The following is a 72,089-nucleotide window of genomic DNA, read 5'->3' as shown; positions in this document are numbered from 1 at the left end:
TCTATATATATTCACTAGCACCTTGCAAAGATACTAATTATGCAACTAAGGTGCCGGGCTAGCTAGAGCTCTCCTAAACAATTCTAGGAGCAAGGTTACATAAACCTATGCCACTAGTACTTTAAGCAACAAGGGAGCTCCTACACATGCTAGTAAGCAAAAGCACAAAGCTAACTAAGCTCACTAGCAATACTCAATAACAAGGCAACCAATGCCTAATTAGAGAGCGCAAATACTTAGCTACACAAACTAAGCAATGTGACTAACAAGGTTACTAAAACCAAATTAGCCACGCAAGGGAGCTACTTCTATGCTACACAAGCAAGAAGGTAAGCAAGCTACACAAGCTATCTAATTACAAGAGCAACTACACAAGCTTAATATGTATAAAAGTAATTGCAAGCTTGTGTAATGGGATGCAAACCAACAGGAAGAACAAGGTTGACACGATGATTTTTCTCCCGAGGTTCACGTGTTTGCCAACACGCTAGTCCCCATTGTGTTGACTGCTCACTTGGTGGTTTGGCGGCTAATTAGCATCACCCGCTAAGCCCGCACGTCGGGCGCCGCAAGAACCTACCCCTTGAGTGAGGGTAGCTCAATGACACGCTTTACTAGAGTTGCTCTTCGTGGCTCCCGCGGGGTGAGCACAATGCCCCTCACAAGCACTTCTCCGGAGCGCCGCACAAGCTTCTTGCGGGCTTCGACGGAGACCACCACCAAGCCATCTAGGAGGTGGCAACATCCAAGAGTAACAAGCACCACCGGCTTGCAACTCGATCACCTAGTGCCACTCGATGCAACCTCACGATGCACTCGCACTAGAATCGCTCACTCACACAATCAAATGATCACTATTAAGCATATGTGTGATGGAGGGCTCCCAAGCACTCACAAGCATGGACACTAAGTCCCCTTAGGTGCTCAGCACTAGCCATTGCCGAAGGCCACTTCTATTTATAGCCCCAAGGGCTAAACTAGCCATTACCCCTTCACTGGGCAACTGTCGGGTCGACCGGATGCTCCAGTCGTGTTGACCGGATGCTGGACCTTAGTGTCCGGTCGCCCGATGACAACCACGTATCACCTACGTTCAACGGCATTCTTCCGATCTCAACGGTCATCTTCTGACCGGACGCAGCAGCTTCAACTGACCGGACGCTAGACCCCCAACGTCCGGTCGTTTATAGTAAGGTACCGACCTTGACCGGACGTGTCCGGTCGCACATGATCGGACGCAGCCCAGCGTCCGATCACACTCCAGCTCCTATGTCACCATGCGTTAGCTTGACCAAATGTGTCCTGGCAGCGTCCGAACACTTCTAGTGCCAACGTCCGGTGCACCCAGTGAGACACTGTCTTTTCTGTGTAGGGCACCGGTGGAGTTTCTTCACCAAGTTGATCCACACCAACTCCAACCCCATCTCCTTTGTAAATGTGCCAACACCATCAAGTGTACACCACCATGTGTATGTGTGTTAGCTTTTCACAATCATTTCCCAAAGGATGTTAGCCACTCAACTTGCCACGCCACTCGATCCTAGCGACGATGCAAAGTTAGATCACTCGAGTGGCACTAGATGACCGATATACAAACAAGTTTGCTCCTCTTGATAGTACAGCCATCTATCCTAAATCCGGTCATAAACTTCTCTACACACCTATGACCGGTGAAATGAAATGCCCTAGGTTATACCTTTGCCTTGCGCATTCCATTCCATCTCCTCCAATGTCGATGCAACACATGCACCAACACGATCAACAATGATATGATCCACTTCATATCATCACATGATCATATTGGTTCATCGATCTTGACTTCACTTGCTCTTTACCGTTGCCATCGTCTATCGGCGCCAAGTCTTGCTCAAGCTTCATCGCCACGCGGTCCGTCACTCCAAAGCATTTGACTTGCCCTTCACGCTTGTAACCGGTCCATCAAGCCAAGTCTTGTCTTGATCTTCTCCACCTTGATCACATGACTCAATGTCATGTCTCATGTGCATTTAAGCTCCTTCATCATCACATGTGTGAGCTTTGCAATATCTCCAAGCTATTTTCACCTTCATGACATATGTTGCTCACACACATATACCTATGGACTAATCACCTATGTATCTCACATAAACACAATTAGTCCACCTAGGTTGTCACTCAATTACCAAAACCAAACAAGGACCTTTCAACCATCCTGAGTATGAGGGCCATGAGTACGAAAAGCATGGCATTGAGCGGTGTGAAGTTACTGTCTACATTGGGAAGAGTGAGGAGTTCCCCGGCATCACTAAAGCCTAGAATGTGACCACAACCGGGTTTCGCTTCGTCAACACCTACCAGGTTGTGGCTTGCAAAGCCTTATGATACCTTTGCCAGATCTATGAAGAGCCCATTGCTCATACCCCCATGAGGTTCTTTCCACCTTTGGAAAAGAATAGATGGGCATGGAGGGCCTACATGGAGGCTTTACAAGGGCGGGATGCGCAAGAAGATAGTCCAACCATAGTGCACTTGACCACGTGCCTACTTGCTTTGGATGAGTAGTATGACCGGCAAGCATCGGAGCTGAGGAAGTGCCTCCGACGAGCCGAGATCTTCTCTAGGATGCTCTAGGTGCAACTTGCTGAAGCGCATGCCAGTGCGGCAGCCGCAAAAAGTTAGGAGATTGCCATGTTAGAAGCCCTAAAGGAGGCTGAAGATCGGCATGCCCATCAGTTGGGAGAGGCCTACCTTGTCACCAGGGCCAAGTGAAGGACGCTGGCTGCTGAAAGGCAGGATTCCTCGATCTTGGAGGGAATCCCTATCCACCCATCGAAAAGAAGGAGAACTAGTGTTGCAGTACCACCAGCACCTCCACCCTCGAAAGTGTCAGAAGCAGAACCCTTGCTTCCCCTCACTCAGCCACTACTAATAGAGGAGGCAGATCCATAGTCAGGGTGGTAGGAGAATCTGCCGAGCCCAGGAATGGAGATGTATGGTCTGATAAAGTAGATTAGTTGTCTTGGGATGATGTACTCGTAGTTAGTAGTGTCTTTTGCCGCTGTCCTCTAGTATTGTAATCTTTCTGTTGTATTTCTCCGTAGTTGTTGAGGTCGTTCAATCGTAGGGAAGGTGAACGATGTGTCAAGAATGGAAGAGTGAGTGCCTATATGTTGTACTAGCATAAGGACGTTCGGAATGTGCATTTTATTTAATTCGCTGTGTTCATTGCATCCATCGACCCTTAAGTTTCGTTAGACGTGCTTATGGTTTTCAAAGATGATGTTAAGTGGGTTACAAGAGAAGTTACCATTTAGATGCTAGCAGACCAGTTGTGATTGGATAACATAGGACAATGTATCGACTAATTATGGATGTCCCAGCAGAACATTGAAATCTTTTTAAATCAAATCTGTTGTTGGATTTGAATTCCCTATCCCTTGTTGCGAAAGGAACCCTTGTTGCCTGAATCTTCCCTTGCAATACTCTTGTCGATAGAATATCGTTGGCAGTCCTCCGAGGGGTATCCCATGAAGGTAGATTGATCGGCAGAGATGCGTGTAATCGAGAACAAGAAGGCAATAGAGACACATGAGTTAGACAGGTTCAGGTCATCAGTATGACGTAATACCCTACTCTTGTGGTCTGTTGGATTGTATTGGCTATCATATGATATTGCCTGAGTTTGGAGGGGTCCCTGCTCGCCTTATATAGTCTAGGGGGCTGGGTTACAAGTCGGTTAGATCTAGGAGATAACCGGAAAGTAATAGTAGATTACAGGAATCATGGGATCATACGTATCCTAACAGATCTCGTAGTATCTTCAGGATATCTTCCCGGTGTTTTGCAGGAGGCGCCGAGTAGCGTCGTGCCCCACAAGGCTTCATCTTGTGGGCTAGGCCACCCCTAGGGGCGTAGCCCATGTGGTCTACCATGGGTATCCAAGGTTGTACCCCCCCATAGCTAGTCCCCGAGTGCCTTGCATCCGTTGTGCAACGCTGTCTTGAGCTTGTCCGAGCAAGTGCGAACAAAGACAAGTGGTCAAACTCATGGTTCGAGCACCATGATGAGTTGCCGAGCAATTGTGAGCCATCGCCGAGCAGCGTGAACCATCGCCGAGCAGTGTGAACCATCGCCGAGTAGCGTGAGCCATCGTCGAGCAGCGTGAACCATCGTCGAGCAGTGTGAACCATTGCCGAGCAGCGTGAACCATCGCTGAGCAGTGTTACCCATGTACGGCTTGCCATAAGGGTGTAAGAAGCTCAAGTTCAAAATCAAAAATTTCCTCGCAGCGGACCAAGTGTGCCCACTTAGAGTCCGACCAGAAGAAAGGGAGATAGTCGTCTTCAACTTCAGGAGGAGCGGAGTCTTCCTAATTAAAGTAAACACACTCACCGCAAGGTGAAGTGTGCCCACTTAGTCCTCGAGCCTGATAGTAGGTGACGTGGTCACGTGGTGCCAGGGTCCAAAGTAGAAGAAAAGAATAAGACCAGCCGAGCAGGCAGCTAGTCCCAGGGCATAACCTCAAGATGAGAAAAGCACATTCACCGCAAGGGGAAGTGTGCCCACTTAGTCCCCGAGCCTGACAGTAGGTGACGTGGTCACATGGTACCAGGGTTAGAAACAATAGTTAATAGAAGAAAGTCCCTAGTGCGGTGAGGAACCAAGTCGTATTGCTGACGCAGTCCCCCAGCCACAAGAGGAAATCTTGGAGAAAACAAATCCTAGAGAAAAAACTGGGGTAATGGTTGTACAGTAGTAATTATTGAGCCGTAACAGATGGCGGAGAAGTCAGCGAATATTCTATGAGCAGCAACAAATTATGGCAATAAATGGGCGATACAGGTTGCAGTTACATGAAAGCCCAAATAGCGACCCACCACGCTGTTGCGTAGAATTCGGAGGGGCACAAATCATGGGAGCGGTTTCCCAAAAGCCCTCGAATGTGAAGGGGGGGAGTGCTTTATAACTACGCCACCGCACCCCGCACTCCCACCTTTGCCATTTTGCCATTTCATCTTCCTCCTTAGCCCTCGCACTTCTAGATTCACATGCGCTCCTGCCACCAATCCTAAAATAGATCTGAGAGATGGCACCGAAGAAGAGAGCTAGAAACCCAAAGAAGGCAGACGTCGGAGCCAGCCGTGACAAGGGGTGGGTGTCATCGGTCATGGGGATGCAGAGATCAATAGGATGGTGGAAGTGGGTGTACTCCTAGACTGTCTCACCGCCGAATGGTGGTCAGCCAGTGGTGAGCCCTTTACAATGCCCCCATACCGATGAAGCCATAGTTTTTGAGGATTATTTCTGGCGCGAGTTAGGTTTTCCTGTTCATCCTTTCTTGAGGGATCTTCTAGAGTTCTAGGTCATTAGTTTGTGCAACCTCCACCCAAACACCATCTTACACATCTCCATCTTCATCCATTTCTATGAGGCATATCTCGGAGTTCTTCCTCACTTCAACCTCTTCCGTCATCTATTCTGGCTGAAGAAGAAGGGTGGCGGCGGTTCAAAGGTGGTCGGCGACGTGTATCTTCAACTCTATGATGGGATGGCAAGCGAGTACATCACTATACCACTAAACACCTCGCTGAACGGGTGGAACGCCAGGTGGTTCTACATGAAGCAGAGCCATCCCGCCATCCGCTGCAATGTCAACCATGTTTCGAAGAACCAGAGGAGCTGGTCGGAGAATCCGAGCAGTGCCGACATGGAGTAGGTGAGGGAGCTCCTTGACCTGATAAAGGGCATGAAAATTAATGGCGGACCGGTAGCGGTGAGCTTCATAGTGCGCCGCGTCTAGCCCTATAAGGAGAGGGCCCATGTGGGCTTTGACTACAAGGGGGACAATGACGGCACCCGGGAGAGCATAGGGAGGCTGATGAAGGATGAAGTGCTAGAGCGGGCCGCCGAGCTATTCACCCCAAATTCCTCGTTTAGCGTGTCAAAGTGGACGAGGGCCTACAACTATACGAATTCGCCTCCTCAGGTAAACATCCCAATTGTTTTGTTCCTGATGCTTTTTATCCTTTACAGTTGCCGAGCAGTGAACTGATGCACTTATGGAAAGATCCATTCATAGGAATGAGTGGTGTACTTCTCGGGCATGCCGAGGGGCGATTGGCCGTAGGCGATAGACACCTAGCCACCAGCTCAGCCTAAGGAGGGTGCTGTCAGCGCATCATTGGAATCTAGAGGCACCAATGCTGGTCGGACAGAGAGTACCCCCCAGTATCAGAGAAAGTCCAGGGGAAGAGGGCAGTGGCAGATGAGCCAGCCAAGAAGGAGAGGAAGATGGCGGGTGCCATTCCCCACAAGCTAGGTGGCATCTTGCTTGGCGGTGACTAGACCACTCAGACGTGAAGTGCGGTGATGTTTGAGTGATCGGATGATGACAAGGCTTCAGTAGCTCCTCCTTCGAGCACTGAAGCGCCTCCACACAACACACGCATGGAGGAGCGATCGAAGGGAGGGGAGGGAGTCCTTGAGTAGCCAGCGAAGGGAGTCCTCGAGCAGTAGGCGAAGAGAGTCCCTGAGCAGCAGGCAAGGGGAGTCCTAGAGCAGTAGGCGGAGGAGAGGCCAACGGTGGAGATCATGAGACCTCCATCCCAGGGCGTGGGAGTCAACCCCAAGGCCATGCCTAGGGGCTTGGGTAGGCAGCGCTGGTTAAGAAAAGTCTACCGGCAAGCTAACACATAAGTATCCTTATCTTGGAAGTAACTTGTTGTCAGATCCTTATTGAGGTAGCGATTGATGAGCCAAACTGATGCAGAGCGAGGTGCACAGAGGGGTTGAACCCGTCCATCTAGACTAGCGAGCAGCCAGGGGTTGGTCCCGGCATGGAGGCGACACCAGCAGATCCCATCCTAGAGTCCCCGGGTGCTCAGAAGCGTGCGGAGGAGTCAAGCGCCCCTACTGGTGGACTTGGGGACAATGAATGGTTGGTGCCGATGGCGGACTGGTCGGTGGGGATTCCTGGGACAACAGCGGTAGCCACCGAGTCTTAGGAGGCGGCAGCTAGAGTTGCCGACGTCACGCCGGAGTCTGCGGCGGATAAGCCGGTGGCACCTGAGGAATAAATGGCGCTCCCTGAGGCGTCAGAGGGCATGGTCGAACACGCTGTCCGGCCACCGAGCCTCCTAGTGGTGCCTCTAGCTATGGAGGAGGAGGACAAGGTGGAAGAGATCGAGCGTGAGGAATCACGACCCCAAGCCATCCGAATCCTTCGCAAGCAGGGCAACAAAGTGGTTGTCATTGAGGAAGAGGACACCACCAGGGAGCTCAGGAGACTGGAGTCCGCTCTTTCCACAGTGATGAAGCAGATCAAGGTTAGCGTTGCATCTTCAATGTTCATCTTCGACGTTGGAGATTGGAGTTCTTTATAGTCTTGGCACTTTTGCAGGGGATAGCTCAGACTTCCAAACAATGGCGACAACTAATTAAGAGGATGGAGCCCCTCGCTAAGGAGAACAAAAAACTAAAGGAGGTGGTGAAGCTCATGGAAAAACATCCAGAGGGCTTGACGCGAGCGGGATCTTGCCAAATCCAATGCATGGGATCTTGGAATACCAGAAGGGCATCCTATCCAAGCAGCTAGTGACCGTGTCTGACCAGCTGTGGGGCAAGTCTGAGCAGCTAGAACGTAGCTCCGAGCAAGTGATGAGTCTTTTCATGCAGCTAGAGCGCAAGTCCAAGCAGCTTAGAAACGTCTCTGAGCAGAAAAAGGTATGGCGTATCGGTGATTGTGCTTTGCATTGTTGAACAATCATATTGTTGCTGACCACTATTATGCTTGTAGAGCAAGATGCGGAGCTTGGCCAGCTACACCAATCCGTCGAGCAGCTCTAGGAGGAGGAGAAGAAGACGGCTAGGCAGGTGGAGAAGCTGGCTGAGGAGCAGAAAGGTGAGTACTTTGTGGCTGGAGTTACTGCTGGAGTAATTTCTTGGCTTGATAGACCCTTGTAATGCTTGCAGACTATTGTCGTAGGGTTAAGGCATAGTTTGATTTGCTAGAGCAGGAGGCTAGAACCCAGTGGAGCAAACTCGACGTCATAGTTTCCAGAGTAAAGCCGATGCTCGACTACATCGACCTGGAGGTGGATCCTGAGCTCGATGGCAGACCGCCACATCTAGACACCATCATTGATAGGTGCAAGGTGGCATGAGAAAACTTCAAAAGCTTCAACCACGACGTCATCATCACCGCTATTACACATGCCCTAGCGGTGGTCCGGTCCCATTACTCTACCATTTACCTTCAAGTGATAGGGGCTGAATTCACCAGAGGGACGGGCATGACGGAACATCAGCAGCTAGAAGATGAGGTGTAAGACGTGGCGAAGAAGCTGGCCAGCGATGTCGACCTGTTCGGCGAGATGGACAGCGATGGCGAAGCTCGATGAACTGCTCGGAGAAAATTCTATAACAACTAGAGAGGGTAATTAAAATAAGCAAGGGCGCAGAGAAGCATTCATGTATATGTATAAATGTTATAAAGTGACATGTACATGTTTATGCAATTTGCCAGTATTTCGGTGAAAAAATCGTTGTAGTGTTAACCCTAACGCAATTATACATAGTATAAGTAGTGTCTGAGCAGTTAGTTCATTACTGAACTCTTTGGCCTTGGCTAGCCCATAATCCATAATGTCAAGCGCGGAGCCCATGCACGTGTAGGAGGAACAGACGTGACCAAGGAACCACAACCAACCACCCATAACGCAGAGCACGGAGCCTATAGCATGTGTATGGAGGGATCAGAGACTGGGTCTTCTCCATAGAGAATAGAGCGGAACATGTGCTACTCAGTGGTTGGCGAAATAACTTGGAGATATACATAGTATTAGTAGCATCCAAGCAGTTAGTTCTTTACTGGGCTCTTGGCCTTGGCTAGCCCATAGTCCATAACGTCGAGCGCGGAGCCCATGCACATGTAGGAGGAACAGGCGTAACCAAGTAACCACAACCAACCACCCATAACACAGAGCATAGAGCCCGTAGCACGTGTAGGGAGAGATCAGAGACTGGGTCTTCTCCATAGAGCACAGAACAAAATGTGTGCTACTCGGCGATTGGCAAAACATTTCGGAGATATGGAGAAACGTGGTGGAGCGTTTATGGCGATCACATATTGGAGATATGGAGAAACATGGCAGAGCATTTATGGTGATCACATATTGGAGTTCGTTAAGGAGTAGCTTAGAGCTGGCGATTGCAAGTGGAGATTAAAATAATGGAGTAATAATGGAGACAAATTATGACGACCAAAACTTTATTTATCGTGGAGTGGAGAATACATATCTGGAGCGTTTCAAGGATAGAAACATATAAGGTGCTTGATGTGCCATGAACTAGGGATATCGATTCCGTCCAAGTCACATAGCCAATAAGACCCTAGTCAGGTAACCGCTTTAACCACATAAGGTCCTTCCTAGGGGGAGGAGAGCTTGTGCATCCCTTCGGTTTTATACTTTCTACGGAGAACGAGGTCATTGACAGCAAATCAACGACCTTTGATATTGCGGTTGTAGTACCTTCACAAGCCTTCTAAGTATTTGGCTATGCAGATACAAGTGATCAGGCATTCTTCCTCGGCCCTATCAACATCCTCTGTCCAAATAGCTGTGGCTTGCTCTTCATCATAATGTTCCACCCTAGGTGCTCGAAAGGCAATATCCGCTGGAAGTATGGCTTCTGAGCCGTAGACCAAGAAATATGGAGACATGCTGGTGCTGTGACTAGCCTAAGTACATAGTCCCTAGACCACATATGGGAGCTCTATGAGCCATCTGCCCGGATGCTTTTCCTCTTTCTGATATAGCCTCTTTTTGAAGGCATCAAGGATCATGCCGTTCGCCCGTTCGACCTGGCCGTTGGCTCTAGGATGGGCAATGGAGACATAATTGACGGAGATGCATCGGTCTTCGTAGAAGTCCCAAAAATGATGACCAGTGAATGTGGTTCCGAGGTCAGTGATAATGCTGTTCGGGAGACCGAATCTGTGGATGATATCTTCGACGAGCTTGACTACTTTCTTTGCAGTGGCCGAATTAAGCGGTTTGTATTTGATCCACTTGGAGAACATGTCAATGGCAACGTACACGTACCAAAAACCACCTGGTGCTGGCTTGAAGGGCCCAATCATATCTAGTCCCCAGCATGCAAAAGGCCATGAAGCTAGGATGGTCTATAGCTCTTGTGCCGACACGTGTATTTGCTTGGTGAAAAATTGGCATCCTTCACAACGTCGGACAAGGTCTTCTGCATCGGAGATGGCCATGGGCTAGTAAAAACCAGCTCAGAAAGCTTTGCCGACTAGGTTTCTTGAGGCCGTGTGGTTGCCGCAGGAACTAGAGTGAATTTCGAGAAGTGGCTTCACTCCCTCTTCTTGGGTGATGCATTTCTGCAGTATCCCTTCCTTGGCACTTTTCCTCATCAAGTTCTCGTCCACTAGCACATAATGCTTGCTTTGATGGATTAGGCATTCGGTTTCAGTCTTGTCGGTGGGTACGTTGGCGCTGGTGAGGTACTTGATGAACTGCTCCCTCCAATCGGCGACCGGCGAGGGTACTGTAAGTACCAACTACTCAGCAGGGGGGATTTCTTGAACTTCCTTCTCTTCCTTGATGGACGGTGTAAACAGGTCTTGAACAAAGACCCCAGGCGAAATCATAGTGCGAGAAGAGCCTATCTTGGATAGGTGGTTGGTGAGCTAATTTTGATCTTGTACCATGTGGTGGTACTCGATACTATAGAACTTCCCTTCAAGCTTCCTGATTTTGGCGCAGTATGCGTCCATCTTCTCACTAGAATAGGACTAGTCTTTGTTGAGCTGGTTGATGACCAGTGCAGAATCTCCATATATCATGAGGCATTTGACGCCGAGCTCGATGGCTATACGGAGTCCATGAAGACATGCTTCATATTCGGCGGCATTATTGGAGGCTGGAAAATAAATTCAGAGAACGTATCGAAGCTTGTCCTTGGTCAGACTAATGAATAAGATGCTAGCACCGGCACCGTTGATGTTGAGGGCGCTATTGAAGTACATCACCTAGTGCTCGAGGCAAGTAGCAGGGATGGGCTCTTGGATCTTGGTCCACTCAGCGATGAAGTCAGCGAGCGCCTATGACTTGATGGTAGGCCTGCTTCTGAATTCAATGAAGTGCCGAGCTTGATAGCCCACTTGATGATATGGCCGTTGGCCTCTTTGTTGCGAAGGATGTCCCCCAGAGGGAACTTGGTGACCACGATGATCTTGTAGTACTCGAAGTAATGGCGGAGCTTGCGTGACGTGATCAGAATGACATATAGCAGCTTTTGGACCTAAGGATAACGAGTTTTGGGCTCATTAAGGACTTCACTCATGAAGTAGACCAAACATTGCACCTTATAGGCATGCCCGGCCTCCTAGCGTTCGATGACGACAGCTGTGCTAATGACGTGCGAAGTGGCGATGATGTAGATTAGTAGAGTTTCATCTGACCGAGGCGCCGTCATGATCGGAGGCTTTGTTAGAAACAACTTGAGCTGCTCAAAAGCTGTGTCTACCTCATTTGACCAATGCTCGGAGGCCTTGAGGAGTTTGAAGAATGGTAGTCCCTTTTCGCTGAGGCGCAATATGAAGCAACTGAGAGCAGCCATGTAGCCTGTAAGCTTTTGTATATCCTTGACGCATGTTGGCCATTTCATATTGGTGATGGTGGAGACCTTGTCGGGGTTGGGTTCAATGCCGCGGGCGCTAACAATGTAGCCTAGGAGTATGCTGGATGGAACTCTAAAGATGCACTTTGAAGGGTTCAACTTCCATCTGTACCTTTTCAGGTTGGTGAACATTTCTTTGAGGTCGGCGATAAGATTGTCAGCGGTCTTAGACTTGATGACCACATCATTGATGTAAGCTTCGACATTGCGGCCTATCTGTTGATCGAGGCACATCTGGATGGCCCTTTGGTAGGTGGCCCTAGCGTTCTTGAGTTCGAAGGACATGGTGGTATAGCAGTATGCACCTAAAGGAGTGATGAATGATGTCTTGATTTGGTCATCTTCCTTGAGGGAAATGTAGTGATAACCGGAGTAACAATCGAGGAAGGAGAGCAGTTCACAGCCGGCGGTGGAGTCTACAACTTCGTCTATCCAAGGTAGACCGAAGGGGTCTTTAGGGCAGTGTTTGTTAAGATCAGTGTAATCAACGCACATTCTCCATTCTTTATTCTTTTTTTGAACAAGAACAGGGTTCGCTAACCACTCAGGATGATACACTTCTTTTATAAATCCGGCAGCTAGGAGCTATTTTATTTCTACCCTAATAGCCTCCTTCTTGTCTAGCGTGAATCATCGGAGTTTCTACTTGGTCGGTTTGGCGGTCGGCGAGACATTCAAGGAGTGCTCGATCTTCTCCTGTGGTACCCTTGGCATGTCTGTAGGTTTCCAAGCAAACACATCGATGTTGGCACATAGGAAGGAGACGAGCGCATTTTCCTATTTGGGGTCAAGGTGAGCCCCAATCTTCATGGTCTTGGATGGGTCATCGAGGCCAAGGTCGACCTCCTTGGTTTCCTTGGACTTGGCGGAGGCGTGAGGAGGCTCCAGCGATGGGATCTCTAGGTCATCGGCGAGCACCGTCTTGGCATCGGTGACCACGCTAGCCATCTGGATGGAGAGGTTGGTGGCTTCGGTGAGGGTGAGACTTGGCCCGTAGGGCCAGGACTCCTATAGGTGAAGGCATCTTCAGCACCAGATAGACATAGTGCGGTATGGCCATGAACTTGGCTAGGGCTGGCCGACCAAGTTTGGCATGGTAGGCGGTGTTAAAGTCGGCGATGTAGAAGTTGATGTGCTCAATGTGGTAGTTGCTGGCCGTGTCGAACTATACTAGGAGGGTGACCTCTCCAAGCGGTTTGGATGCCCTGCTAGGTACCATGCCCTAGAAGGAGGAGTCAGAAGGTCTGAGCTCTTTTAGGGCTCCAGCAAAAAGGAGGTTCAGAGCGCTCCTACCATCGACGAGCACTTTTATGAAAAGCACTTTCTAGACGATTGCATCAAGGACGAGGGGGAAATGCCCTATGTAAGGGATATTTGCCCACTGATCAACCCTACTAAAGGTGATGGGGACCTCGAACCCGGGGTGATAGCTAGGGTTGGCGGCGGCGTCTTCTACATTGATGGCGAGCACCCGTCGGGCGGTGAGCTTCCATTCTCTTCTACTCTCGGTGGTGGCGAGGTCCCCAAAGATGGTGGCAACCACCTTGTCGTGATCCTAGAAGGCATTATTATTGCCCCCAGGTGGTCGATGGCCCCTGGCGCCATCGTTGTTGTCATTGTCTGACTTTTTAGCCTGGAATTCCTTAGCCAAGCCGAGGCCGTCCTTCATCTTATGCTTGGCATTTTTGTGGAGGGGGCATGTGCCCTTGAGGATCTTCTTGTACTGCTTGTCATAGTTGTGCTTGGCTCGAGGTTCTTTGATGGTAGTGATGACATGGTCTGGTCAGCGGTGGCGATATTGACTAGACTTGGATCCTTCTAGCCTATCACAGCCACTATCTCGATGGTGACTGTGGTTATCGTAGTGGCGGTTGCTGTGGCACCGGTCATCAAGGCGATCATCGCTACTGCGAGTTGGGCGATGAGTGCCCGCATCCTCGTTGAATCGCACTTCAACTTCTTTGGCGTTGGTGTACTGGTTGGTAGTCATAATCATCTCACCAATCCCCATTGGCGGCTTGCGATTGAACTTAGAGCGGAGGTCATGTTGATGGAGTCCTCGGATGAAGGTGGTGATGACCTCCGCTTCCGTGATGTTAGGAATAGAGTTCCTCATCTCGAAAAGTGTCTGATCTAGCTATGGAGGAGCTTGGATGGCTTTTGGTAGATGCAGTCAGATCATGCTTGGTGCACGGCCGAGTACACCTAGCCATGTAGTTGTCAGTGAAAACATTCTTTAGCTCTTTCTAGGATTCGATGGAGTCCAAAGCGAGCCTTGTGAACTAGTTCATCGCAGTTGGCGTAAGCATGATGGGAAGATAGTTTGCCATGACACTGGTATCTCCCCTAGTGGCACACACAGCAGTAGCGTACGCTTGTAGCCATTATGTGGGGTTCATCCTTCCCTCATAGGGCTCGACCCCAGTGATTTTGAAACCATGGGGCCACTAGAGTGTTCGGAGTGCCCTCGTGAATATTAGGGGCCCTTTAGGGTTGTCGGCGCCATGGTCTGCAGCGTTGCCGGTGTTGAGTGACACAAGAGCTAAGTCCAGGTTACCGAACTCTTGCTCATACTCTTGACGATGGCGTACTTCTTTGTGATGACCAAAACAACACTCGTCGATACGTCGTCGCATGTCTTGGAGATTGTTGAGGTGCGCTCGGACATCCTGGTTGACCTCCTAGTTGTGTTGGCGAGGGTGTTCGATGTGGTTGCCCCTAGCTCCCCCCTAGAGGGGTTGTCTATTGTCGTGGTGCTGGTCGATGAAATGACTTGGGCGGCAATCAGATCTTGGCACGGCTGATCGATGTATTGAGCTTGTGGAGTATGAAGGCCTCTGATCTTGGCGGATCTCGTTGACCTAGCAGTGCGTCGCTTTAAGCATGGCAGCAACCTTTGCGACCTTCGATGTCTGTAGGAGCCTAGCGAGCTCATTGGTGGCCACGGCCAAGTTGGGGCTTGGGGTCTTGTAGACGTCGTGGCCATCAACAAGGATAAATTCGTCATCGAGGTTGCGGTGGAGTTGGCGTGGCCTTCCTTATGAGTCAAACTGAGCCTCGGCCATCGCAAGGACAACCTCATTTGCTTGGTGCTACGCATGGTTGACGTTCCTATTGAAACGGGCGGTGCGGTCCTCCTTGGTTTCCCCTTCCCATGGGGGGCTGTTGACGCTGACGTTGAAGATTGTGCCTCCACGGAAGGGAGGAAAAGGAGGTTGTTTGGCGGAGGTTTTGGTGATAGTCTCCGTAGAGCCTCGAGACTCAGAGTCTGGATGCTCCTCTAGGATGGTTTGGAGGGATGCTCTAGGGTGTCGGCTGATGTGTAGCATGTTGATAGCCAGCGGAGGCTGGTCGGTGATCTGGTTGGCGAGAGGTTGGACATCTCCAACCTGGTCAGTGAACTTGCCCCTTAGGGCATCTTGGTAGGTGGCGGCAACATTGGTGAGCCCAAAGGGTAGGGCCATATGCCCTGGAGTTTCCCGAGTAGCCTTCGATAGATCTAGATAGGAGGGTGGTTAGTGCGGAACAAGAGTGGTCAGAGCTGATTCTACAATGGAGAGGCAATCAGCGAGCTTCTAGCCAACCTAATCGATGGATGCGATTAGATCGTCGTTGTTGATTCACCTCCTCTGGTAGCAGGGGAGCGGGTGACAAATTGTCAGCGAAAGCGACCTCAGAGGTGGTTTTGAGATCGGATCTACAGTCACAGGTGTTGGGGTGATCGGCGTAGTATTGATCTGCACTGGATCGATGAGCTCTTCGACTCCATCAGCATTGATGATCCACAAGATCGATCTAGCCATGAAGATCTAGCCAGGCTATGGGAGGGATGAAGAGCCTGCAAAACATACCATCTTGTTCGATATAGAAACAACATGCACACCCCTACCTAGCGCACCAACTGTCAATAGAATATCATCGGTAGTCCTTCGAGGGGTATCCCATGAAGGTCGATTGATCGACAGAGATGCATGTAATCGAGAACAAGAAGGCAACAGAGACACATGAGTTAGATAGGTTCAGGCCATCAGTATGACGTAATACCCTACTCCTGTGGTCTGTTGGATTGTATTAGCTATCGTATGATATTGCGTGAGTTTGGAGGGGGTCCCTACCTGCCTTATATAGTTCAGGGGGGGGCAGGGTTATATGTTGGTTAGATCTAGGAGATAACCAGAAAGTAATAATAGATTACAGAAATCATGGGATCATATGTATCCTAACAGATCTCGTAGTATCTTTAGGATATCATCCCGGTGTCTTGCAGGAGGCGCCGAGCAGCGTCGTGCCCCACAAGGCTTCATCTTATGGGCTGGGCCACCCCTAGGGGTATAGCCCATGTGGTCTGCCATGGGTATCTGGGGTTCTACTCCCTAGAACACCTCTTATTCTGTGGTCTATGACCCCACTATTTTCACTACATGTAAGTTGGTAAAGTGGCCTGGTTAATAGCTTATGGTGCCGCGACAAAATCGGGGCCCCCTGTGGAATAGCTGCCATAGGGTGACGCTGCTTGGCATGTTCTGGTATCGAGGTTGTTGACTAGTACCTTTGCTAGGTTACACCACTATACCACTCTTGCTATAGATTATTCTCCTTGGAAAATATTCGGGTGTTTGAACGGGAAATCCACAACGGGTTGATGAAATAGTGTCTCCTTAGAAAATAAGAGAATGTGGTTTTGGAGGAAGCATGTATGTTGCAATCTCAGTCCAAACAAATGGTTGGCGCATATTGTGGACAAGGGAGGGAAGAAAAAGAAGAGCAGCATGGAAAGTTAGCCTCGGGTAGTAGGAAGTGCTTGGATAAGCCTGATTGGATGTCAAATCCCAAGCTCTATGTCTAGATAGACCTCGCTACACACACTGGGTCACTATCACCGCGTGCCCTGTGGATGTTGTCTGTGTCAAGCCCCTTTAGCACCCGGTTCTTGTGTGGCCGCGACATCGTGCCGCACTCGCCGCCCTCACGTACTGTTCGTTTCTCCTCCTGTTGGCTCTCGATCCAACGCCCTCATCCCCATACCGGACCCCCTCTCCCTCCTTTTTCTTCTTTTGGGACATGGTCGCCCACACGCTTTCCCCACCGAGCAAATCCCCTCCCCTCTCCCTTATCCTCCCTCCGCTCGCTCGCGTAGGGAGCGCACCATGGCCGACTTTATTCCCACAGCATGAACCGTATCTGTGTATTCCATCCACGCCGTCTTCACTTCCGGTGTGCTACGCTCCACCTCCGTTCACCACTATAAGATGCCATTGGTCCTTGCTCTCCTTCTTCATCCCCATTCCCCCTCACATCCGAAGCAGAGCTACGAGATCTAGTCGTCATCCGAAGAACTAGGTCATCAGTCAGAGGTGATGGCATAATCCGGGAAGAAGAAGGGATTTGGATTTTTGGCAAGGAAGTTCAAGTCCCCTTTTTGAGTAGTTTGGTCTCATGGTTCACGATGTTGGACTTCTCAGTCTCCTGTTTCTAGATCTGTTGGACATACGCCATGTTTTGGATAATCATTTTCTTATTGTTTATCCATTGTCCTCGTCTATCTCGACTTATGGATTAAGCCTTGGTTGTACTAGGTTGCTCTTAACCATGTAGCCCTAAATCCCTGTGAGGTTTAGTATTCAAAGTCACGTAATCTTCGTGTAATTTCAGATCTACGAAGTGTAATCGGGTTGCTCCCTTTTTGGTTCTTGCTCTGAATCTCGAGACGAGATTTTTTTAGGGGGGGTTGGTTGTAACACCTCTAGTGTTATGAGCTCGCTAAGCACTAAGATTATGGCCTGAGAGGTAGATCTATTGATATAGTGAGTTAGTTTACTTAAATGCACTAATGAAAATCCTAACAACAAAATAGGAAAAGTAATTTTAATTGTTTGGCATGAAAAGCAATTTCTATAAACAAGAATAAAACATAACTTGTATTTAGCACTTAAATAAAAATTGAAGTACAAGTTTAGTAGATGGAAATGCAACATTAATTTTTGGAAAATAAATGTTGTTAACTAGTGTTTTGGGAGCTCTAAAATCTAACTTGATGTTAAGATAAGCTCTTTTCGTTAAGTCAGCAAACACTTGAATTTATGTTTAAAGTACTATTTTGGTGAATTATATTGAGCAAAAATAGTTAAATAGTGCTTAAATACCTTGCTCCTACCGGTTAGTATGAAGTATGGACTAGGTCATGGTGCAATTGTTAGTTGAATCCGGCAAGGTTTAGACCCTTTAAAAATTACGGCAAAAGCACTAAAGGTTGTTTAGTTCAAGCGGGATTCTCGTCATTTCTAAGTTTGTAACGATAATCGACAATGCCATTTCGACATTAAATTCCAACAAAAATGATTAAGCAATTTTTATATGTTGGAGCACTATTGGGTCCCCAAGGTGAGCACTAGAGAATGGTGTAGGTTATAGTTGTGTCGAGTGTCACGTGGATCTCAGAAAAATTTGCCTAAGTTCATTAGAACGCGCTGCGAGCTCTGTGTCAATGCTCTGTCGTGGACCAGAACTTCGAGGATGAACTCATCTTGGCACACATGTATCTTCCTATCGGGTGGCCCTTTTGTTGTGCGGATTGTTCCGTTAGATAGCTGATAAGATCAACTTTAGAGTCATGGAATTAGTTGAACCTCAATCGTGATCGTTAGCAATTTTTGCATCGCTTTAAAACTCATGCAGGACATCGGTAGCAGTTGCTCGGCCCAGGCTCATGGTCACCGCATGCGGGGCGCTGCTGGCGCTGGGCTCAGGCCGTGGTTAGGCCACTGCCGTTGCTCAGCTCACGCACATGGTTGAGGTCATGCATCGTCTGTGATTGGGCTCGCTGCTGCGCGCACATCGTGCTTAGGCGACTGGCCACGGTGCCGCGCGCAAAGCATACCATGACCATGGTAGGTTGGACTCAGTGGATGTGGCACCCGCCTCACCTTTCAATCCACCTACCGCATCGAGCACTCGAGCCGTCCTACGTCGTCGCGTCTCGGTCATTGGCTTCGGCTCTAGTGGCGATGTGAGCTTGTGTGCGCCTTGTCGCTTGTGTGCATGAGCTTGCTGCCACCACCGACCGGAGCCATGTTTTAACTTGACCTACCGCTTGAGCTCATCCTCATGCTTTTCCCTTGACATGACCATGGCCAGGGCACCGCACTCCCAGCCTTCCTAATTCACCTTGCCCGAGGCTTCGTAGTTTGATTCCTCACGCTAGCAAGACACCTAGGAGGTTATCTAGTAGCCTGACCCTCACCAAGGCATAGACGAGCATTGTGGTCGGCCAATTTGGCGATTGGCTCGTCGCCGGTCAAATATCGCTGCCGTGCTCGGGAAACTACGGGTAACGCCTGTAGGGCTGTTAACATTTCGATTGATCATAGCTTTGAACTCGGTTTGATTCCCCCTATTCAGTGCTCGTGTTGTTTTGGCCAGAGCGTTCGTCGATGGCAGGATGACACACTGGTGCCACGCTCGTAGCGCCGCCGCATGGTGCGGGCGCACATGGCCAGCCTGCCCTAGCGTTTCCCTTCTTCAACCATCTTTGGGGCATGCACATAGGTGAGCTACTGATGCCTCTCCACCACCTCTACTCCCTTGTGAGTGTGTAGGCTCATAGGATCGGACGTGCCACCATGGCTAGCCACTCATCGCTGTCGCTCCTAGCAGTACATCGCTGAGTTTTCAACCACCATCCATGCTTGTGGGTTTAGCCGTAGATGGTGGTCGGCCCTTTATTCCTATCGCAACGGGTCCAGCTCATCTGGCGTAACCGTCGTTGCCACCGGTGTGCCGCTCCACCGTGCGCGGGTACGCCGAGGACCGCCCTGTTGTGAAGGCAACAGGTTCCAAGGTCCATAATGTAAAATACGTCTCTCGTGCAATAGTGAGCAGAGGTGCCGCGTAATAACCGATTCATCCGAGGGTTCTTTTGCAAAACACGAGCATGCGCGCGGGCCTTCTAGTCTTGGGCCACGCGGGCCATCGTGATTAGGTCGCCACTGGCCTTTTTCGTTTTCTAAGCCTTTTCCAATTTAGTCTCTAGAGTAAATTTGTAAATTCAATATAAATTTGTGTAGAGATCAAAAAATTGTGAAACCAATTTTATTAGGTTCCTAAAATCATGATCTATCTGCTAGTATATTTTGTCCACATAGTTTTATAATATTCATATGAGCTATATAATTAATTTGAGGTACTTAATATTGTCAAAACATGAACTTGTAGGAATTATTATGATGAATTGGTAGTAGTACTGGCCCTAAATTTTTTATAGTAGATGCCTAACATTATTAGGTGCTCACTGTAATTTTTGTAACTCCATAGGAATTAGTTTGCTAAGATAGCTAAATGAGCCCTAGTTCATAAATATACGTTAAAATCAATAAAATGTCGAAACATCTAGGGATTTTATAACTAAAACATTGTGGGAAATTAGCGTCTAGTTTGACAACATGGATACGTGGCCCATTACGTTAGTCACTATAATTAGCTTGTTAGCGTGAGAGGCGTAAACGCAGTTTAAGAGTTGCAATTGCATTTGATTAATTACGGCTCTGCGTTGCATCCACGTATGTCACAATAGGAACAACGATGGATTGTGAAGTCAACCGGAGTAGCAGAAAGGATGGTGCCTTGGTGATCGTGCCGCCGCAGTGGAATGCTAACTTTTGGTTATATCTCACCCAGGCAAGCCCCGATGCATAACCCCTATTATTCTGCACTTTATTTTATGCTTGTGCATTAAGTTTAAGTAATCGAATGAAACCCATTTGCATATATATCCTTATCCTATGAGTCATACTAGTAGGACAGGATCGTGTAGTTTGCTATGCTACAGGACTCCGGTAGAAGTCGAGTGATTACCTGTCACTCGCGAGAGATAGGAAAGATATTATTGTGGTTATATATTACTATCACATGGAATATATATGAATGATAATTGGAGATCGGACGGAATGGTACATTGAATCTGGACTTGGTTTGGCATTCGGGCGTGGCTCGGATCGCACTTGTTCCACCTGTGTCGGTTAAGGACCGGCCGTTGCATTGGATTAGTCAGGTCACAGACTTATTATCCTGAGCACATACTTGTTTATGGGAGCAGGAAGGCTCGTTGCTCTCTTATTATGGATTCCGGCTCTTTCCGGACCAATTGATTGGAGGCGGGGATGGTGGAGGTCTAAGCACCGCACTGAGTCCATGACTCATGTGTGGGGGCTTAGAGTCTAAATTTGGATGGGGACCTAGACCCCTTGATAGGAGAGTGGTGGGTTGGTCCTGTTTGTGCCTAGGGTACAAGCGGGATGTGTGTTTCGGGGTACCCAGCTGGGCATATTGGTTCGCGAATCGCCGGGTAATCCGGTACGACTTGTCTACAATCTGGCACCATAGTAAGAACTGGAAGATGAAAGATGTTAAAATGGTCCTGATTGCTTACCACCTGCTTGAAAGTAGCACATATGCTTACATAGAATGGTTAGTTAATAAACTAATGATGACTGCTAATAAAACTGAATAAAAGGACGTACGTTTAGTAATGCTTCCTGTAGATTCAAAAACCCACGAGCCAGATAGGGTTGCATATCCTTGGAGTCTTTTTTCCTCCTGACGGGTAAGCCTTGCAGAGTACAATTGAGTACCAAGGGTTTGTTCTACCCTGTTGCAGGTGACAGGAACATGTGGAGCTGACACTTGTGTGTGGAAACCTTCTGGTGGGCTCGACGAGGATTTCCTTAATGTTGCAGACATAGAGTTTATTCGAAACTTTCACCCAAAATATTTTACAATGGAAAAACTTATAACCTGCTATAACGTATATAACAGATCATCATGGTAAAGATTAACTTGTCATTAAATGATTTTATCTCCACTGAGACTCTGATAACATGATTATATTCCATTGTTATATACAGTAAGTATTATACTATGATGTTGCATGAAAAGTGATGTAAGAAATGTCTAAAAAGTTGTAAGCTTTATTCTCTCATTTGTGATCCTGATGGAAAAGTGTGGATTTTCGAGTTCTCCCATGGGGTGTGCTCAACGGAACTGTTCGATATAGCTCCCTTTCAAGGTGCTTAGCGTCTAGTGGAAGACGAGTGCCCCTGAAAATGGGTTATTTCGGGCGGTTCTACCATAATTTTTAACCCTCCCACCAGAGAGTTCTAAGCCACACCGAATTTGTTTGGTGCCTGGCACCGGAAAAGAAACGGAGAAATGCACGATCTAACGACTAGGCAACTGGTGTACCAGAACGAGGGATCTTGAGTTTTAGGGTTTCCCGTACCACACACCAGGGTCTTGGGTCCCTTAATATTGCCGTATATCCGCCAAAATTTGCCAGCAGCCGTGATCGCAGTGGTCTCTAGAGCCTGCCCTGTCCACGACTCATGACCCAACATTGGAAAGTTCCTGCACCATAATCGCCTAGGAGAGGCGACCCCCACACTGATCAACACCCCGCTGCTCGCAAACTCTCCCCCATGGTCTAGTGGTCACTGGTAGAGAACCGAGCTTTACTCCCGGTGGGGAACCCCCTCTAGTCCCGGTTCCCCACCCGGGAGCAAGCATCCGGGACTAAAGGGGGGGTCCTTTAGTCCCGGGTCAGGAACCGGGACTAAAGGAGGACCTTTAGTCCCGGTGGGTAACACCAACCGGGACTAAAGGTGCCTCCTGACATGCCACGATGGCCGGCACCTTTAGTCCCGGTTGGTAATACGAACCGGGACTAAAGGATTTTTTTCTTTTTTCTATTCTTTTCATTTTTTTGTTTTCTTTTCAAAATAGGTTTTCGAAGTCGTATTGTACGATGCTAATTATACATTTATACGCGCATATAGTATGTTTCGGTTCAAGCACAATGAACATATTAAATCACACAATTCAAGCATAGAAATATATTTATATATATATATATATATGCATGCATGCATCATATATATATTTACATGCATGCATGCATATGTGTATTTTACATTATAATATTTCATGTGAATATAATACAAAAGATTGCATTATAGTTGTTGTGACAAAACAAGTTTCCTCTCATCCTCTAGCTTGGCTTCAATGGCAGTGTTGGGTCGAAGTAGAACTCGCCCTTGGAATCGATGACCTGCTCATTAAAAAATCCGGCTATAGACTCTTGAATTGCTTTGATTTGGTCTTGCCGTATGACCTTTTCCTCCAACCATCGAGTCTACAGGTTTGAATTAAAGGAAAATAAATTAATATATGTACATATATATATATATATAAAGACATAGTAACACAATCAATAATAATAATTAAATGAATATATAGTGTATTTTTAACGTACTTTGAGTCTCTCTGTAGGAGTTCTTTGGGAGAGCACCTTGATAAACTTGCAAACATAGTAACCACAGTAGTTGTTCCCCTGTTCCTGCCTTAGACACCACTTTACGAGAAAAAGATTTGTCATCCAATCTGGTGATCCGGTGAAAGCTATATGTTTAATTAATAAAGATGATGCGATTCAGGGGACTTACTTTCAAAGGGATTACATTCAGTGGCGCTTTGCATTTTTCCATGTGTTGCTTCTCAATAAAGGTTTTCCAAACACTGCCCAATAAAAAATTTGCCACGTCATCAGATATAGTTAATCATCATGTTTGTGTGTATATATAGTTGCTAGAGATCCCGAAATTACCTCTGGATAATATCTATCATATCTTGGTAGTCTTGTTGTGGTTTTCTCATCGAGTCATAGATTATCAAGTGACTTTTCACCAGATCGATGTTCATCAATATCCAGTGATTGCTGCATGTGTTTATAGGATATAACGCATAACACTCATTAATTAACTACATTCAACATATGAACCATTAAGGCTATGATTGACATGATTAACACTCACTTGAAGTTATAGGGAAAGAGTATATCCTTCTTGTGGCGTTGGTTCACTAAGAAGTTCATGATGTTACTCTCTGACTCAGACTTCCAATTAGTCATTGGAGTAATTGGGTCTTTGAATACTATATGGGGATCAACAAAACCAATTTCATTGCAGCCTTCCTTTCTGAGCTCTGTCATTGTAAATCTGCATATATATAGTACTTGTCAGGATAATTTATATGCATATACACACATATGATGAGTTTAATAATAGATCGAAAGAATTATTACTTACAGGCAATAGCAGCTAATGATAACTTTGTCCAGAGAGGTCAGGTGGCATAGTTGATGAAATTCTACAAAGTCAACATACATAACATCATCGCCACGGAACCAATGTTTGTCTCTAATTCTGACACCAACGTAGAAGTCTCCACTGGTAGACGCCTGCATGTACCACTTGTTTAGTAGGTACATTTGCGTCCCCAGATCAGATAAGGCTTGAGGGTTGTATAGACTCTGGCCTAGTACAAATTTTTTCTTCCAAATATCAACCTCCGCCGCACTCTCAATGTTTCCATCACCAAACATCTGGTAAAGGTCGAGACCAGTCTCATCAAGAAATTCACCAAGGTGATCCAAATCGACATCCGGAGGTATGTTTGCCTGATGCATTAATCCTAAATTCGAACCATATTCATTACCAACAACTAGCGGGGGGATTGATTGGTGCGCTTGTTGTCCGAGTTGGGCAACTCCTTTCCCTGCCCACTTCTTTTTCTGTGCCGCCTCAATTGACTTGGTGAGAGTGCGGTCATAGTCTGATAACGTTGATTTGGACGGCTTACGAGATTCCCGCTGTTGTTGCTGGTAAGAAGTCACCTTTTTTCTTAAAATATCCGGAGCTACGAAGAAGTACAGTTTCTCTAGGTTTCTCCTTGCTTCTTGATTCATTTTAAGTTTGTCATAGAATCTAGACATGTCTTTTTTATATGCATCAGTTCCTTCTTCCTTCTCTTCAGATATTATTTTGGGAATAGCCCTTGGTTTCATGGTGGCTTTCTTTGCAGGCGGGGACTGGTTCTTCGTTTGAGGGGCTGGCCTCTTGCTAGGCTTCTTGGTAGGCGGGGGCAGGGGAGGCGTTGGAGACCTCCTTGGAGGTGTTGGCAGTGGCGTTGGAGACCTCCTTGGAGGTGGCGGCTGCAGCGTTGGAGACCTCCTTGGAGAGGGTGTGGATGCAGCCTCGTCTTCCAACACAATGTCATCGTACAGAGCACTATGATGATCTGGCGATTGAACAATTGGATTTAGGTTGGGGGAGGATCTGCTACAAAAAAAGGAATGACATATTATTATGAGCAGATTGTTAATTATTTAAGCCAATACAAATTAATGATGTAGTGTTTTCATCCGCACGTACCTATGGTGAGGTAGTTCAGGAGGAGGTGGAGCCGACATCCCTGGAATGATGATGTAGCGCTTGCGCCATAGAATGAATGTCTTCTCCGCTTCTCCTAGAGTCTTCTCGCCATCACCTCCAGGAATGTCAAGAGGCAAATCACTAAAACCTTTTTCAGCTTTATCTACCGAGATGGTAGCATATCCTTCTTGGATTATATTCCCATGAATCCTTGGTGTCTTGGTTCGGTCGATAGGATTAACAAGACCGATAGCCACCTTGATTGTGGAATTCTCCTTCGGAATGTGTAGCTCACACGTTGTACAAGGTTCAGTGACGTCATCCACAGGGAAGCGCAGTCCTGTGTCCCCTTGATTTGGTATCTCCGTGGAAGCGCAGCTGCTTTTCAACTGAACAGATTGGCTAATGTTGATTCCTGGCTCTGATGCCTGCTTGCTTGCACTCACTGCTATTTGCACTTGCCTTTTGATTTCCTCCTGCATTCTCGCTTCAAGGTTTTTTTCCCGCTCCTGTGCTTCACGCACCGCTTCCTCCAACCTCTGGAGCCGGTGTGCCTCTTCTTCCTTCTTTCTCTGGCGACTTCTATAGGAAGGTCTGTCCTGAGGGAATCCATGCTCCCACGAGACACTTCCTTTGCCTCTAGTTCGGCCACCATGTTCAATAGTCCCGATGGCGTATGTCAGCTCATCCTTCTCTCTGTTGGGCCTGAACGCACCACTAGCAGTAGCTCTCTAAGCATAAAACAATCTTTCTGCTGCTTCTTGCAGTCTTGCGCCATAAATGCACTTCCCTGTCTCCTGGTCTAGTGTTCCCCCATGAGCGAAAAACCAATTCTTTGCACGTTCTCCCCACTCGAGTGATTCTGGTCTGATACCCTTGGCAAGAAGGTCTGCTTCCATTTTGTTCCACTTCTTAATGGCAGTCGGGTAGCCACCTGATCCCAAGGTATGGTGGTATGTCTTCTGTTGGGCATTACGTTGGTTCTTTATCACCCGACTCACACCCTCTTCCGAAGTCTTGTACTGTACAAACTCATCCCAATAGGGCCTCTGCTTTGAGATCGGGCCTGGGACAGTAAAATCTGGTGCTATGTTCTTCTTGACATACGTCGTGTATAGGTGTTTCTTCCAAGTCTGAAACTGGGTGGCCATCTTCTTCATTGCCCAATCCCTAACTCGCTCCTTCAATTCATCACCATCTATTATATCATTATAATCATCTGTTTGGAGCGTGAAATGTACCAAGACATCATTCCAAATTAACGCCTTGTCATGATCGGAGATAAAACTGAAATGAGGAGCATTGGTCTTCTTCTTCCATTCACGGGTACTAATCGGGAGCCGGTCCCGTACAAGGTAACCACAGTGGTGCACAAATTTCATTTTATTCGGCCCCCCGGTTCTCCTATATCCACATTGAACTCCGAGATGATGAAGCGACCCTCCAATGGCTTTTCGGGACCTCGAACATTTTTACTCTTCGTTGTAGTTGTTGATGTCGATCCAGAGGGCTACAAAACATAAACATTATTTTTAATGTCATGAGCACACATAAGACATATGATAATATATATATATAGCTAATAATAAAAAATATATACTTGGCCAATATGTTGTTGCTCATTTTGTTCAAGAGCTAAGTACTGACTCCCGTCATCTACATCCTCTTGCACGTTATTTTTAGCACCATCATCGCCGGCAACTTGAGTGCCAGTGTTGATCAAATTCATCATCAACTCCTCCTCATCCATATTTCTCGGGTCGGCCATCTAGCTTCAAAAAACAAAACCAATATATAGTACGTCAAATCTTTGCTTATTACATGCATAAAATCTACAAACAATATGCATTATTAAATCTTGCCCCTCGATCACGGACGCAATTCGCCACACTAGGACGAACTACGTCGGTACTAGGGCGAATTAGGGCACGAGAAAGGGCGGTGTGACAAGAGTGGCGGTGCTCCACTCCGCCGTATATATGTCTATACACATGGGTGAACGAGAGCGGCGGTGCTCCGCCGTATACATAGAAACGCATGGACGAAATGCATATGAATACAAATGACGTATATATACGTGTCGGCGCGGTGGCCGGTGTGCTGACGACGATGATGTGAGGCGGGCCGGCGTGCTGACGACGACGACGACGTGAGGCGGGCCGGGGCGGTGTCGGTGCGTGATGTTGTGATCCTATGTACCATGTGAACCATGTAGTCATTCATCATATGAGAAAATTCTATGTTAATAATGTAAGTATAAGTCATTATGAAATATAAGTATATGTGTCTTATTGCTCATATAACCATTACTATTTCCGAAATGATAAGAATTTATTTTCTTCTTCTACAGGTGATCTCTGATGCTATGATATAAAGTTTGAAGATAGTCTTCCCGGAAAAAAATATGTAATGCTCATATTACTTTAGCAACATTAATATATTATATCTATATATTCAAAGTTCACAAATGAAGAAACATTGAAGTTTTCCTTCATTTGTCTGTAGCCATGCATGCAAGTCCAACAAAAACTGCTAACATCATCACATGTGATATTTTTGATAAACTAAAAAACGCTTAGTTTACAAACTGGGTATCAAAATTGAGTTCCTATTTGACCATTATATATCCTACAACAAATCCTTCAAAAAAAAAGACCCTACATGAATATATTTGGATAAAATTTCGTTAACAAACATTGATCTATGAAGATAGAAAAAATTCTTCTATTGAAACTGCATCTTGAAATAATGGCATATCATATAGTGATGAATATATGGCGGTTGATGGGCTGGATCATTAGCGGATGGTTCGTAGCATTGTTTCCAAATAATATATAGCGTGTTTATTATACAAGCCATGGATTTACATCGATCTAATTAATTTCTAAAGTAATTTCATTGGTGATCCTTAATTATACTTGTCATTTAGAGTTCCAAATATTCAAAACTTGCCTTAAGATATGTTTTTATTTAAAATCATTTAGAGTTCCAAATATTCATTTTTAGTTTCTAGATTTTGTGATTCAAAATTTGGAATTTTCAATCGACCTCGACCTTTGACATGGCTTACACCAAAGTTGTAGTTTTCGACGTGATCTATAACTCGGCAGTGGAGGGCTCGGACGAATGTACAAAGAGATCGACGAATATATCACCTCGATCAAGCTCGGCAGTGTACGTACTGGAGGGCCTCGGGCCGGCGTGGTGGGGCAACGCGCGGTGGAGGGCCTCGGGCGCGGAGGAGGGCGCGGTGGAGGGCCACGGGCAAGCGCGGAGGAGGGGCACGGGCGTGCGCGGTGGAGGCCGCACGAGGAAGAAGACGGCGGCGCCGGTGTCACAGAAGGCGAACGGACGCGGCGCGAGGAAGAAGAGGGCGGCAGTGTTCGACGAGGAAGAAGACGAGCGGATCGATCTGCCAGGCGTTGGAGGTTATATAGCAGAGGAGAATTACTCCCGGTGCCAGCCACCAACCGGGAGTAAAAACCCTTTACTCCCGGTGCGTATTACCAACCGGGAGTAAAGGTGCCTTTACTCCCGGTGCGTGTTACCAACCGGGAGTAAAGGTATACCTTTACTCCCGGTTGGTAACACGCACCGGGAGTAAAGGCTTTTTTTTGGCGGGCCATGAAACTGCAGCCCACCTTTACTCCCGGGTGGGCTTCCCACCTGGGAGTAAAGGTGGCCTGCAGTTTCGTTTCCCGCCTGTTTTAAGCAATAGTCTTGTTAAATACAATAGAAATGCAATAGTTTTTATTAAATACATAGTAAATTAAATAAAAGGCATAAAATTATTTTGTTAAAAATATGAATTTTATTTTTGTTTATTGCACATAGGAAAAATCGATAACCTAACTTTTTTTATTTTTTGTTAGAATTATAAAACATAATGTAACTAATATTTATTATTTCGTTAATGCAAAAATATAGTGTTTAATTAAAATTATTAAAATTATTGGTTTTGGACAGGAAATTTGTTTTCACATCATTTTAACGTTAATATTTTAATTTTTCATCACTCAGTATCCTAATTTACCTTTTTGAGAGAGAAATCCCACCAAATCAAACATTGATTTAATTTGAAACATGACATAATAAACATCTGAATTCACAATTATTACATAATATCTCAAACACACACTATATTAAATCACTATATCATCAAGTGGGCACAGCAGTGAACTTCTTCTTTACGTATGTCCCTTGGTTATGATCGCTTCGTAACCATGGAGTGTCCTCATCATTTACCAAGATGCTAGGGTCTTTGTTCACTTTGAAGGGCGGAATTCGGTCATCCTTTTCATATTCTTCTGACATGTCCGACTTGTCCTCAATTCCCACGATGACTCTTTTCCCTGAAAGAACTATGTGGTGCTTTGGCTCTTTGGTTGAGTCATTATCGTTTTTCCCTCTTTTTGGTTTGGTAGACATATCATTGACATAGAACACCTGATTCACATCCTTGGCAAGGACGAATGGTTCGTCTTTGTACCCAATATTACTAAGGTCTACTGTTGTCATTCCATACTCGTTGTCTACTGTTACCCCGCCTCCAGTCACCTTGACCCATTGGCACTTGAACAATGGGATCTTCAAAGTAGGTGCATATTCTAGTTCCCATATTTCATCTATGCGTCCATAATATGTCTGCTTATTCCCATTCGGGTCTGTGGCATCTATGCGGACACCACTGTTTTGGTTGGTACTCCTTTTATCTTGGGCTACTGTGTAGAATATGTTCCCATTTATCTCGTACCCTTTGTATGTGACGATATGCCATGATGGTTGCATAGCCAATAAATACAGTTGCTCATGGATGCTCTCATCACCTTGACATTTTTTTCGCAACCAACCGCCGAAAGTTTCCATGTGCTTATGCGTAATCCAAGCTTCAGTCTTCCCTGGAAACTCGGATCGTAAGAGATCTTTGTGTGTCTCAATATACGGATCTACCAAAGAGGAGTTCTGTAGAACTGTGTAGTGCGCTTTATTGAAATAATCATCATCCGTACCAATATATGTTTTCCTCCCTAGTGTCCCCTTTCCGCTTAGTCTCCCCTCATGTCTCGATTCAGGAACACCAATCGAGTCAAGGTCGGGAATAAAGTCAACACAGAACTCAATGACCTCTTCTGTTCCATAGCCCTTGGCGATGCTTCCTTCTGGGCGAGCACGGTTGTGAACATATTTCTTCAGGACTCCCATGAATCTCTCTAAGGGGAACATGTTGTGTAGGAACACAGGACCGAGAGTGAAAATCTCCTTGACTAGGTGAACTAGGAGGTGTGTCATAATATCAAAGAAGGAAGGAGGGAACACTAACTCAAAGCTGACGAGACATTGAACCACATCATTCTATAGTTTAGCTAGATCAGTTGGATCAATTGCCTTCTGAGAAATTGCATTGAGGAATGCACATAGCTTTATGGTGGCTAGACGTACATTTGGAGGTAGAATTCCTCTTAATGCAACTGGAAGTAATTGCGTCATGAGAACGTGACAGTCATGGGACTTTAAGTTACAGAATTTCTTCTCTGGCACATTTATAATACCCTTTATATTCGAGGAGAATCCAGATGGTACCTTGATGTTGTTTAAGCATTCAAACATGATTTCCTTCTCCTCTTTGCTTAGAGTGTAGCTAGCAGGACGTAAGTAATGGCGTCCATCATCTGTCTTCTCTGGATGCAGGTTGTCTCTTTCTCTCAAACAACGCAGGTCCTGTCGTGCTTCAAATGTGTCCTTAGGCTTTCCATACACACCCATAAAGCCTAGCAGGTTCACACAAAGATTCTTCGTCAGGTGCATCACGTCGATCGAGCTACGGACCTCCAGGACTTGCCAATAGGGTAGGTCCCAAAATATGGACTTTTTCTTCCACATGGGTGCGTGACCGTTAGCGTCTTTCGGAATAGGTTGGCTTCCATGTCCTTTTCCAAAGACGGCTTTCACATCATTGACCATATCGAGTACATCCTCACCGGTTCGGTTGCGAGGCTTGGTCAGGTGGTCTGCCTTCCCTTTAAAATGCTTACCTTTCTTTCTTACGGGGTGATTTGCAGGAAGAAATCGACGATGGCCAAGGTACACGACCTTTCGACATTTTTTCAAGAATACACCTCTAATATCACCGAAGCAGTGTGTGCATGCATTATATCCCTTGTTTGACTGTCCTGAAAGATTACTTAGAGCAGGCCAATCATTGATTGTTACGAACAACAATGCTCGCAGATCAAAGTGTTCCTGTTTGTACTCATCCCACACACGTACACCTTCTTTATTCCACAAAATGAGAAGTTCGTCAATAAGTGGTCTCAGGTACACATCGATGTCATTGCCAGGTTGCTTCAGGCCTTGGATGAGCACAGGCATCATAATGAACTTCCGCTTCATGCATAACCAAGGAGGAATGTTGTAGATACTTAGAGTAACAGGCCAAGTGCTATGACTACTGTTCTGCTCTCCAAAAGGATTGATACCATCTGTACTTAAAGCAAACCTTAAGTTTCTTGCGTCATTTGCAAACTCCGGGAATTCTCTGTCGATTGCTCTCCACTGGGACCCATCAGCAGGGTGTCTCAACATATTGTCTACCTTACGGTCTTCTTTGTGCCATCGTAACAATTTTGCATGTTCTTTGTTTCTGAACAGACGTTTCAAGCGTGGTATTATAGGAGCATACCACATAACCTTGGCAGGGATTTTCTTACGCGGACGTTCGCCCTCAACATCACCAGGGTCATCTCGCCTGATCTTATACCGCGACGCATGGCATACCGGGCATGCATCCAATTTCTCGTACTCTTTGCCACGGTATAGGATGCAGTCATTAGGACATGCATGTATCTTCTCTATTTCTAGCCCCATAGGACAGACAACTTATTTTGCTTCGTAGGTAGTGGCGGGCAATTCATTGTACTTCGGAAGCATCTTCTTTTGGATTTTTAGTAACTCTCCAAATCCCTTGTCAGATACACCATTCTTTGCCTTCCATTGCAGCAATTCTAGTGTGGTTCCCAACTTTTTCTGCCCTGCATCACAAGTTGGGTACAACAATTTCTTGTGATCTTCTAGCATCTGCTCGAACTTGATCTTCTCCTTTTCACTTTCACATTCTCTTTGTGCATCACGAATGACCTGACAAAGATCATCAGCCGGCTCATCTTCTGCGGCTACCTCTTCTTCAGCTTCTCCCATTGCAGTATCATTGAAGCACGCACCATCAGGAATAATATCATTGTCGTCCCATTGTTCTTCTTCATCTTCTTCCATTACAACACCGGTTTCTCCGTGCTTTGTCCAACAAATATAGTTTAGCATGAAACCCGACTTGAACAAGTGTGAATGAAGAGTCCTTGAGCAAGGATATTCCACCGTATTCTTACATATGGCACATGGGCAGCACATGAAACCGTCGCGTTTGTTTACCTCGGCCGCACGTAACAAAGAATGCACGCCGTCAATGAACTCTTGTGAGCGGCGATCAGCATTATACATCCAATGACGGCTCATCTGCATTACATGACATAAATATCATATTAAAACCTAGATCATAATTAATTATTTATACAACATGCGTGCCACCACAAAAGATACAAATTTATGAAAGCATCGCTACAATGTAGACAATCCCAACTACCACTAAAAGAACTAAAGCTAAAATACATTTCAGGAGCACAAGGATTTCGTGACCAATCTCAACTAAAATAGACAGATCCCCCGATTGTGCAACATCTTTGGGCTTCTTCGGCTAGATCACTGCCTCATTAGCCGCCGTATCTGCCTGTTGTGCAAGATATTTTTGCATGAGTTCAACATACTCTTCCTCCCAGTAGAAGCCTGAACATCGTCCACTGCCATCCCACTGAAATTAAAACAAAAAATTAGAACTTTAATCACAACCATTATGAAAATAGGTATAAACTAACCATAATCATTAAATACGATAAAATAACTCACATTGCGATCCGGACACTTATAGAAGATACGATCCTTGTTGGGACCCTCCTTCTTCACTCGGTACTCCATCACAATCTTCGTCTCATCACGACACTTGCCGCATGGAATGAGAGGAAGGCCCGGCCTAAGTCGCTTTGGAAACCCATGAGAGGCCGATGACCCGGAAGCAGTTGCCATCTACTCTCTATACTCATTTTTTAATACACTATAAATTTCTTCTTTTATAAACAAATAAAATTAACAAACTATAAATTATCTAGATCTCTAAACAATGATATTTTTAATGGTCATTGTGTTCTCGTCTTTTACTGCGGCAGGTAAGTAATTCATATGATATTTCCGCAAATTAACAGAAGAATGGGAATGTACACATATAACAGACTACTACGACGATATCGGGACGTGTGAATAAATAACCATCCGTACTAGTTGACCTTGCTTACGTGATCATCTCGGCGAGCATTTCTCCACCGGACAGCACCGTACTTGGTCAAGGAAGAGCTCCGATTCTATGAGGAAGGGAACACGGTCTCCCACGACCGTTGTCGCTCTCCCTCGTAGAATCAAAGCTCCTCCTTGATGTCCGTTACCACTCGACAGAGAACATGCTTGCCGAGCTGAACACGGTCCGCAAGTTCAACTAGTACGGATTTTCTATAATTTTCTAACTATTTTCTAAGTTTTTATTTATATATACTACGTTTAGGTACGGTGATTGACAGACTACTACGACGATATCGGGACATGTGAATAAATAACCATCCGTACTAGTTGACCTTGCTTACGTGATCAGCTCGGCGAGCATTTCTCCACCGGACGGCACCGTACTTGGTCAAGGAAGAGCTCCGATTCTACGAGGAAGGGAACACGGTCTTCCACGACCGTTATCGCTCTCCCTCGTAGAATCAAAGCTTCTCCTTGACGTCCGTTACCGCTCGGCAGAGAACATCCTCGCCGACCTGAACACGGTCCGCAAGTTCAACTAGTAAGGATTTGCTATAATTTTCTAACTATTTTCTAACTTTATATTTATATATACTTTAACCTTCTTTCATGTAAATATGCAAGCTTAAAGTGATTTTGAGCTCAAATTGCTTACAAATGAAAAAAACCACAATAAAGAACCATAAATATATATAGTGAATAAAATGGCATAAGAAAATGGTAAAAAATGAGAGTATGAGATTGGTAACCTTTACAACTGAAGAATCGACGGAGGAATCGAAGAAATCGACGGAGGAATCGAAGAATGGATGGAGGAACAATGGAGGGAGGGAGGAAGCAAGAACACTACTGCAGTGAGCTTCAAAATGTGCTGAGCTCGGGCTCGGGGAGGAATAGGAGACGGCCGATTTATAAAGGGAGAACATTTAGTCCCGGTTGATAGATCCAACCGGGACTAAAGGTAACTTTCCAACCCCGGGCGCAGCCACGGCCCGGGAGTAGACCTTTACTCCCTGTTGGAGCCACCAACCGGGAGTAAAAGTATACCTTTAGTCCCGGTTGGTGGCTCCAACCGGGACTAAAGGTCCCTGCCACCTCTGTCTGGCGCAGTAGCCGTTGGGCAGGGACCTTTAGTCCCGGTTGGAGCCACCAACCGGGACTAAAGGTATTTCTAGTCCCGGGGGCAAAAAATTCCGGGACTAGAGCCTATTTTGGCCGAGGATCAAAGGTCTGTTCTCTACTAGTGGGTGATCGGAAAATCAAACCCTAGGTCAGGAAGCATTGTCGCCCACCAGTTCCCCCTTCGCCCGCTCTGTCTTTTCCGCCTTGCGCGTAAGCACCTTCCTACTCTAACTTGCTAAGTTAGTTGATAGGATTTGGACCTAGGGTGTAAAACTCTTCTATGGTAGAGATATATAGCAAACACTTAGTAAAAGCATAGTGTAAATTTAGATAGATATCTTGCATAGGTTTTGATAAGTAGGTTTTTAGAGGTCAAATTGTTTTTGCTTCTTAGGCATCACGACTCCTACGATCGAGCGACAACTTGTTTGTAGATTGAACCACTTTTGTCCTAGTGGAGTTGCCAAAAAATATGATGTGAACTTCGGTTACACACTAACAAGGACTAGATCGCCCCATGATTTCTAAATCCGAATCACATCCTGATGTTTTCCATCAAAAGTAAAAAGAAGAAAAAACAACTCAATTATTAATTAAAATGACAATGAAGAAACAAGAGTGCATGGACACGCAGCAAACATTTTTAGCATCTTGTTTAAACCAAAGTCGTGCATGGTCTGATGAACGCCTCGTACGCTCATCTCCCGACCGATGGGTCGCAAGACTAAAAAGCAATGCTAAACAATACAGTACTTTGAAATAGGACCATCTGACACGGAGCATCAGAAATGGGGTTGACTATCCATAGCACAGGTGGTGCGTAGCGATATATACATGTACTTGTTGCGTGCTTCATGGACCATGCTCGAGTTTGATTGTTGCAATATATTTAGGACTGTCACCTTTGTCAATTTGTGCTTCAATCTCGCAACCACCGGACTTGGTTTTTGAAGAATAATCAGAGAATTAACTAGTTTCACATATATCTCATCCCAACGTCGTTGGAAGTAGTTCAAGCCGCCACCAGTCTCAACATAAGCCTGCATGTGTATACGTATCCCACGCATTCAAAGCAATCCTCTCCGACGGAAAACAGCATAAATAACACTAGCTAGTCACGTCTGACTATCAAGGGTACCTCGCGAACAATATACTTATCTCCTAGCGTGAACCACACCTCTTTATTAGAAAATAATACAAAAATACCTACTTTATTCATATCACAATCTTCACAGATTAAACCCCATTATGCATGATTGCTGCTTCATCTAACTGACATAATTAAAGAGACACTAGGGGATTAATGTTTCAAAAATGTTTGATTCAATCTATGTCCAAACTGTTGTTCTCTGTGAACCGGATAAATGACGAAGGATTAATAAGTTCACTAGTGGCCACCCCGTTCGTTCGCATGGGGTAGATATGGTACTCCTTCCATTTCAAATTATAAAACGTTTTGACTCTTCTAGATACATTGCTTTTATTATATATCTAGATATAGTATACATCTAAGTGCATAATAAAAACTATATACGTAGAAAAGCCAAAATGCCTTATAGTTTATAATGGAGAGCATACTGCTTCTTCGATAATTATTTGGTACGTTTCAAAATCAACTACTTTTTCTTGTGAACAGCAATATATATATATATATATATATATATATATATATATATATTATAATAATAATAATAATAATAATAATTTTGTCAAACTTTGTGATCCGTATAAGTATAGAATATATTATATGACAATTATCCACTGAGATTAGGACTTTGTGTACCTTGTTACGGTAGTAGAAACCCCAGGGGGTACTCCAGGCGAGCATGTACTCCTGGAACTGGCCATCTTTCTTCTTGCCGCGGTACACGACGGCTCCCACGGAACCGGAGGGCTCGCCTTGCCTGTGGACATGAAGGAATGCAGCCCACTGTCCGTTGCCGACCTCAGCCGGGTACTCTGCTCTGCTGTCGATGTAGTTGTAGCCATACCAGTCGTGGTTGGTGACGTAGCGGAGAGTGTCCCCAGTCGCATTGTAAAATAAACACAGTGTGGACTGCCCATTGCCGTACATGGCCTTAAGGACGTCCACACGTTTGGATGCATTGCCCTTCTTGTCATCATGGACTATAAGAGACCAGGCCACCCTTGCCCGGTCTTCCTGTGTCTTGGGTTTGCCCGTGTACCTCGCCACTTCGTCCAGCATCTTGTTGTCCACTACTTCACCAAAGCAGTTCTCTGCTGCCTCCTTGGGTGGTGCCTCAGGCTCCTTCCCTGCTGCCTCCGCTTCCTCTGTTGTCCAGTCACTTTTCTTGTGGGACGGCCCATCATTCTCCTCTTTTGGGAAATATTTGTTCTAGAGAATACCAAATTAGCTACGGTTCTTACAAACCATATTAATACTACTGTCTACTAGTAAAACAATATGAGTTGGTTAAGCATTTATGGAGTACTATAGTACTATATATAAGAATTCATCGAAGAGTCAGCTGTAATACATATGTATATATAGATATGACAATTGCATAAGAGAGACAGATAAAGACAGACTATTATTTCATTCTATATTTTCTTTTGCATAACTAATTTGAGTCAAAAAGTTTACCAAATGATGGTATTTCTTGGTTTTGCAATTGTTTTATATATAATAGTTAGACATGATAGAGAATTAGTTATTACTCCTTAGTTAGCACAGCCAATGTGGACATTCCATTTTGCAGTGATAGTACAATGGTACATGGATGCCATTAAAACGATTATATATATACCTGGAAGTCTCTTGACTGGCCTTGAGAAGAAACCAATGACATTTTATTCCTACTCTTAGCTTCCAGTTCTTCCAATTGGCACACAATATCTTTTATCGCAGGCCTTTCATTTGGGTCATCTTCGGTGCATCTTAATCCTATTTCAACGCATGTCTCCAATCGTTGGTTGTCCAGTTCGTGTGACGAGGAACTCGACGTTGCTTCCAGCCTTCCCTTCCATTTGGCACACACCTGCAAAATTGGTACACTAAGTCAGAAAAGAGGGACATGCGTAAAAGAAAAGAAGATTCCTACTAATAAAACCTAATCTATATGTAGTTTCGGACATTCATATGGTGGTGAAAATTAGACGAAATTCTGATCACCAGTTTATTTAAAATAGCAATAAAAAATATATTTATTACAATGCTTCTAAAAGACCGTATTGGTGGGTTCGATTCCAGAGAAATGGAAATTACCATTCTATACCGCCTTCCCTAGCTTAAGCCCTAGACAAGAGCATCTCTAAGAGCATTTCTAAATCTCACTCTCTAAATCATCATTTGGAGAGTCATTTGCATAAAAATCTCTCTCTATATCTTTTCACTCTCCAACAGTCTTTCTATATCTCATGCGCACTCTAGAGACATTCTCGTCTTCTATTTTTTGCTAGCGAAAAATTCGGAATAGAAGATGGCTATATTTGGATGACCATTTAGAAAAGCTGTTGGATGATAGTTTTCACCAAAATCTCTATTCCTAACATTTAGGAAGGATATGGAGAGTCTCTTAGAGATGCTCCAAACTGCTCCATCCATTCCAAAGTGAAGATCAGTATAGATCATTTTAGTTTGTACTAAGTGCGCATCTAGAGCATCTCCAATAATTGTAAAAATCGATTGATAAATCAATGAGTTTTCTAAGTGGCTAAAAAAAGTTGGGAGCACATTTCCCCAACGGTTTCCAAAACATCGCTCTTAAAATATAAAAGGCAATTGTGCATCAGGAACCCTAAACTATTTCTAAATCACCCTATCGACTTTTATCTTTTCTTTGTCTCATGCACATTTGCATTAGGAACCATGTCCTACTCTTTATTCTTCCCACACCATTCCACCGCCAAATTGGCCGATCGATACGTGCGCGTATATTTCCACGTGACCGAGTCGATCTTCCCAAGTGCGGAAATATTGGGAGTTGAGATAGGGAGTTGTCGGAGAGCGGTATTTTTCAATCTTGCCAAAAAATCAAGATTGGGAATGGGTTTTGGAAACTCTTGGAGATGCTCTTAGCAAGGTTTTAGATTCTCGTTGAAACGTTTTGGATCCATATTCTCTTCAGAATCATTTCTCTGATGAATGAGAATCACTTCGTGTAACCGTTTGGCTTACTCGATGGATTTAGATGTTTCTCTACATTAGTACGAAAACAAGAATCGGTTCCAAGTGTTTTTTCCTAAATCATTTCTCTCCTTGTGGCGTTTGGCAGAGATTCTAGGTGATTCTACTAAGAATCTAATACGTTTCTCACTGCCAAAGGCACCCTAAGCCAAACTCTTCTAACTTTGATTAAGGTTTAAAAAATATATTAACATCTACTTCCTCCCTGCCACAAATAGGGACATTTAAAGTTTTTTAAGGATAGATTACTGCTCATGGGAAAAAACATAAGTACCCCTCAATAATATGGTATTCTACTCTTTCCCATGAGCCATTAATAAAGGTGATTAAATGCAAAGGTATTTAACTCTCATAGAACGCGAAGCATTGGCATGAACCAGAGGATATAAGGCCAGCCTCAGTTGGTGTTTATGAAAGCTCTAGTTTGATTTTGGTAATTGAATGACAACCCTATGGGCACCAGAGGCCTTGAAATTCGGCAAAGCAGAAGCGGATCTGATTGGACAATGACGGATGAAGGTGGGCTAACCGGCGACACGTGGCTTCACCTCACTTGAAGCGGATGGAGATGGCACCAGCGGAGGTTCGTAGCGATGGTGCACTAGGGGCAGCGGCGACTTGACGACTTCCGCTCGTTGAATTTGGCGTTTCATGAGAGGATGTTGGGAAGCAGGGATGTGCTGAGGTCATAGTTTTTTCTCTTCTGGTTGTGTGTTCTTCTCTTTGTTGAGGTGTAAGTCTAAGTGCTCTTGTATTTTTTTTCTATGTATACATGGGTGGACACAGCACTAGGGCAACTAAGGCCATGGCCCTTGTCTTGGCCCAAGTAACTAGGTAGCAATTCTTCAATTTTTGGCCCATCAGACATCAGCCCAACAAAGCAGTCTAAACCAAGGGAGGGAATAGGGCAACGCTCGCTCGTCGCTCGCGTCTCCGTCGCGTCGCTCCACGCCTCCGCTCTGCGCTCCGCCCCTCGACGGCCGCCCCCCGGGCGCTGCTCAGCGCCCCAGCAGTGGTCGCCCCGGCCCCGCTCGGCTGCGGACTGGCCGTCGCTGGACGGTGCCCGCCAGGCGTCCAGGGGCCGCTGCCCACCGGGCGCTGGCCAAGCCAAAAGCAGCCAAGCACAAGCAGGAGCAGGCGAACAGCAGAATAGGAAGACAAGAACAGAGCACTAGTGCAGCTGCAGCCTTGGTTTGCATCTGGTTTCCCAATTTCAACCCTATGCAGTTTGTAAATTTTTTATTCCAATTTCCAGTTACATTCTAAAATTACATTATAGAAGATGAAGACCTCGAATTTAGCATCGTATTAACCTGTATATGTTGTCCAAGTAAATTAAGTTGTTATTGGGGACTTGGCAGTCGACGATGCGAATGCACCAAATCGTCACTAGATATTTATTTTTCAATGTTTCATAATATTTTTTAGTTATTGTATCGTACTACTAATTATATAGTTGAAGAAACATCTTTTGATTTGCAAACTCTTCTTGAGAAGTTTTTATATGTGAAACACATATACGTATGGTTATATAGACTATTGACGTAGCTTTTGGTTTTTTGCCGCTAAAATTTGGCCTAGTCTTGGCCAATCCTGGGTCCGCCACCGAGCATTAGTGCTTCTTTCTATACCGATGCTCAAACCTAAAATATGTTTGGCTGCCACAATTTCTGCTTGTATATGAGATCGGTTGGAGTAACACACAAAGCATGATGCAAAAATACAAATCTCAGTTCAATTGAGAGGATTTTTCTTACAAGCTCAATAAACACTTCATGAGGCATTTCAGAACGACGGGAGTAGCCATTTTGTCCAGCCACGATGTCAAGAATTATAACTCCCAAACTAAACACGTCAAACTTGATTGATACATTATTGCCACCATTTTTGCATTCTGGTGGCGTGTACTTTCTGCAGATACCATAAAAGTCACAAGTATTGTTAGTACAATGGAAAAAGTCTACATCACCCCTCCACCTTTCATACTTGGTCTACTTCACCTTCCAACTATGAACCCGTCTGTTTTACCCCCATGAACTTTCCAAAACCGTCTATTTTACCCTCTGGGCGGTTTTCTGACAGCGGTTTGCTACAGTAACAACGAATTTACTACAGTACGGTGGTTTGCTACAGTGCCCGATGGTTTGAATTCCTTATTTATTTATTTATTTTCGGTGAATCTTTGAAAAATCACAGTAAATCATAGAAAAATCATAAAATAAAAAATCTAATTTTGTTGGATTCCACATGAGTAGATCTATACAGTGAATATATAATACGGCATGCTTTAGTATAAAATTTTTACTGTAGCCTTAGATTAATTGGAAAATCTAATTTTGTCTGTAATTAATTGGAATAATTCATAGCTGTAGCTTCTATGGTCCAATTATGGTGAAATTTTTATGGCACGCTAATTATTGTATGCTTGAACTATAGTAAAAATTTCGTACTCATTGGACTATGTATAACTTAGTTATAGATAAATTCTAATTAATTACAGACAAAATTGGATTTTCCAATTAATCTAAAGCTACAAAAAAAATTTATACTAAAGCATACCGTATTATATATTCACTGTGTAGATCTACTCATGTGGAGTCCAATAAAATTAGATTTTTTATTTTATGATTTTTCTATGATTTACTGTGATTTTTCAAAGATTCATCGAAAATAAATAAAAAAAAGGAATTCAAAACAAGCGGACACTGTAGCAACCGCAGTTACTGTAGCAGATCCGTTGTTACTGTAGCGCCCTCTGCCAGAAAACCGCCCAGGGGGTAAAATAGACGTTTTGGAAAGTTCGGGGGTAAAACAGACGGTTTCATAGTTAGGGGGGGTAAAGTAGACCAAGTATGAAAGGTGGGGGGTGATGTAGACTTTTTCCTTAGTACAATAGAAAAGAATATAATAATCAATGTCTTAAAGCATGATAGAATTTATAATCTGCAGAAAACCGTGATCAATCTACTTACAGTGTTGTTCCTTTTAGAGTCCCCGATTCTTGAGTTTCTATAGAAGCACCAAGTCTTGATGAACCAAGATCTGCAATTTTGGGCTCCTTGTTCTTGTCGAGCAATATATTACTAGGTTTTAAGTCCAGATGCAAAATTGATGTTCCCTTGGCATTATGCAGGTGATTTAAACCCACACTAGTCCCTTTAATAATTCGGTAACAAATGGGCCAATCAAGTGAACACCATTTGTCTGCAAGAGGAAAGTAATAAAACCCCAATCATATAGAGCTATCATGAGTTACTACTACAGATTGCTAGAAAACTAGAAAGTATTACCTACTTTAGAGAGTATTACCTACCATTAAAATAAACTAAATATCCCCTGAAATCTAGATCTAAACTTCCAACGTCTTCAATAATGAAAAGTGTTTCAACCATAAATTATGCCTATATATTTGTATAAATTATTACCCGCTTATATTATTATTAATATATATAAAACAACTTAAAGTAAATGTACACCATCATATGCAGATCAAATATGTATACATGCAATGCAGTAAATACATAGTTTATGTTTCAACAATCATGAGAAATATTTCCTTAATGTCTCATATGCCAATAAAGCAATGTCACTAACAAATTACAAAATTGTATTAATATCCACGAGAAATAGTTTAGGTAAGTGTTGATTTTAGTTTTAGAAAAATTATAAAATTTAACTGAAACATTATAATATATTCATATTGATAGTATAATTGTGAGACCTCTATTGTTTTATGAAAATACTACTGCACATATAGTATTATTTTTTTAGAAAAAAATTCAAAATATTGAGCAATGGATGATGTTAGTGCGGACGTACTAAAGGTGGCTATGACCTTTCTAGTCTTTGAGATCATTTAAGCTTAAATATTAGTATCCTCTTAACTCTTAAGGTTAGCGATGTTGGCCCCTCGTTCTTTAGCACCTTGGTGTAGGCTTAAAAGAGCTGATGACATGTAGTAATTAAAAGTCCATTCAGCGATCTGAAATCCTTATTTTTAATAAAATACAAAATAAGATTTTGCATAAAAATTCAGTAAACACAAGAGTTTCAACTGAACTAATAAGATGAAATTTAAAAACTTCAAAACTTGATTCATGATTTCCACAGACATGGGCTAAAAAACAATGGTAATCAGATGCTTGATATCTCGGGTGTGAAAGGAACTTCCTCATCATTTCTGTGGCGCAGAGATAGAAAGTAATGGCCTAATGGGCATCGATGCTCTGTATAGCTATGGTGTCAAAATCGGACGTTCTGTTAAAAAAAAAAACGAGCGACAAGTTTGGAGTCATAGAGATCATACCTTCAATATAAGTTTGAAGGCTTCCACTATGCATATATTCGAAGCACAGAAGTCGCTCCACTGTTTTTGCAAAAACTTATTTTCCGTGGTCCTCATCGTACCTGTGCTGTGATTCGTAACAATAGCCAATTAACTGTATGATGTTTGGATGGTCTTTTTGCAAGGTTGCGGAACTCATTGTGGAATTCCAGATCATCAAGTCCTTGCAAGGGGTGAAGCCTTTTCACAGCAATATCCTTCCCGTTATGTTCTCCCTGTACAAGTCAGTTCTCAGTAATTTGTCATGATTTCCTTTTTCTAGTCGCCAGTGGAAATAAACATTTGGAAACTAGAGAAGATGTGTAATGATTAGCCATATGTATACCTTGTAAACATCTCCGTACCCACCACTGCCAACCTTCCGCGCCTCCGAAAAATTGTCAGTAATACGTTTTATATCTCCAAAATCAAAATTCATGCTGTAGGTGTTATATATCTTCCACCAGTCTTATAACCTTATAATGTTCCTGATACAAACAAAAAAAGAAAATATTTACATAAGATGAGAGACATTCAGAAAGAGTTATTCATCCTTTGCCAGCAGCTGTGACACGAGCCAGTGAGATTCTTGCCGATGCGAATGGTAGCGCAGAAACCGAGCCTCAACGCCATGCGCCGCTCGAATTTGTAACATAACACGGAGGTAAGGTATTATTGCCGTAGCAATTTTTTAGGATATAAGAACGCATGGAACGAAACAACTTTCCGTTCGTCCCTTCACTAATTTTAAATGATAAGGACCTCTGAGCTGAAGGCTGCCAAGAATTGCACTAACCTGGAGGGTGCTCGAAGGGACAAGAGTGCTTTGTTCCTCGGCGAGGCATCGATCTCATCCTGCAACATCCATTTAAATACAGCAAGGTCAACTATTGCACTAGCTAGCTCTAGAAGCAGACAAACGAACAAAATATCAGAGTTGACTTGACTCCAGTTTGCACCGCATATTGCTCTAAACAATGATATTTTTCAACATATCACGTGCAAATCAACCAACCTATGCAAACTTAGAAACTACTAATCAGAAGCACTGGATGCTGATCCAATGGATGAGGTGAGAGGGCTTAAGCGCAAAAAAAAGGACGACGGGTGGGCGGCTTAAGCGTAAAAAATCTCACCTCTCACTTCATTCATTGGATCAACATCTAGTGGTCCTGATTGGTAGTTTCCAAGTTTGTACAGGTTAGTTGGTTTGCACATGATACGTTCCGTACCAAAATCGACGAATTTACTATCCCTAATCTTCATCAAGTAGTTATAATGTCTTTATCTACAAAACTTAATGGACAGTACGGGATTAGGAAGACATCTGCATCTATCCGACTCAGAGTTCGCTAGGCTACCCTAACCCTACAACTACCTAGGAGAACTGAGAGTCTGAGACACAAATTTGTTCTCAGCTTCTATTATGTTTTGTTTTCTGGGCTCACCTGCTTTACTTTGCGAAGGTATATTCGTTGCAGGATCAGATTGAAGATGCCGCCGTGCGTTAAGGAGCACCGACGGAACAGATGGCGGCTTCCAAGCCGAAGACGGACCTTGCTTCCTGTTTTCCTGATGACACAGGACTTGCTTGTCCAAGGCCTAAACGGGTCTGGCGGAGCCGCGTGATGCCCAACGTAGTGCCAAGATCAGAGTGACGATGGCATCACGAACGAAGTTCTAACTGTCTTTTCGGTTGGCTGGTTCGTGAAGAAGTACTGCTGATTGATTTATGTGAGAGAGAAATACTGTCCCGGCTGAAAATTTACTTTCGTTTATGATAAGCCACAGCCAAACGAACAGGTGTAAGCAGCGGCAGAGGTTGAAAGCCTAAACATGGTTTTTTTTTGAAAGAAAAGCTTCCATTAAACATTGGCTCTAGGCCTATCTCGCTAGAGACCAACGGTCTGTTCGTTTGGTTTATAAGCCGTACTTTTTTAGCTAACGAATAGTATTTTTTTACAACAAATCAACCAACAGTATTTTCAGCCATGACTTATCAGCTAAGCGAACCGAGCAAAAATTGAGTTACAAATTCTGGTGCATTATTAGTATACATACATGCCTCTACACCTTCCATACATGCACCATAAGCAGCTAGACAGTCTTATTGCAAACAGAGATTACACATATGTTAAATTCATATACTCCATGAAACCTCTAATTTTCCTCAATAAGCAGCCATATGGGCTCCTGTCCCAATTCGTTCATTTAAGAGCATCGCCGAGGTTTGCTGCATCCATCCCTACCAAGTTTGAATAGCCCTTTCAGCACCTCATAGAGCTATTTTTTTTATGCCTCAACTCTTCGAGTATAAGTTGTAGTATCTGAACTCACCCATCAACTCACCCACCACACGCACATAAACTCATACACACCCTAGTGCGCAAGCTAGACCTACATCTACACGGAGAGACTGCATGTGGCGGAGAGATATCCAAAGTCTTCGAGGCTTCGCACATGACGGGCACGTCACTCTGACCATTGTGGCGCATTCACGTGTAAGACTGCAGATACCCAGGACCTGCAAATTTATTATTGGGGAAAACCCCCATGAGGCACGTGACTGTCGATCCCGGAGATCGAACTCACGCCCAGCCGTTGGCACACCTGCCGAGCGAGCCAACCGAGCGGTCCTCATCTCGTAGAGCTACTATAGCTTTAGCATGTAGGGAACCAGAGATTCTTCTTCTAAGACTTCCTGCGCCAGTCTGCAACCGGAATTTTTTATATTTTTAATCCTTTTAATCAATATTTTAATACTAATCTCAATTTTTTTTTGTAAAACTGACCCTTTTGGTCGTGCTAGCGCGGCTTGCGCGATAGTACCACGCTGTCGCGCCACATGCGCTGGCACGACAAGCCGAACCATGGTGCCACCCATCGTTGACCGTAGTTGGCGTGGCGGAGCGTGGGTCCCGTCCTATCGCGCTAGCGACACCGGCGCAACAGCGTTGTCGCGCTAGGCTGGCCGGCACGGCAGGCCCATATAAGGGCGCGACCCACCTCCTTTTTCCTCCCTCTCTTCTTCCTCCCTTCATTTTGGCCGAGCTCGAGGTGACCTCAGTTCTTTCTCTTCTCTCTCTTCTCTTCCTCCCATCCTCTATTTGCCTTTGATGAAGTTTGCATTTGCATTTCAGGTTTGATCGGTCTCGTGCATGAGGTATGGCTCTGTCACCTCTGTTTTTTTTGTGTTTAGTTGATGTTTATATACTGCTCTGGTTTATACTGCTATGTGCAATACTGGCTTTCGTTTGGTTTAATAAAAGTTGCTTTGGCTAATCACATCTAATATATTATGGTTTATGTTATAGTTGTTGAACTTTTTATGATTTTTGTGATTGGTTTTGGTTGGCACTACATTAGGGTTTGACTGCAATGGTTTATACAGCAGTATGAGTTGGACCGTTATTAGTAAACTTTCTAGTAAATGTGTGATTTGAAGTTTTTTTGTGGTGATTAGATGTATAGATGAGTTGGACTATGTATGTATAGACATCATTACATTCAATAAGTTTGTTTTAAGGTTTGGCTTCATGGGCTTACATGATTATAGAGATGATTGAGATGGAAATTGTTGTTCGACTGTGTAGTAGTATTGGTTTATATCCTTGGTTTCTTCATCTACTTTGTAATAGGTTCAATGACGGTTCCAAATAAGAACTAATTCGTGCACCATCCGAATGATCATGGTGCTATAGGTCCTTTCCTACTAGCAGAGCCAACACCGTTGTGTTACTGTGGGTTAATGGCATTTGTGAAGCAGTTAAGGCATCCCGCTTCAGCTGGACGTGCTTTCTACTGTTGCCAACTTAAGCGTCGTCCCCCAACACTTGATGCTTATCTAGAGGGATGCAGCTTCTATCAGTGGATCGATGGCGATGAAATATTCAATCCGTCGATTATGTTGTTCCTTATGACCCTTGGAAGAGCGTTCCATATCTAGAATTTATTCATTGGGTTCTGCCGCCACCGAACCCTCCGAAAATGACAGAGGCAGAGAAGGTTGATGCTGTTTTGCGCCGTCTAGCCAATCCTCCTAAATACCATTGTGGAGTGCTGGTTCTACTAACTACTCCCAACCAACGTCGAGCATTCACTGTCTTGGCTCAGTCAACGACGGGTGTCACCATGGCTTGGCTTGGCGCGCCAGCGCATGTGGCGCGACACGTGGTACTGTCGCACCAGCCACGACCAAAAGTGTCGGTTTGTGCAAATACTTTTTTGAATTAGTATTAAAATATTGATTAAAATAGGATTAAAAATAATAAAATCCTCTGCAACACCGCTCCTTCATGGTTATGGATTAGGAATGCCCAGCCGCCTTGGCCAGCATTAGCATGGAAGGAGGCATCAACATTTATCTTGTACTTCCTCCATTGCAGATTATAAGCCATTTTGGCATTTTTAGGTACATAGGTTTTATATACGCTATGTCTAGATACATAGTAAAAATGATGTATCTCGAAAAAACAAAACGACTTATAATTTAGAACGAAATAAGTAAAATTCTTCAGGTGGTGGGATCGAGCTAACCTGAAGATGCATTGCAGGTTTTAGTTAATCTTGAAGCTTCTCACAAACCTTGAAGTGGTATATAACAGAGCTACAAATTTCCGCTTCAGAAACCATCCTCTCCGCTCCATTAACTTTATTTCTCGCTGACCACCATTGCCACAGGAGAATCAGAATCTTGTGATGAATACTTTGCTCCATCCGAACAATTGAATCAACGACTTTTGTTCCTGATTTGCATTGTACAAGCTTTTGGCGTATATCTTCTAGCTTAGATTTAGTGCCTGCCAACAGTCACTTGTTTTCTTGCACTTGAAAAATAGGTGGCTACAATTTTCATCATGGCAAGTACATATTGGGCAAACTGTATCTAGTTTGACACCCCTCCTTGCAATATTTTGACACACTGGAAGGTGGTTGTGAGCTAGTCTCGAAGTGAACATTTTGATCTTACTTGGAACCTTCTATTGCCAAATCTGATACCACTAGAATTCTCCGTTTGAACCATTATATGAGCCGGATCCTGATGCAGTTTTCTGGAGAAAATTGTCTCTGATTTGCACAACTGATTTATATGTCGGTTTGACAGAGAAATTTCCCTTGGAATCATAGTGCCATGCTGGCGAGTCCAACTCTAAAGGTTCTACAGGAATCGCCATTATGGTTTCAGCATCATCAGGCCAGAAGTTATCATATATAAGCTGCTCATCCCATGCACCTGTGAAAGGATCGATTAAATCTGACACCCTTGATAACAACAAGCGGCCTGTTGGCGTTGCAGGTTTTCTTTTTATATCTCTTGGCATCCATGGATCTGACCATATGTTCACCGAGGTACCATTTCCAATACTGCATATAATAACTTCTTTTAACAGCTCTGTTCCCCATCCCTCAAAAAACAGCTCTGTTCTCCGCAGCTCCACGAGTATGAAATTTCATCCCGGGCAATACATTGCAAAATGTTTTTATTTGTGAAATACTTGGCTTTCAACACTTGTCCACAGAGGGTATCTGGGCTTTGTCAACAATCTCCATGCTTGGTTTGCTAACATAGCTTGGTTGAAAAGATGTAAGTATAAACAAGGCTTGCTTGGCTTCCTCAAGGAACTAGACTCATGGATAATAATACTCAAGTTCAATTTGGTACAATCAATTTATAAAGCATCTTGGCGACGTGTGTATTAGTTAGGTGTGTAGACTTGCGAGGTCAAAGTCATGCTAATGATTTCTATTGTTAAAAAGCAAAGGACAAAAGATGATGGAACTGAAGTAGTAGGTAAGGACATATATAATTTTTTGCGTTGCTGCTTCAGCATTTACACTTTACTAGCTAACATGCATTTGCGTTGCAACAGAGAACGTATAGTTTGTTGCATTATCATCTGGATGACTTTGCGTCTAGTAGACTTATTCAGCGATGGCCAGCGGCGGATCCAGGAAATATTTTAGGAGGAGTTGAACAACACTGCTGCTCGATCTTAAGTCTCAGCCCTCCTACACTATAGAACTTTGTCTAAAAATTCATGGGGACTCCACAGGAGGTTCCACTGCTCCGGTACGGGTAGGGGAGGCTCGAGCCCCCCCCCCCCCCCCTCCCCCCGCCCCACTGTTGGATCCGCCCCTGGCGATGGCATCATGCATTCCAATTCATCTTTTAATCAAATTCTGTATTTGTGTCTGGACACATGCTGCTGTAACAAATATGAGCACGATTTGTATATTTTAGCCAACGATCACGTCAAACGTCTCAAATCATCTTAGAATACATAGAACTCTGCATAGTACCGTGTCTAAACACGCAGCCTCTTATTTCTACGTGCAAGAGAGAGAGAAAAAGAGAAAGAGAAAGAGAAAGAGTATGGAAACTCTCTGTATTCCAATCTATCTTGGGATCGGAATCTATAGCATGCCTGACGTGCTGCTCTAATTCGAACGGGTACGGAGAGAATGACAAACCACATAAACACTCCGTACTTCAGTATTAGATATGGATGAAACACCCCCCGTTAGTAGCCTGTTGTAGTTACGTGGTTGGCCCATGTGCCCTATATAGCACATGAGGAGTCGTGGTTGGTGGATTTAGTACCATCTTAGAAGTTTAGGAGGATAAGAGTCAGCTTACTTGTTGTTCCAAACGTAGAACCTTTTGGATTAACCCTTTTATACGAAGCGATGACGAAAATGTAAGTGAAGCTAGGTTTTAGAGGAATTATGGATGTTGAAAGTCTAAATCTCTCTCTCCCACCTCCCCCCACCCAACGAATCAATTGTCGAACTTGCCAAACTAAAAGAATAAGATATGATATCACTACCCTAGATCAGGACAATACTGCCGGTTTAAAATACTCTATTACTGTCGGATTTTGAACCGGCACAACCAAACCGGCAGTGATGAGGTTTAGCTATCACTGTCGGTTCCTACATACCGACAGTGTTCTGCAACTTCACTGCCGGTCCTTTATACAACCCGGCAGAGTTCAGTTCAACCAACACTGCCGGTTCATGAGACCACTCGGCAGTGTAACCTCGAACATCACTGTCAGTTTGTGTCTTTAGCCGGCAGTGTTGTCGTAACCAACACTACCTGTTTGGGACAAGACCCGACAGTGATGTCTAAGCCAACGCTGCTGGTTTTTTGCTCAAGCCGATAGTGCCATCATGTCCATCACTGCTGGCTTGTTGCTAACCAGCAGTGATGGCCCGTTCGTATTTTATTGTTTTATAATTTATTTTAATTTATATTTTTTCGTGGAATTGGATTTTGCTTTATATATGCTACGTAGACGACAATCCCTCAAAATAAAAAAGAAATTATTCGATAAGATAAAGCATGCTTCTCGGACTTCTTACAATAATCTAGCGAGTCGCTCTGGGCCATACTGGTCCTTGAACTTCACGAATTGTGCAATGGAAAATACTCCCATCTTTTTCTAATACCTCAGCTAAGATGAATTTTGCCAGCTTTGATTGCAGTGCGACAATCTCTATGTCTAACAGCCTTTCGTGGTTATATTTCTTACATTGTCGTTAAAAAATGATATCCAAAGAGGAATCAAAAAATCATTTTGTTGAATTATTAACAGACATAAATGAAATGAGGATTATACACACCAACTTATCTGTTTCTTCCAATTTTCCGCCGATGTAGTGAAGCATTGCCCACATTACATAAAACCCGCCTTCATTGTTTCCCGCCGGCTGTTTTAGGTACTTCCCCTCCATTTCGACAACCTTGAATGGGACCTACGTCCCCACTGATATGTCTTCTTCGGACACTGTGCAATATTAAAAAAAAACATTAGAAAACGGTACATGTGATTAGAAAATAATATGTTATTAGGATCGCTTACTAATTCAGCACCGCCACCAGTGCATCTAGATGATGAAATGTTTTTTTCTTTGAGTCCCACTGGTAGAGTACGTCATGAGCCTATTGGGCCTGGGCTACGGTATAGCCCGCTAGTGTTAGGGTTAATTAGATATAAGGGTCGCTTGCTTAAGGGTCAAGTAAGTCTTGCTTGGGAGTCAAGTAAACCTCTCTATATAAGGAGAGGAGATGTATTAATCTAATCAAGCAAGAATTAAGAAGGAAATCTCTTCCCTCTTGCTTGGCCGTGGGCAAGGCCCCTGGCCAGCCTCCGGCCTCCCTTGCAGCCCAGTCGCCACAATTATGGTCGTGAATACTACTTGCTTTACTGTAGCGCCGCGGGTACTATAGCCACATGTCGCTGCCTCTCCCTCAGCTCTCTCCCTCTCAAATCCCAGCAGCCCCATAACAATCTGGTATCAGAGGTCTCTGGTTCGATCATGTTCAGTCCTCTACCGAGTTCTTCGTCGGCGCTGCTGCCCCACACAGCAAGCGCGCCGGCATTGGGCGCGCTGGCGTCCTTAGGGGCGCTTGCGCCCTCTGCCCCGGTGCCATCCGCCCTCGTCCTCACCCTGGAGTAGATGACGGCCGCAATCCTAGAATTAGGGCAGGCCGTGGCGGGCATCAGGGCCTTCCTCGTTGGGCCCTATGCGCCCCAGCCGTAGCCGCAGCCACCGCCGCCGCAACCAGCTATGACCATCCTGCCAGCGGTGCTGCCGTATGGGATGCCCTACTCCAGCACAACGGGCGTTCCCTTCCATCTCCTCCGGATGCCGCCTTCCCCATCGCCGATCCCATCTTATGCCCTGGCCTCGACAGTCGGGCTGGTGTATACGATGGCAACGTTCCCGGCGACCACAACGTTGGTTGCCCCAGCCCCTACCACAGGCACCATGATCCACTACGGTGGGGCGGTACATCAGCCCTCCTACACCAAGGGGTTTTTCTATGGAGGCGTTGATGACCCTCTACTCTACGGCGGCAACAAGCAGCACCACCACAGCGGTTCATCGCCCGCAGCCTTTGCTCCAGAACCAGCCGTTCCGGGTGTTAGCCACGGCGCTCACCCTCCGCGCTTCTACAAGTTGGAGTTCCTGATGCAGGTTCTGATGAGCCATTGCCAGATCCCTTTGCGGGGAAGATGCTTACCTGCTAGGTGTCGGTTGCGGTGCGACTACAGGCTGCTACGCTGAAAGCTCTAGTTTAGTTTTGGTTAGTTGATGAAACTATAAGTGCTAACCTAGTTTATCAAAGTAATTATGAGATATGTAGCACTACTCCAAGTGATGAAGCAATGGCGAAGATCATAACGATGGTAATGGCATGATGATGATAAAATGCTTGAACTTAAAAAGAAGAAAGAGAAAAACAAAAGGCTTAAGGCAAAGGTATAAATAGTAGGAGCTATTTTATTTCGGTGATCAAGACACTTAGTGAATGTGATCACATTTAGGTTAGATAGCCGTACTATTAAGAGGGATGAAACTCGTATTGAAATGCGGTTATCAAAGTGCCACTAGATGCTTTAACTCATTGCATATGCATTTAGGATCTAGTGGAGTGCTAACACCTTTGAAAGTATTTGTGAAAATATGCTAGCACATGTGCACAAGGTGATACACTTGGTGGTTGACATATTTGAGCAAGGGTTAGAAACTTCACCGGCGGAGTGTCCGCCCGTAGAGTGCGGACAGTCCGACGGTGCCACCGGCGCCCTATACAGAAAAGACAGGGGTTCACACAGTGACTGAACGCTGGGGTCCTGCGTCCGGTCAATAGCAGCAGTGAGCACACGTCTCGGTCTTGTGACCGGACGCTGGCGCGAAGAGTGACCAGACGCTAGCAGGGTGCGTCCGGTCAGTGCTGATGTACGCTGACGTGAGGCACATAGAGGAAATGTTGAGTGACCGGACGCCGGGTGAGTCCGGTCGAGCTTGACCGGACGCGTCCGGTCGTGAAATTTCGCGTTCGAAACCTTACTGGAAACGAATGGACGCTGGGGTCCTGCGTCCGATCACTTTCTAACTGACGCGTCCGGTCATCACTTGACTATTGAGATCGGGCGATCGGCGTTTGAAGCCGATGACACGTGGCAAGCATCAGGCGACTAGACGCTGGGGTCCTGCGTACGGTCGATCTGACCGGAGCGTCCGGTCACCCCGTGTTGTGCCCAGTGAAGGGGTACACCGGCTCTATTTTATGGGGGCTTCTATTTAAGTCCCATGACCGGCTCAAGCTCACTCTCTTGGCCATTTGCATTGACATAGCAACCTTATGAGCTTAGCCAAAGCCCTCCCACTCATCTCCATCATTGATCCATCATCATTGTGAGATTGGGAGAGAATCCAAGTGCATTGCTTGAGTGATTGCATCTAGAGGCACTTGGTATTCGTGTTTTGCTGTGGGATTCACTTGTTTCTCTTGGTGGTTGCCGCCACCTAGACGGCTTGGAGCAGCGAGGATCGTTGAGCGGAGGTTAGTGATTGTCTCCGGTTCTGATCGTGGTGATTGTGAGGGGTCTTGTGCCTTTCCCGGCGGAGCGCCGAAAGGTAACTCTAGTGGATTGCTCGTGTCATTGAGTTACCTCACTTGTGGGTAGGTTCTTATGGTATCCAATTGTGTGGACGAGGTTCGTGCAATACCTCTTAGCTGCTGAACCACCAAGTGTTGGTCGACACAACGGGGACTAGCGTGCCGGCAAGCACGTGAACCTCGGGAGAAAAATTGGTTGTCTCTTACCCTTTGGTATTCTCCCGGTGATTGATTTAGTATTCATCTTGTGATTGGTTTACTCCTCTACACGGCGGTATAATCACCCTACTCACTCATTTATATTCTTGCAAATTAGTTGTGGCAAGCTCTTTAGTGTAATTAGAATTGAGAGCTTGCTTTGTTATTTTAAGTTCATCTAGTGGAGCTCTTTAGAGTAGCAAGATTGAGAGCACTTAGTGAGTAATAACCTTGCAAGTTGTGTGCCTAGTAATCATTGCAACTAGAATTATTGGATAGGTGGCTTGCAACCCTTGTAGAGCTAGAGCAAGTTTACATTTCGCTATTATCATACTAATCAAATTGCTCTAATTGATTTGTAGATTTTTAAATAGGCTATTCACCCCCTCTAGCCATATTAGGACATTTCATACGCGCGGCCTCCTAGCACGTCTGCGGGTGCGAGAGATGCGCGATCTGCAGCTGATTCAGCCCTGCACCCCTTCGCAGCTCCTCCAAGTTGCGCTTCACTGCGCGGAGGACCTCAATCTCGTCCGCTGCGTCGGGGATCTCGGGCATGCGGTTTCCCTCACGGGCAGCGGGCATGCTATTTTCCCGGCGGGCGGCGGTTGGGGAGGCGCATCCCTCCACCTCGTTCTCCATCGAAAGCCCTCCGCTCTTCTCTGTGCAGTGTAGACCAGCAGCCGTCTGGCGGGGAGAAGGCATGGGGTCACCAGCGAAAGCGCACCGCGTAGTGCCGTCGCATTCCGCCACTGGCCGCCGCGAGGGCGCCTCCGCTGGTCGTTGTTGCGACCACTTCCAGGTGGCCATACACATGCACCCCTTTCGTCTAGATGGTGTCCATAGGATCCAGGAGGCTGTACACATGCATGTTTGGCGTGCGGATGGTATCCACCTTATGTTCAGGAGTCAAAAATAAAGAGTCCCAGTCCATTTCAGGTTGAGAATAATAAAATAAGCCAAGATGTAAAAGGCTTGTTTTTAGGTGTTAGGAGTCGAGTCAGTGTTATAAGTTCGTTAGGTTGCAGCTCGAGGACGGGCTGCATGTCCAGGTGGGGTGTAGTGTTAGAGTACGTCATGAGCCTATTGGGCCTGGGCTGACGGTATAGCCCGCTAGTGTTAGGGTTAATTAGAGATAAGGGTCGCTTGCTTAAGGGTCAAGTAAGCCTTGCTTGGGAGTCAAATAAACCTCTCTATATAAGGAGATGAGATGTATTAATCTAATCAAGCAAGAATTAAGAAGGAAATCCCTTCCCTCTTGCTCGGCCGTGGGCAAGGCCCCCGGCCTCCCTCGCAGCCCCAGCCGCCACAATTATGGGCGTAAACAGTACCCACTTTACTGTAGCGCCGCGGGTACTGTAGCCGCATGTCGCTGCCTCTCCCTCAACTCTCTCCCTCTCAAATCCCAGCAGCCCCATAACTTACATTTTACCTGCATATATCAAATAAATTATGATGGAAACGGAACGTTTCAGGAATGTTGTCCATGGAAGTGATAGTCCTGATAACGGCAAGCGTGAAATTGGTAAGTTCTGCAATAATTCAGTATTATTCTATGTTGCGTTTAGGTGATTTCCTGAGTCAATAATCATTTTAAACAATTGGCACAGTACTGGAATGGCAAGGTATAGTAATGTTTTGTTCAAACTTTGAGAACTGCACTGCGGATTGGATTAGTTGACATGACAATCAGGAGCAGAATTTAAAAAAAAAAAGAAATATATGGTGCATGTAAATGTACTTAAGGCCATGTTTGAATCCTTCGGATTCTGAGAATCCAGATAGAAAAAATCCTAGAATCCCACTACCCTATCCAAACAGTCTAGATTTTATTAGGGATTTTATCTCACAGATTTTTATAATCCCAAAATCCAATAAAACTGTTGTGATTCTTTTTATCTGGATTCTCAAAATCTGACGACCTTAGTGATATGCAATACATATTAGTTTGGACCTAAATTTGTTTTGGCCTGCCAGCTATTTATTCTTAACAATATGAGATGACAAGCTCAAACTACTTTCCTACTTGCAGGTCTGTGGTTCAAAGAAGGCGAGCTCCGCCAATGGGAATCAGTTCAAACACCTTGGCTTATAGAGTAACCCTTGCTAATCATATTGAGAGTTGCATTCAATGTTTTTTTTTGTTAAACTTGATTGAAGGAGCCATGTATGAGTATAAATGTATGAGTTTAGTTCGGCTAAGTACATTAGCTCAGGAGGGCTCGAATTATCCGTACCTTTTACCCGGAGGTTCTTTTTACAATATTGAGGATTTTCGCAATTGAAATCTTTGATCAGCTGTTCATGTTGAGAAGCTAATTTCTTCTCACATTTACATGTAAGGTCTTTGAATGAAATACAGGCAAGAAAATTGCAGACCATAGTGCATTTTGTTCCATTTCAGATACAATGGTATACACGGAACATATATATTATCATGAAGCAAAACTGAAATACCCTTCTTGCATGAGAAAGAGAAGATGTGGTTCAAAGTAAAATAGTTTTGGCATTGATGGTGAAAGTACTGTATAGCTAAAGCCGTTTATTTTGCACTGCATCAGGTGCAGTTCTTCACAGGTATGTGTCCTGACAAGGTTGTCATCGGCAATAATACCCAGCAACTTTGAAATTAGCTAGCTAATATATATGTCAGTCCTATAAATGCACACGATGACAACAGATTCTTGTCATTTGTAGTAAGAAAATAGAAGAAAAGAAACACAAATACCATAAGCACACACAATGACAATGGATTCTTATCATCTGCTAGTAATAAGAAATAGAAGAAAAGAAACACAAACATCATAAATATCCGTGCACCAGTACTGAGGGGGCAATCATGTATTGCATTTTTGTTTTTTAAAAAAAGGACGTACCCAGTGCAATGCATTTTTTACTTTATTAAAAATAGACACATGAAAACAGAGGATATATAATTAGCATAATTAATAACATGGTCTCCAGGCAAATGAAACTTAACAAAGTACACACAGGATAAACAAATATAATTTGTGTTTGCTTATTTCAACCTTATGATGACATTTATACCGAGAATCCTGATGGAGCAAAGCGCATGAGGATGTTGGAGCTTTCAGGTTTTGGAGCTGCGATGTCCTCTTACTCAGGTTTCTGTTTCACTTGAGCACGTCCACCTGCCAATGTTTAAGCCCTATCTTCTCCTACCAAAGTTTCTCTTGTGCTTCATCCACAAGTTCTTTGAAAGTCTTGTGAGGCATCCCCTGTCCCGAACATATCTTGGCTGCGATCTCGTTGAACTGACTGGTCAAATCTTGGTCTTTATCAATCCATTTACTTACCGCCCCGCACAATTCTATCAAGGCTTCCTGCAGTTGAATTCCCTGGTGTTGGTTACCCTTTTGCTGATGAGGGGTAGAGCTGCTTTCCTGTCCATTATTATTATCATGTGAAGAACCACCTTGTTCTAAGTCCGGGCCCTCTGGTGCCGGGAGAACCTTGCCGCCGTTGTTTGCTTCTGTTACAACTTGTATTTCGTCAGTCGTGAGCCAGTGGACAATTTCTTTGAGCACTGAGGCACCAATAATGGTAGTTCAGACTTCAGAGTGACAACAGTAGTACTCTATACAAATATACATGATGCCAGTAATATAGGAATGAAAGAGATGTTTTACATAAAAAAATGTTTGTGCACAGGTACGTTAATTACCTCTTCCATCACATTGGCGACGGATTTCTTCAGCTCCTTGAGATATTCATCATCCTTGGTGTAATATTGACAAAGATCCTTCAGGATCATTGCTGCATGGATTCTGTATGCCTTGTTTTCGGCACCTGCAACAGTTCTGGCGAGGCTGCCAATAACATAAACAACTGATGGTAGCATACTCGTGTCACTTGCCTCCGTTATCGAAGATATCATGGCCTGCATCTTCTCACCTGCTAATCTTGTGGTGTAGCTACTCTTTTTTAACAAATGAGTGGCATCGCATATCCTGCCAACAAAGTGATAATCTGGCAGAAGAAAAATGTGCAGAAGTATCCATACGAATATTTTGCTGCTGCTTGCACCAGGCACAATGGAGAGGGCGGTGTATGTACATCCACCAGAGGGCGGTGTAAGAGGACCTGTGCGGCTTTTCTTTTCAGCAACACATCACATTTGTGGCACCCCAGGGTTCTCATGATCGCTGCTTGGCTGCTGCTTGAGATCTCACTTGTCAGGTTTGTTGTTTCGGTCCCTGCTCCTAGAGTAGCCATGAACCGATTCATGAATTCTAGAGATTCCTCTGCTATGCTGTACCATTCATCATGATGGTCCATGTGGAGCTTGTCTGAGGTTAGGTGCGCCATCGTCTTGGATACCAGACCTTCAGTGTTGCTTATGACTCTGCAGTTGTTCTCGTTCACAGCAACCTAGCTTCCGGAGGATACGGAGGCCTTGCACCACCAGATCTCTATAGCCCTGGAGCGGGTTACGACTGTCACTTTCATCCGTTGCTCTTGGAGGTGCGTCGACTTTGAAACTGTACGACAGCTCCTCTCCATCTAGCAGCCAGTCCCGCTCGTACTCCCTGGGTACATCCCGACGTCGCTCATATCCCTCAGGTCGCCAACTGTATTCCTCAAATGTGTCGAGCAGGGATGATATGCACTCAATCATCATGCCTTGAGGTAAATGGTCCAAACGGATGCTGCCAGCAACAGTTGCCACTATCCTAGCAGCTCGCACCCTGATCTCTGTGCTATATGGGCTTGTCGGACCAAATGTCTCTAGCAGTCGCTGGACCACATGGCTGAAGGATGCTGATCCAGTCAGTAGTTGTTTTAGAAGACCTGACTGTTCGCTCCAGAGAGTTACTGTGCTAAGAATCAGGATCCCAGAAACGTAGTCGTACCTTGACTTAGATTCCATCAACAACTCCACTGCATATGTGACGACATTCCTTCCTCTCGCAAATGATGGATCCTTCATACATCCTGCCACAGTTTCATATAGGTACTCCGAAACTAAGTCTCTCTCTAGTGAATAATCTTTGGCCACTACTTCCGCTAGTCCGGTTCTTGCCGCTAAATCATAGATGGACCTGTAGCCGTAAACCACACCTTGGGCCACGGCTAAGGAGTATAAGACATTGAGCGTTGGCTTTAGGTTGGCGCCTCCATCGGGATTACCATAGTCATGTTGTATGAGACGCCATAAAGAAATTCCAGAAGAGAGATACATCCCAAGCATATACAGAACCGCCAGAGGACACAAGACTATACCAAGCACCAGCATTTGGACAACCAATAAAACAACTCCTACCACCATGCGTGCAGACGATGGTCTCATAGAAGTGTTGTGTGTTTTTTGAATGGTCTCACGACCGCGGCAACTACAGCAACCATCGAGCCCTTCAAAGAACTGCCAATGTCACTTGCCTTTTCCTTTAAAAGGAAATCAAAGACCCCGTTAATAAAGTGTTGCAAACGAGATTATTAGTTATGGGAAGAAAGGCGAAGCCGTGTGCCAATGCATGAAAGCTACCAAACTGATTTATTGAGGACAATGCGAATCGGTGATGAGTTGAGCAAGTTTATTTATAACAACTAGATAGACACTATAGAGTAGTAGTATCTATTATATGTTATAAAATGAACAAAGAGAAAACATTACAACTTAATATAATTTTTTTAGTTAGAGGTATTAAGTAGCAATAATTCTTGTCTATTAAGATTCTATATGTATTTATTTATCAGATTGGCTGTGGTATAGTGAATATTTACATTGACCGTTGCGTTAGGATGAAACCAGTTACCCATCCGACTACAATCAGGCCCATTTGACTCTCTACTCTCTCGTCCGACGGACTCGGATAAAACCAGTGCCTCCCCACCACCAGCACCTGGCACATGCGTCGTGCCGCGCCGCTCCACCGCTAGCACCCGGCTCTAGCGCAGCGCTGCCACCGGCACCTGGCTCCAGCACCGCACAGCTGCCCAGCTCAAGAGTAGCGTCGCCACCAGCGTCCAGTGCCGCATCATCGATTTCCGTAGCTTCGCTTTGCATTGGGACGTCCAGTGCTGCTGATCTGTGCCAGCACCCATGCTGCTGATCCAATGTGCTTTGGATCGTGTCCTGACCACGATCCTGAGTCCGTACCGCGCCGTCCCCAATCTGCGTTCCTGAACAAAAGTTCCGGGAATGCGGAACCCCACCGTGACCCGCGATATGTGTGGTGTTCGAGTTTGGCTAAACAAGGTCTGCGTCTTGTACTACCATGTTTATGTCTTCTTTCCCGTTGTATGAACTTGTCTCATTCCTTTTCTCTTGATGAAAAACTTCATACGGCGCAAGTTCATGAAAAAAATGTAGTAGTATTGACCTATTGCTTTATTATAAAAAATAGTGCCTACAATTATATATATCATGGATATTAATATCATTCGTACGTAAGCCATTAAAGAGAGTTTTTTATGATACCTCAAACATAACATATATATTTATCACTCATAGGTGTACTTGATCTATGTGATGGCATAACCTGTATTTGATCGATATTGTCAGTTTTTAATTCATTATTAGTGAAACCCAAGTGGATAAATTATGAGCATTTTTCATGATAGCAGATCTTGGTAAGATGAGGGCATATTTTAGTTTTTGTTTAGCATTGACATAAATGGTAATTAGACGCAAATCTAAGGGGTAACTTAGATTGTCCATCATAATGGTAGGTGGATAATTAGATGGAAATTTAGGGGTTACTTTAATGTATATTTTATAATGGCATAAAGGTAATTTATATACAGATTAAGAGGTAACTCTATATTGTTTTTCATGATGGTAGAGGTGGAGAATTATTTAGGCAACACAATATAGATCTAATGATTATCATTATCCATGGTGATTAGAGTCTTGAAAATTGGTGGCTAGATCTTTGTTATTCTTGTGAAGAATTCCTAAGATTAATCTATTTCTCACACGTCTCGTGAGGATTATCGTGAAGGCTCCATTGGGGACTAACAAAATATGTGTTGTCATCCTTTGCACTATAGATCCTTGGCATTACTTTCATAATCTCATGTCCATAGGGGAGGCAGTTGACGGCGCCCGTGAAGACAACATGATGGTGGGAATAGGTACTGTGACGGAAGCAGCTAGGGAGGAAACAAGAGTAGCGATGGGGAACGAAGCACCCGACCTCACATCACGGGTCCAGGTTTCCGTCTTTGCCTATAGAATTGTTGACTGAGTTTAGGTTTTGTCTTTGTGTCCATGATCCTCTTACTTAGAAGTCGGGTGGGTATTAGATGTAATTGTATTGTATTGTAACACATGCTTTGTTTCCAGCCTATATACACATGAAAGGTCATACGACCCAAAGGGTATGGGATGTTTTCCAAGTTTCTACACTTTAATAAAAGTAGAGTACCCTCTAGCCATGCAAAGGTTATCACACTAAATAGTTCAGATTGATTTGATATGAAATATGGACTGATAAATCTAATGTACAAAGATGAATGACTTAATTACTAAGGAAGTAAGGAAACTAACCCGGTAGTTTGGACTAGTGTGATAGCTGTGAGACATCAAAAATCTTTCTTCTGCAGCATGGAGACAAAACCACGAGGAGGACAACCGTGGTCCATGTAAGCACCAGCAAACCAAGCCCCCTCACGCCCATCAACAGATATCCCATGAATATTGCGTAGCTGTTGATGCTCTCAGCCTCAGGCCAACTCTTGTCATTGATGGAATTTTTTTGACGGGCCATTATTCTTCTCTTGAGGATTGGAGTCTCTGTTGGTCAAATGAAAAATATGCAAAACGACTTAGAAGACTTGATAAGAAGATAGGGTCTCTTAAATGTCTCTTATTTTTCCATCCCTCTTAAACAAATGACCCATATGAGCTGTTAGGTTCAAGATGGTAGTAAAACTCCTTTTTATAGTATATATATAAATTAAAAAAAGAGAAATGGACTATATACCCATGAAATATGAAACAACAAAGATATACTGGATAAAAAGTGGAACAAGCCGTACTATTGTTACGTTCGACTGCATTATGGATTTATGGCTTCCTGTCTCATTCGTCATTACCATATTCATCCAACAAATCATCGGAGGGGATGGCTATATGGCCTGTGTGCTACATAATAGACTATTCTAGCAAATGATATACACAAACGATTATGACGCACACACGTCAATTAAATCTGACGGATACATGCATGCATGTATCACTACTTTTGCAAAGAGAAGAAACAGAAAAAAAAAGAAAAACCCTGAAGTGAAATTAACAGCGCTGATTTCACTAACCTGCAGGCTTCAGGAATATTGGGCAAGCACAGAGATAACGATCGAGGCCTCCTTGTTCGAATTCAAACTATATATACCGGATGTACAGCGAAATGCGCAGCCAGATGGATAGATTCAGCAGATGTGGAGAGGAGAAAGCCTGATGAAATAAGCTAAGGTTTCGGACAAGATAACATGCACCCTGGCCGGCAGGGGGGGGGGGGGGGGGGGGGGGGGAAGGAAAGACCAAAGCTTAAGCCAGCATTCAGATTCTTGGCAGCATTGATGAGGCAAAGAATAAATAAAAGAGAAAAAGGAATGTAGGAGTATCTATCCTAGCTGGGAGGGAGACGAGAGCAAGCAAAGGTTGCTTACAATCTGAAGCATCATATCACTCCTCTACTTTTGTGCGTCTCTGTCTCATCGCCGCCAATCCGCCACACCTCTATCGCACAAATGCACTGCAACGGTGCAGAAAGCTTGGATCTGAAGCTACGTTGTTATCTCGGATGATATTGAGGCAAAGGAGAGAAGATCCAACAACATATGGTTAATTGTTTAGTAGCGCAAATGCCAAAATGAAAAGGAAAACTTATGGAACATATATAGCAATGAATCGGTAATTAAGCTCGTACTGATTCAGTTCAAACTTCAACTGTGAAATTAACGAACAAATTACAAACAAATGGCAGATATATATAATTCGGATGTGACAAATGCACTACTGCACCGGCAGACTTTCATAGTTTTGGTCAAGAGCAACCCGCATTGTTAGCCACTACAGACTCAGGCCGTGTGCGTGCATCACCAGAGACTGAAGCTACAAGAAGTCTCCACTAGCCGTACGGGCAGCGTTGGACCACAGGAACACCAAGGCCCAGCTTGGGCGTCTTTGGAGTTTGGACCACAAGAGCAAGGACTCTTGTGTGCTTGTATGCACTGAACAAGTGAACGGAACTGAGCCCATATACCTGGATTCACTTAGAGGGTGTGATCCGGTGACTAAAATTTAGGAGGTGTGTCGGGAGGATGTTGTATGGGTGTTCGGATACTAATAAAAAAACAAATTACATAATCCGTCAGCACTCCATGAGACGATTTTTTTAAGCATAATAAGCCCGTCATCAGCACATGGTTACTGTAGCACCACATTGTCAAATCATGGACTAATTAGGCTTAAAAGATTCGTCTCGCAAATTAGTCGCAAACTATGCAATTAGTTTCGTAATTAGTCTATATTTAATACTCTATGCATGTGTCCAAATATTCGATGGGACAATAACTAAAATTTGGGAGGGACAACCAACACCACCTTATACTCCCTCCTGCGGTGCTAGGCCTGGAAAAGCTTCTTGGGTTCACAGGCGCCCAAGCTCATAGCAACCGAAGCCGTCGTAGTTTGTTCATAGCTGTAGTTTGCTCAAGTTCTTTGGTTTGCACCTTGCTTCGAATCTTGCTTGTTTTGCTTCTGTGGTGTTCTAAGTCACTCCTAATTATTCCTAAGGTCAACATGTCACGAGAGGTGCTTTGAGTCGAAACTGGGATGTAGGCCAAGTTCTCGGGAAGAATTATTAACGGCTCTCATTCATCGCCTCTGATGGCTGTTTCGGTCCTTCAATAAATGTACGCATATCAATAAAATTTCATACACCAGCACTCTGATTATGATTTAGGACATTTCTATAACTTGTTATCAGGGGACAATCATGTATCCCATTTTTATTGGGAATAGAGGCACGAAAACAGAGGATAATTATTAGCGTAAGAACATGGTCTCCAGTAAAATGAAACATAGCAACGTACACACAAGATAAATAAATATAACATTTGTGCTTGATTTATTTCAGTTTCAGGACATATATATATACTTAGCATCCTCACGGCCGTCGTCTCCTTCCTTGCAGTTTTGGAGCCCAGTCAACTAGTCATTCCCTCTTACTCAGGTTTCACTTGAGGAATTAGCCAGTACAGCCGCCACCCTCTGCTTCTCCTTCTCAAGTAATTCATTATTATGATTTGCGTCTTCAATAAGTATTATAAAAGTCTTGTCAGGCATGTCCTGTTCCCAAGATACTCTGGCTGCGATCTCATCGAACTCACAAGTCAAATTTTGGTCTTCCAAAAGCCAATTGTAGTATATTTTGAAGCACAGTTGTATCAAGGCCTTCTGCTCCTGGAGTTGGATTGCCTGGTGTTGCTCGCCCTCTTGCTGATGAGAAGAGCTGCTTTCCTGTGCATTATTATGGATTTCTTTGAGCACCTGAGTCATCAATCCATAATGGTAGTTCAGAGTTACAATGATAGTACTGTAATACTATATAAGGCCCTCAACCCATGTAATTTAGGGAAAAAAAGGGAATTCATTTTATTTTATTTTCTTTTAATGTTTGCACGGGTAAGCTAGGTTAATTACATCTGGCATCACATCAGTCATGGCTTTCTTCATTTCTTTGAGATTATCGTCATAATTGGTATAATAAACACAGAGATGCTCCAGGATTCTTGCTGCGTGTATTCTGTATGCATTGTTTCCGGCACCTGCAACTGTTCTAGCAAGGCTGCCAATAAGGCCACCATCTGATCGCAGCGTACTCGTGTCAGTTACCTCCGTTTCTGAAGATAGCATGGCCTAAAGCTTTTCATCTGCTGAACCTGCGATGTTACTGCTCTTCTTTGCCAAGTGAGTGGAGCCGCACATCCTGTCAAAGTGATAATCGGGCATAAGAGAAATGTGCAGCACATCCTGTCAGCGGCCGTTGGGCTTGGAATTGGGTGGAATCTCGTCGAGAGAACTGTACCAAAGCTCCTGGTTATCTAGTAGCAACCAGTCCCGCTCATACTCCTTGGGTAACTGCCCGTACCCCATGGGTCCTAGTCGACGCCCTCGTCGCTCATACCTCTCAGGCCGCCGACTGTACTCCTCAGATGTATCGAGCAGGGACGATATGCACTGAATCATCATCCCTCGAGCTGGGAACTGCTCCAAATTGATGCTGCCAGCAACATTTGCAGTTATCGAGGTAGCTTGCACCCTGATCTCTGTGCTGTATGGGCTTGTCGGACCAAATGTTTCTACTAGTCGCTGGACCACATGGCTAAAGGATGCTGATCCAGTCAGTAGTTGTTTTAGCAGACCTGACTGTCCACGAGGAAATCTCATATGGAGGATTGTGCCAAGAATCATAATCCCCGAGATGTAGCCGTACCTTGACTTAGATTCCATCAACAAGTCCACACCATATGTGGACATCATTTGCTGATGCTTCTCCACCATTGTGGCGAGGACGAGGAGGAAGCAGAGGCGGTGGTGGGCAAAGAGAGCAGGGCATCTTCACATGCATGCACCAAAGCTCCAAGCTCCATGGCGCTACAGGGTCTCTGTAAGGATCGGCGGCTCGCCGTCCTTGGAATCACTCAGGTGATGGCGATGCCCGGCGGTGCGCGGTCGCCGCACGCAAGAACACGTGAACGAGACGCAGAGCGCGATACACAGCGAGTTGGTTAGCTGCTAATGGCGCAGCCTCACCAGATGCATTTTCATTGATATTTATACCGGCTCGACCGACATCCCCGCCACAGGTTGTTGCTGCGTGATACGCCGTCATTTGCGAACGTCCACGCGACAAGCACGGCGAACAGCCCGTGGCGGAGTGAGCCTCCTGATTGCGGTCACGGCGCAGTGGTGTGCAAGTCTTCACCCCTGCCCGCGATTCTACGTAGTTACAAAAACATGTTCATGCACCTAATGAACAAAGCTAATGCACCTAAACATGGATACAAGAACTCTGACACGATTATAGAGGTTTAAGCTCCAACATTTCACCCCCTAATCGTGACAGACACTGATGACACCCAGCCTCTGACGCATTTCGATGAACTTGACTCTCCCCAACGGCTTCGTCAGAACATCTGCTAACTGTCTGTCAGTGCTGATGTGTTGAACCTCTGCAATACCATCACTAACACACTCTCTGATATAATGATACCGTGTGTCAATGTGTTTGCTTCATTCATGATAGACTGGGTTTTTGCTCAACTCGAGTGCCGACTTACTGTCCATCAACAACTTGAACTTCTGAATTTTCTCTCCTGTCAAATCTGCAATGAGCCTGCTTAACCAGACACCTTGACATGCTGCCGAGGCTACAGCAATGTACTCAGCCTCACAACTAGATAGAGAGACAACTCTTTGCTTCTGAGAAGTCCAAGTGACCACATTGTCATTCAAGAAAAACAGAATTCCTGAGGTGCTCTTCCTCTTCTCAAGGTCACCAGCATGATCACTGTCAGAATAGCCCAACAGTTTCAGAATCGTACCTCTGCTTTTGAATCGTACCATTGCCAGGGGAAGGAAACTCCAGTCTTTCAAAAGCAGAGGTACGATTCAAAAGCAGAGGTACGATTCCTAGCATGTCTAACCGAGCTCCGTTTGTTCTTCATCCGGTAACCTCGGTTCTTGGACCATTCCCGGGGCTGTCCCAGACAGACAGTTGGGACCAGAGTCACTCGCTTATTTCAAATTTTGGACAAAGGTCCAGGCCGGAGTCAGCGTATCCTTCCTTGATGACATCTTCTAGGATTTGCTCCAGTTGTCTGACCAATGCTCATGAGCTGCGCTTCTGCAGGGCTCCCATTAAGTGTCGTGCATGCCTGCATTGGGGACATATCATGGTCAATTGCCCAGTTAGAAGGCAGGGCGGCAGCTAACCTGATGTAGTTACTATGCTAGCAAATGGAAAAGCTATCCTCGAGCAGCCCAACACCTTCAATGTCCCTCATGGGCCTGGCCCGAGCAAGCCGCCCGTTTTTGAGTCGTTCGCGCATTGGGCCGCCTCTCATTTATAGCTTGCGGCATCCCTATTACTCACATCACAGTGCCATGGAATTTACCTCAAAAGTCTATGACAAGCGGGCCCATCCTCATGGGCGCCCACTTGACAGTCAACGAGCAAGACCTAGAGCAAGGATCACCCAATTTGCAACTAAGCCTGGCCCCTTCAGCTTCCGGCTCCCCTCTTCTTATTTCATCAGGTTCAACTGTGCGCCAAGAAAACCCAGCTCACCTCCATTGCCGCTGCCTCCTCAGTGCCACCGCTTGGCCTTCCAGCGTGCTGATCCTGCACCATTCATCCCTCACGGAATGCATCTTCAGCATGTGGACAATCGAAAGTTCATGGTACGAGCAATGGCAGGCTCCAGGCCAATTCCAAGAAACGAAGAGTGGGCCATTGCAACGATCCAGCCTCTTCCGAGTATTGTTCTTAACTTCTAGAATGTCAGAGCAATGCTAGATGATTTTTTTGCGGATCAAGCGAGAGTGCAGATTCTTTCCATCCAACGTAGCCACTTGGGTCAGGCATTGATTAAGTTTGCTAGAGTTCATGATAGGGACACTCTTGTTCTGAATAGACCCCATCAGTTTGGGAATGTGTCCATTGGTTTGTTAGACATAACAAGCGCGTAACTGGAGGAGAATCTACTTTAACTGTGAGGTTTGGCTGTTGCTCTTAAGTTTCCCATTTGATTATGTTGAAGAAGAGTACATTGATGTTGCTTTGGGCCCCTTTGGTAGAATGCTTTCATGGCACAGTGACCCTGAGCACAAAACAAGACTGTTGGTAAAGGCTAGAGTTGTTGATCTAGAGTCTGTTCCTCATTTTATTGTCTTTTCTGAAACTGAAGGCATGGAAGGGGATTCTTGGACTATCCAATGTGAAGTCGTGCAGCAAGAACTTTTGGGGGCAGGACCACAGGATGAGGACCAGGTACCAGTAAACGCCTAGAACTTTGATCAGGTTCCATACGACTTCTTTGGTCTTGGACAGCAGGGACCTAAGCCCTTTCAGAATTAGGCACAGGACCCACCTGAGCATGGGCAACATGGACAGCAACCTCCAGCAATGCAACAGGCACTTGACCAGCCTTCTAACTGGAACAATTGGCCTGACGAATTATCAACAATCAGACAACAGTTGTAAGGAGCTATGAATATTCAGCAGCCTGCCCCTCTTCCTGACCTCAATGAGGAGCCTGACATGGAGGATCCTGTGGAAGTGATCATTCACCCACCTCCTGCTGCTGCTCCTATCTAAGATCAAGAGCTTGACTAGGACCTCATGAATGTTGAAGTTGAGCAGCACATCACTGCCCGACCCTCCTGAACCCGTTATCGTGCCTATGCAGGCCCCTGTTGAAAATCCGGAATTAGTCCTGCCTCAAGGGTTCCCTAATGATCTGCTGATGGAGGATGCTGAAGTGGAACTAATGGGTGATGAAGAATTGCAAGGTCAAGATCCCCACCTCTTGGGGTTGCCAGTTGATCAAGATCTCCAGATTGATAGAATGCAATTGTTTGAAGATAACTCTATTCACCAACAGTTTGTTCTCCAGAACCCAAAGCTTGCTTTAGGAGACATGTCTGTTCAATAGATGAAGGCTGCTATCACTGTTGAAGTCCCAAAATCTTGGGCCAACTTTTTTATCTCCCTCCTTCAGAGCCCATCTCACTTTTCCTAGGCCAAGGAATTTTTGCAAGTGGGCCTGAGTAATCTCCTTCAGCAACATGGCCCAACTTCTGCTCTGACCATTCCAAAAGTGTGCACCTCCTCTTCTGAACAGTGTTGCTCTCACCTGTCATCTTAGAAGCCTATTTCAGTTGAAGAGGAAGATCTTGAAGATGATGATCACCCTATGCAGGAGGATCAGGATGATTATTGGGACCTCAACCTAGATAGTCCATCATCAAAATCCCCAAAGAAGCAAAGCAGCTCCAGGAAGGCCAGGGCTAGGGAAGTCTTAGTCGATTCTGATGTCAGGAGAAGTACCAGGCTGAAGATTAGAAACAAAGGTTTCAAATAGACTTCTTGTGGGAAAGCAAATTGTCTTGGCTGCACCAGTAAGCCTCCAATCATTCCTACCTCTGTAATTAGGAATCTAGGAAGTGAACTTGCTCAGATTGACCCGGAACTTCTTTCTGAAGACAACCTGATGAAAAAGAAGGCAGTAGGAGCTGTGGGCACCAAGAAGAAGGCTGCTAGCACCCTCAAGCACAAGAAGAATGACAACACCAAGAGTAAGAAGAATGAAGACAACAAGGATAAAGCTGATAACTGAGGAGCTATGCACTTGGACTTTTGTCTCTAGGAACCTGATGGGCTCAGTTTATTTTCTTCTCATTTTGTATGCTGTGGCCCTATGGCCTGTGTTCTAGTGTAACTGACTAAACTTTGGTTACCTTTCTTTTAGTTGGATCTGGTTAGTTTTAAGTTACTTTGCTGTTGCTTTCTGTGTTAAGATGAGACTAGTTTTCATCTTGCCTTGTTTCTTCTTTCTTCGTTCGGTTTTATGAATAATAAGCGCTTATGGAAGGTTCTATGTTGGAATATCAGAGGCCTAAATTATGATAAAAAATGGAATTCCATCAGGGATAAAGTTCAGGAAAGCATATACAACATCCTGTGTCTCCAAGAAACTAAAAGGCAATCTTTTGACCTTTAGGTCATCAGAAAATTCTGTCCCCAAAACTTTGACAGCTTCCACTTCCTTCCCTCCACTGGTGCATCTGGGGGAATTTTTTTAGTCTGGCAAGGCAATTTGTTCAAAGGGGACCTTGCTTTCCAAAATGAGTTTGCAGTTTCCATTAATTTTACCTCCAAGCTTAATGAAGCTAACTAGATACTCCAACAGTTTATGCCCCTTGCACCTACCAAGGAAAAAGAGATTTCCTCGACTGGTTCAAAAACATTCAATTGCCTGATGACTTGGATTGGCTTGTGATTGGAGATTTCAATCTCATCAAAAGACCTAAAGATAGGAAGAAGAGGGAGCTGATGTCCAGGAGATGTTTTTATTCAATGAGGCCATCAGTGTTCTTGATCTGGTGGAAATCCCTCTGCTAGGCAGACATTATACATGGACAAACAAGCAGGCTGAGCTGTTACTGGAAAGACTGGATTGGTTCTTTTCTTCACCAAGCCGGACATTGAATTACCCCAATACAGTAGCCAAATCCCTCATTATGGAAACTTTTGATCACTGGCCCTGCTCCATTGAGATTAGTACTGCAATTCCAGCTGCAAAAAAGATTCGATGTGAAAATTATTGGTTGCAGCATGAGAACTTCAAAAACATTGTTCAGCAAGCATGGTCAACCCCCACCCATCTTCAGGATCATGCTAAAAGGATAACAGCCAAATTAAAAAATCTTAGAAGTGTACTGAGAGTTTGGAGCTCCAATCTCTCCTCTCTCAGTAAACTTATCAAACAAGTTTAATCTCTTATTTATCTCATGGAGACTATGGAATTGCTCAGGGACCTAACTATCCAGGAATGGAATTTCAGAAACATCTTGTACTCAAGATGCAGAAAGTTTATTGGAAGCAAAGAAGCAAAGCAACTTGGGTCAGAGAGGGGGATGTAGGAACTAAACTTTTTCCTGCTCATGCCACTGTTAGGCACAGAAGAAACACAATCTCTTCCCTTCTCAATGACAACAATCTTCCTGTTTCTGAACATAATAAAAAAGCAGGACTCATCTAGGAGTCTTTTAAACAGAGATTGGGAGTTACAGAATTTATGGGAATGGCTTTCAACTTGGATGACTTGCTTACCTCTCACCCTGACCTAAGTGCCTTGGAAGATGACTTATCTGCTGATGAGATTAATGGAATTATTGCTGAGTTGCCATCTGATAAATCACCTGGACTAGATGGGTTCAATAATGAGTTTATATAGAAATGTTGGACTATCCTTGCCCCAGACTTCTATGACATTTGTAGGTCCTTCCAACATGGCAATCTTTGTACTAGAATCATCAATACTTGTTTTATTACCCTCATCCCCAGGGTTGATGGAGCTTCAAGGGTAAATGATTTAGACCAATTTCTCTCCTCAATTCCTCGATGAAGATCATTACAAAACTCCTAGCAAACAGGTTACAATCTATGATTTCTCAGCTTCTTCACAAGAATCAGTATGGTTTTATCAAGAAAAGAACCATACAGGACTATTTGGCATGGGCACTTGAGTATCTTCACATCTGTCACAAATTAAAGAAAGAGCTAGTCATTCTAAAACTAGACTTTGAGAAGGCCTTCGATAAAGTAGAACATGAAGCTATCCTACAGATCATGATAAAGAAAGGTTTTGGACTGAGATAGCAGAATTGGATCAGATCAATCTTTGGTTCAGGGACTTCATCTATTCTACTTAATGGTGTACCTGGCAAAATAGTCCACTGCAGAAGAGGTGTAAGACAAGGAGACCCTCTTTCCCCCCTCCTATTTGTCTTGGCAGCTGATCTTCTTCAGTCCATTCTTAACAAGGCCAAAGAAAGAGGGCTTATTAACCTCCCAATTGAACTGAATTACTCATCTAATTTCCCAGTACTTCAATATGCAGATGATACCCTCATCATCATGCAGGCTTCAGCACCTCAGCTCCTTGTCCTCAAAGGCCTATTGCAATCCTTTGGTACCTCAACTGGCTTAAAAGTGAATTACAACAAGTCTATGATGGTCCCCATTAACATCTCAGAGGACAGACTTGATCATTTAGCAAGGACCTTCAATTGACAGAAAGGAAGTCTACCCTTTACCTATCTTGGCCTTCCCCTGGGATTACAGAAGCCTAAAATCATTGACTTCTCACCTATGGTAACCAAATATGAGAGAAGACTCATAGCTACATCCTCTTTTCTTAATCAGGCTGGCAGGCTTCAATTAACCAACTCTATGATAACAGCTATGCCCACCTTTGCAATGTGCACCTTCAAGCTTCAAGACATAGTTTTGGAACAAATTGACAAGTATAGGAGGCATTGTCTTTGGAGAGGATCAGACATATGCTCCAAAAAGCCATCTTCTGCAGCATGGCCCATAGTGTGCAGATCAAAATCAGAGGGGGTCTTGGGGCTCTTAATTTGAGGACTCAAAATGAGGCACTACTAATGAAGTTCCTTCACAAATTCTTCAATATAGATGACCTGCTGAAAGGTCCTTGTTTGGTTTTGGTAATTGAGTGACAACCCTAGGTGGACTAATTGTGTTTATGTGAGATACATAGGTGATTAGTCCACAGGTACATGTGTGTGAGCAACATATGCCATGGAGGTGGAAATGGCTCGGAGATGTTGCAAAGCTCAAACATGTGATGATGAAGGAGCTCATTGCACATGAGACATGACATTGAGTCATGTGATCAAGGTGGAGAAGATGAAGACATGACTTGGCTCGATGGACTGGTTGCAAGTGTGAAGGGCAAGTTGAGTGATGACTTGGCGCCGATGGA

At 44.7% G+C, this 72,089-nt stretch overlaps 2 protein-coding genes across 2 annotated transcripts; both read right to left on the bottom strand.

Annotated features, from left to right (window-relative positions):
- Positions 1-34,563: 34,563 nt before the first annotated feature.
- LOC136505906 (uncharacterized) lies at positions 34,564-43,758 on the bottom strand. The gene is made up of 7 exons (XM_066501032.1): positions 43,278-43,758; positions 42,914-43,167; positions 41,580-41,811; positions 40,365-40,518; positions 37,229-37,459; positions 36,244-36,816; positions 34,564-35,500 (listed from the first exon to the last, which is right to left on the bottom strand). The coding sequence occupies exons 2-7, from the start codon at positions 42,945-42,947 to the stop codon at positions 35,243-35,245; spliced, it is 1,482 nt and encodes a 493-aa protein (XP_066357129.1). The 5' UTR covers positions 42,948-43,167; positions 43,278-43,758; the 3' UTR covers positions 34,564-35,242.
- Positions 43,759-65,628: 21,870 nt separating this feature from the next.
- LOC136503435 (secreted RxLR effector protein 161-like) lies at positions 65,629-66,141 on the bottom strand. The gene is made up of 2 exons (XM_066498517.1): positions 65,856-66,141; positions 65,629-65,747 (listed from the first exon to the last, which is right to left on the bottom strand). The coding sequence occupies exons 1-2, from the start codon at positions 66,139-66,141 to the stop codon at positions 65,629-65,631; spliced, it is 405 nt and encodes a 134-aa protein (XP_066354614.1).
- Between the last annotated feature and the right edge of the window lie 5,948 nt (positions 66,142-72,089).

The sequence above is a fragment of the Miscanthus floridulus genome, chromosome 14, assembly GCF_019320115.1.
Source record: "Miscanthus floridulus cultivar M001 chromosome 14, ASM1932011v1, whole genome shotgun sequence".
Lineage (NCBI taxonomy): Eukaryota > Viridiplantae > Streptophyta > Magnoliopsida > Poales > Poaceae > Miscanthus > Miscanthus floridulus.
The sequence above is the reverse complement of the archived record's forward strand: the minus strand, read 5'-3'. Positions and strand labels throughout refer to the sequence as shown.

Bases quoted from the DNA above. Each gene is read 5' to 3' on its own strand.
- LOC136505906 (XM_066501032.1), bottom strand. From the start codon at position 42,947: ATGCATAGTGGAAGCCTTCAAACTTATATTGAAG. The intron at 41,812-42,913 runs GTATGATCTCTA...TTCCTCTTGCAG, and splicing joins CCTTCAAACTTATATTGAAG to ACAAATGGTGTTCACTTGAT. The intron at 36,817-37,228 runs GTATATATATAA...GGTATTCTCTAG, and splicing joins GCCAGTCAAGAGACTTCCAG to AACAAATATTTCCCAAAAGA.
- LOC136503435 (XM_066498517.1), bottom strand. From the start codon at position 66,141: ATGGTACGATTCAAAAGCAGAGGTACGATTCTGAAACTGTTGGGCTAT. The intron at 65,748-65,855 runs GTAAGTCGGCAC...ATGGTATTGCAG, and splicing joins GTTCAAGTTGTTGATGGACA to AGGTTCAACACATCAGCACT.